This window comes from Quercus lobata, chromosome 3 (assembly GCF_001633185.2).
Source record: "Quercus lobata isolate SW786 chromosome 3, ValleyOak3.0 Primary Assembly, whole genome shotgun sequence".
NCBI classification, from domain to species: Eukaryota; Viridiplantae; Streptophyta; class Magnoliopsida; order Fagales; family Fagaceae; genus Quercus; species Quercus lobata.
In genome coordinates this window covers 13,604,998-13,665,945 of record NC_044906.1, presented here as the reverse complement: position 1 = coordinate 13,665,945, position 60,948 = coordinate 13,604,998, and the positions used below count along the sequence as shown (strand labels likewise).

The 60,948-nt window shown below is 35.3% G+C and overlaps 4 protein-coding genes, 1 long non-coding RNA gene and 1 pseudogene across 7 annotated transcripts; 2 read left to right on the top strand and 4 right to left on the bottom strand.

Moving 5' to 3' along the window:
• Positions 1-1,349: 1,349 nt before the first annotated feature.
• Positions 1,350-2,727, bottom strand: LOC115981915 (nicotianamine synthase-like). The gene has a single exon (XM_031104348.1). The coding sequence runs from the start codon at positions 2,660-2,662 to the stop codon at positions 1,709-1,711; it is 954 nt and encodes a 317-aa protein (XP_030960208.1). The 5' UTR covers positions 2,663-2,727; the 3' UTR covers positions 1,350-1,708.
• Positions 2,728-15,244: 12,517 nt separating this feature from the next.
• Positions 15,245-20,048, bottom strand: LOC115981485. Its single transcript, XM_031103658.1, has 2 exons — positions 19,777-20,048; positions 15,245-16,185 (listed from the first exon to the last, which is right to left on the bottom strand). Exons 1-2 carry the CDS (start codon positions 19,850-19,852, stop codon positions 15,458-15,460), a joined length of 804 nt encoding a protein of 267 aa, XP_030959518.1. The 5' UTR covers positions 19,853-20,048; the 3' UTR covers positions 15,245-15,457.
• LOC115981484 (pentatricopeptide repeat-containing protein At1g09820-like) lies at positions 16,132-29,373 on the bottom strand. 2 transcript variants are annotated; one of them, XM_031103657.1, is made up of 2 exons: positions 27,070-29,373; positions 16,132-16,185 (listed from the first exon to the last, which is right to left on the bottom strand). In XM_031103657.1, the coding sequence occupies exon 1, from the start codon at positions 29,147-29,149 to the stop codon at positions 27,308-27,310; it is 1,842 nt and encodes a 613-aa protein (XP_030959517.1). In that variant the 5' UTR covers positions 29,150-29,373; the 3' UTR covers positions 16,132-16,185; positions 27,070-27,307. The 2 variants fall into 2 exon arrangements, with proteins under 2 accessions (XP_030959517.1, XP_030959516.1); XM_031103656.1 differs by lacking the exon at positions 16,132-16,185 and adding an exon at positions 26,144-26,231.
• LOC115980364 lies at positions 25,559-26,368 on the bottom strand (annotated as a pseudogene).
• A 9,795-nt stretch (positions 29,374-39,168) lies between the features above and the next one.
• On the top strand, positions 39,169-51,040 carry LOC115979991 (lon protease homolog 1, mitochondrial-like). The gene is made up of 20 exons (XM_031102154.1): positions 39,169-39,646; positions 41,227-41,292; positions 41,470-41,661; positions 41,785-41,850; positions 42,207-42,248; positions 42,375-42,497; positions 44,304-44,402; positions 44,633-44,698; positions 44,799-44,885; positions 45,036-45,075; positions 45,400-45,571; positions 45,852-45,976; positions 46,532-46,662; positions 46,757-46,861; positions 47,107-47,220; positions 47,853-48,020; positions 48,188-48,289; positions 48,647-48,886; positions 49,353-49,871; positions 50,306-51,040. Exons 1-20 carry the CDS (start codon positions 39,326-39,328, stop codon positions 50,489-50,491), a joined length of 2,964 nt encoding a protein of 987 aa, XP_030958014.1. The 5' UTR covers positions 39,169-39,325; the 3' UTR covers positions 50,492-51,040.
• A 4,825-nt stretch (positions 51,041-55,865) lies between these two features.
• On the top strand, positions 55,866-58,466 carry LOC115979990. 2 transcript variants are annotated; one of them, XR_004089266.1, is made up of 5 exons: positions 55,866-55,950; positions 56,097-56,190; positions 57,774-57,838; positions 58,097-58,288; positions 58,406-58,466. It is a non-coding gene; the product is annotated as an uncharacterized LOC115979990 (long non-coding RNA). The 2 variants fall into 2 exon arrangements; XR_004089267.1 differs by having other exon boundaries at positions 58,097-58,316.
• The last annotated feature ends 2,482 nt before the right edge of the window (positions 58,467-60,948 follow it).

Below are 60,948 nucleotides of genomic sequence, written 5' to 3'. Positions count from 1 at the left end.
GAGTCTTTTGACCATTAAACTGGTAGTCAATCATTAGGTGAAAGTTTGCAAACATGAAGGTCAGAAATTCAAAGCCCAATGGTGCATCAATTGTACTTCTGCGAATTACCTGTCTACTTATCACCAAAAATCCAAAAAATAAAAAAATAAAATTTAGGTATGATTATTTAGTGTTATACAATAGGTTATTTAATTTAATTCAATTATGTGTCTACATTAATGAATGAATTAAGATAACATATTTTGTATTGTGTTGATCATTATAGTCACATATATAGTTGCATTTAATTAGAGAACTTTTTTTTTTTGAGGATCGAAAAGGGTGGCTCACGTGTGATATCACCGCCGACCACACCTCATAGATACATTGCCTATGAGTACCACCAGCACATAATGGTGCCTGCGACTTAATTACCATACTTAATCTTCTCAAAAAATATTACCATACTTAAGATACTTAACCGGCATTATCATTTTATGTGTGTTAGAAAATGTTGAGTGATAAAGCTTAAGCTTTTGAAACACAGCAACTTATCTAGACATCAAGAGTGGTTGGACTTGAGTTCAAAACAAAATGTTTCTAATTTTATCGTAAGTGTTTTCTTGAGAGTAAACTAAAGTTTCCATAGTTTTCATTTATCATGTATTACTTCAATTTCACTGTTACAATCTGACACGCCAAGTCCAAAATAATTGGTACAATTTATTCTTCGATCATATTGTAAACAAAAACAGGCAGAACCTTGATATCATAGTTGTGAAAGGTGGTATAAAAAAAGTTTGTTAAATAGAATGTGTCCCTGTAGTTTTAGTTTTAGGGTGTAAGAGTTTGGACACTAACCAAATAGTATCAACCATTCACCTCTTGGAGCTGCTGAAACTCAAAAATAAATAGAAAGCACTGTTGTTTTCACAAACAACTTACTATCGGATTGACAGAAGAAGATAGGCACAATGATACATGTTATTTGCCTAGCCCAACCAAAAAAAGGGTCTCTCTCAATTGGCCTTCTTGTCTACTTTCCTTTCGCTGATAACCTCCACTACTCACTTATATCACCACAAAAAATGTTATTCTCATTTGGACATCAAAAAAGAAACGTAACATTGAATTACCTAGAATGAGAAGATGTAGATAAAAGGCATAATATCAGCTAAATATGTCTTGTCAGGCCAATTGTCAGCATAGACCACAGTGGTGAATTAGACCCTTTCTTCTTAACTAATTGGGGCCAAAGAATTGAGGTCAAAGTAAGCATTGTGCAAGGCACTTGTAAGCTTATTTGGAAGTCTTCAAATCGAAAGCAAGGAACTATGTAATTAGAGAAAGCAAGAAAATACAACAATCAAATAAATAAAACTCTTTCTTCATATATATGCATTTTTTTAGCTGCCACAGCATGTGAACTTTTTTCTAGATTATACATGGAAAACTAATAAAGGAAACACAGATTGGAGTTGAACCCTTCTTATTTGGAGCTGTCTTCTAGAAGCCCTTTCTCACAACAAACTGGTATCGATCAGAGCTTCCGTTTCAACAATAGAAGATGCCAGAACACAAAATAGAAACATCTTTGTAGGAGGTAAACAAGTTAGACATGCACCAACATAATGAAAAAAGAAAAAAAGAGCAATTTCATGACTCAATTACCATGTGCAGCAACACATATAGATAGATATCTTGAAGAAAGAAAGATGTATAATGAGTTTATGAGAGTTTGTCCTCAATGGCCAATTCCTCAATCATATTGCCTTGGTTGAAGTGATTGAAGGCTTGGATTTCAGCACATTTGTTAGGCAGTATAATGGGGCCGAGACCTTTCTCAAGTGAGTGTGTAGGCATTGCATACTTACGTGCAATGACAACTGAGTTAATAACCTCATCGGTGGGATGAAACACTGAGAGAAACTCGAATCCACGAAGATCGCGAGGATCAAGCACTGGATAGAGAAAAGCGCGAGCCCCATGTGCGCTTCTCAGCATCAAAAGAGCTCCTGGAGCCATGTACTTGGCCAAATGATCAACGACTTTAACCTTTTCCTCTTTGTCCATGCCAACTAGAGCTGCCAAGAAAACAACTTCATAATCTTTTAAGTCATTAGTTACATTCATTATATCATTGGTATGGAAGAAAAATCTTTTGGATAAGTCAGAATCAGATGAAAATAAGCCAATAGCCTGTGAATTGGCCAAAGGGTCAATATCATAGTTGTGAAAGGTGGTATTGGTAAGGTGTTTGGAGGCCAAGACAATTGAGGTAAGAGGAAGGGGACCTGAGCCCACAAAGGCAATTTTGCTAGGGACATGGGTGTAGTGTTGGCTAAGGATATTGAATTCAAGGAGGCTAAGCTTGAGGTAATTAGAATAGTAAGGAAAAATATTAAGATGGTCAAGTGGGTTTTCATATGAGCCTAAAATGGTAGAGTAATGACTCTCCAAATGTCCCTCAGCCTCACCACAAAGCCTAATGAGCTTTGACCTCATTTCTTGCACCTTTTTGCACAGCTTGGTTACATCAATTGGATTTGGTGGCATGCATGTGAGCACAAGTTTTGTGAACATCATGTTGACATCTTTGGAAGGTTTGAGGTTCTCAAGGCTTGAGATTTGCTCATACAACTCCCAGACTTTTTGTACCAAAGGCTCATCCTGGCAACCCATGTCGACACTATGAGGTAATTGGCAGACTCTTCAAGGAAGGGTATTTTGAATTGGATGATAGAAAATTCAAGAGCTAGTTACAACTTCCAATCCTCCGAAGGGGTCATTATTTATGGGCACTTGTTGGGCCCCACATGGCACAGAAGGTTGCCTTGTTCTTACATATCTCTATTAGAATATTTTGATTATTTTCTTTCTTTCCTTTTTTTTTTTTCTTTTTTTTCTTTTTTTGCCTTTTTCTAAATAAAATTTTATGGAGTAGTTATGTGCATGTATAAAGATAGAAACTCATTTCCTTCATTTGACATGCCAAGTTAACCTACTAGTTGATGTACTGCGTGATGTGCGAGTATTTTAAAATATTTTGTAAGAAATAATATCATATCTCATGGATGGTACTTATTATGTGCTATAATATTTTGGGAATCAACTTCAATTATATTTACATGTTATTAGAAAAAAAAATGATAGTAAAACTATGAACCAATTGCTTAAGTAAATTGACAAATATTTAATTATTTTCACTAATTTAAGCTTAATTATAATTGTAGGTACTTAAGAATTCTTGGCTTTGGCTTTGGCTTTTTGGCTTGATTGCCTTGCCTTGCCTTGCCTTGAATTCTTTTTGTCTCACATTGGAAATATGACTTCCCTCCTTCTACCTTATAAGGCATGAACCAATGAGAAAGAGTACCACTAGTTTGGTTAACAAAAAGAATTCAAGGCAAGGCACCAAACTAGTGGTACTCTTTCTCATTGGTTCATGCCTTATAAGGTAGAAGGAGGGAAGTCATCTTTCCAATGTGGGACAAAAAGAATTCAAGGCAAGGCAAGGCAAGGCAATCAAGCCAAAAAGCCAAAGCCAAAGCCAAAAATTCTTAAGTACCTACAATAATTATATTTTCATTCTCAAAAAAAATTATAATTATATTTTTATTCTCAATTATAATTAAGTATTCCAAAATTTTTTTTTGCTATATAAATTTTATAAAAATAACCATATAAATTATTTTTATATAAGCAATTAATGCCCAATTATGAATAATTAATACATGAAAAAAATATATTTACTTCAATTAATTCATGAAAATTAATTAATACATTGACATAAATGCAAAATATTTGATGAGGTGGAAGGTTAAATGAATAGAAGTTTCACAAAAGAGAATTCAAACATTTATTTATGAAATAGTTGAAGTCCACCAATCACATTCATTATCACATCAGTTTATAAATTTAATACAGTAAAACTTGTAATATTTGTAATACTTTAACATTTTTCATAGAATTTTCATTCCTTCTCAAGGGATTGGCACATGAAAAAACCTTAGAAATAATAAATATATGAAAATAAATCAATTTACTCTATTTATACTCTGTTTAATTCTTCTAAAAAAAATGTTTTTGTTTAATGACATTGTACAAAATGTTCATTTGATAACCTAGTGCTAATGGTTTTCTTTATGGTGCCCATGTTTGTAATATTTAAAATATGAATATATTACATTAGAAAATTAAAAAATATTTCAATTTATTTAAACATAAAATTATTTTATACTTTTATTGCATATGTTATTAAATTTGCTTTTGACTTTTGATGGTTTTTGTTTCAATTGTTATCAAAGGTGAAATTATAGAATATTTTAAGTGTGTAATAAATACGTACTCACTCTCACATAATTGTGAGTTTCAATAATTAAATTTATTATAAAACCCACTATTCATGTGTAAGTGGTAAGTACACATTTTATTGTACTATTAGAGTATTTTATAATTTTCCTTATTGAAGCAACTAAACATAAGGTTAAATGTCATATTATTCCAACTAAATTGTTTCTTATTCAAATTCTATAAAAACAAGGAAAATTATAAAGCCACAAAATATTTTATAAACTTTTTTACAAGTTGTCGATGTGGTGAATAGTTATTGGTAAATAAAAAAGTAATGTTAGTAGTGAACCCAGATAAAAACCAGTATGAATTTGATACATCAATAGTATGTAAAAAAGTTATAAAATAGTTTGTAATTATAATATTATTCTAAAAACAAACAAGTAAATTCTTTTATATGAGTAATTAATGCATCATTTACGGATAATTAATACAAAGAAATAAATTCATTTTCCAATAAATACATGAAATATTATACTCTCTTCTCTACAGAAAGGATGCCTCTTGGAAGTTGGATCAACATACCTTAGACCACTGTGACTTACATTCTTGCTTTTAATCTGCAAGCGGGTGTCCCCGCACGATACGCAATGGCATTTTGAAATGTTTTTACAAAATTATCTTATGACCTATGTATATTACTTATTATGTGTTATGATGATATAGTAAGGAATCAACTTTCTTTATATTACATTTTATAGTCATGTTAATGGGTACTTTTAAGGCAATTATTAGAAAAAGTAATATTACAATCATAAACTATTTTACGATATTTTTACAAACCATTGATGTGCCCAACTTCTTATTGGTTTTCATCTAGATTCACTATTAACATAACCACTCATCACATTAGCAATTTGTAAATATTTTTGTAAAAAAATTTATATCTCTAGTATTACTCTATTAGTAAACCATTTTAGAGAAATTTTGACACCACTTTCATAGAAAATATGAAAATCTGTCAAAAAATTTAACTGGTTTTTTTTTTTTTTCCATAAAAAGTTTCTAAAAAATATTTCATAAACCAATAACATCAGTTAACTTTTCCCTAAATTTTATTATATTTTCTTTTAAAGATTTATATTTTATTAGAAAGTGAGGAAATGCAAATTGTCAAATTCAATATAATTAAGAATAAAAATTTGTTACTTAATTTTTTTATTTCTTAGTGAAGGAAAAATGGTTCTAAGACCCCGTACAGTTGCTAATGAGCTAAGTGTGATTGCAGGTGGAATATAAGGAACCAAATACATAGTTAGTGAGTTAACTCGAACCGATGCCTTGGGGCATGTTGGCCCAAGCCTTTAGCATGCACTATGTCAAATTGGTAATCTGTTACTTAATTGAGTGAATTGAAAACTATTTAATTCTTGATTCAAAAAAAAAAAAAAAAAAACTATTTAATTCTTTTTTTTATATAAGATATTTTTATTAACTTAAGTGCCCAATTATTTTTTATATTCTATTTAATTCTTGATTAAAAAAATATATATTTAATTCTTTTTATTCTTTTTTTTATATAAGATATTTTTATTAACTTAAGTGCCCAATTATTTTTTATATTCTTGAATGCATGTTATTAAATTTTCTTTCATCTGGGACTTTGTTTCAATTATTGTTAAAGCAGCTACATTTGAGCAAGACTGTAGGCCGCGTTTTAAACGTGGCTACATCTTTCACCTTAGGCCACGTTTTAAACGGGGCTATAGGTCCTGTCTTGGGCCACATTTAAAAAAAGTGCGGTCATAGACCTATCAATCCTATAGTCACAGGTTTTAGGCCACATTAAAAAACGTAGCCTAAAAAAACGCGGCTATAGGCTTTGGCCATGTTTTTCGGACCTATAGCCGTGTTTTAAAAACGTGGCCATAGAACCTTTTTTTTTGTAGTGATAGACCAATAATAAAGCTACAACCTTTTTTTTTTTTTTTGGAGAATCAATAAAGCTACAACTGATTCACCAAAAATAAATAAATAGAGCTACGACTGAGTGCATTTGACATGCAAAGTTAGTAAATATGTACGTACCACCGCACACCTTTGGTGCGGTGGTCACTCCACAAGTATAAGTGCTTGTGGGGTGTAGGGTGTGGGAGTTCAAGGCCGAGGTTCAAATCTCCAGAAATGAGTTTCACACACATTTACACTTAGATTAGGCTAGAGTAAAAATTATATCTTGTATAAAATAAAAAAATTTAAAAAGAAAGTAAATATGTACGTTAGTTATACATAGACCAATAATAAAGATGTAAATGTCTCTGTCTGAGTCATATAAAACCTCCACCTACTCTATCCAGAAAACCCAAAAAAATTATAAAAAAAAACTTTCATCTACATTCTTATCTTGCCCAAGTTTCAAATCCGGCAATTATAATATTAATTTCAACAAAAGTCGAATGTGATATGCTAAAAGTAAGTTTATTAGGTTCCTCAAAAAAAAAAAAAAAAAAAAAAAGTAAGTTTACTGTGCATGTAGCAAGTGATTGACATACAATACCTAAAGCAAAATTAAAATAAATTATGCAATTATTTAAATACCTCTTTCCTTTCAACGTGAACTATCATGCCAAAAGCTTTGTAAATGAATTGGCACCTTTCAATACACAAAGTACATGGGAGTTTAAAGAAAAAAATAGTTTAAATTACAAAGATTAACAACATATTGTAATTTCTAAAAAAAAAAAAAAAAAAGTACTTGAACCGTCCTCTATGATATGAGACTGTTACATTAACATTTATAACATAATCTTTTTTCTTTTCGTTTTTTTCTTTCTAGAAGAGAACTGAAAATTTCATTAAGAAAAATAAGCCAAAGCGGCTAGTACAACAGTCAAAAGATGTGTTTCTCAAAAAAAAAAAAAAGTCAAAAGGTGCTAGAACATTTTCTATCCATACAAAAGAACCTATAATGTGTAAAGTATGTTTAACAAATTAAATTGTGAGTTATAGAGTTCTAGAGTTACTTTCATGACAAATATGAAAAACCTTATAAACCTAGAAGCCTATATAATCGTTTTAGCGTCTTGTATCAGACAAGATAGGATAAATAGAAATTTTCATATATTAGATAAAGTAATCAACTCATTCATCTGTTTGTCATCCCAAAAAAAAAAAAATACAAGATATTTAAATTTTAATAAATTTTGCTCGTGCAATAGCAGCAACAGACCCAGCATGGTTTCATGCCATAAAAAACTTTGGAAGTATATACGTGTCTATACGACTCTAGGGTTTTGATCCCAACCACGGCATTTATCAAGCTCATTTTTTTATATAATAATTAAGAAAATACTAACGAACACTCTTAGGGTAATGGTTAACAATTCAATAAAAGAAAATTTTTATAGAAAAATGAAAAAAAAAAAATAATGTTTTAACAGTTTTTTTTCATTTCCCATAAAAGTGGTGTCAAAACTTTTCTAAAATAGATTATTAACCATTACTCTAAGGGCACTCGTTAGCATGATCCAATAATTAATAGTACCTTAATGTAGTTATACTTTTTAATAATTTAATTATTTTATCATTTTACTTTTTTTTAATGCAAACTATATATATAATAGAAGCTTATATTTATAATTTTTTTATATACTAATAACACGTTGAAAACTATTCCTCTCCAAAAAAAAGATAATAAAAAGGTTGAAAACTAAATTTACATCCTCGAAAAGATGAAAAATATTGTTAAGCTATAAGTTTTTTCAATATAAGTACTAACTTAAACCTATTTAATATGGTTAGTAGTTTCAATATATATTATAATTTTGTTTTTTTATATATAAAATATATTATAATTTTGTTGTTTTACTTTTTACCCATATATTTCACAATTAAAATTTTATTTTTTTCAGATCTAATTGTTTATAAAATATCATGTCATTTAAAATTTTAAATAATATTATGCTAGCTACATTATTGTCATTAGATCTTTAGATTGTAAAATTTAGTTTAAAATATGAATTAAATTCTTAGAGGTCTAGCCGAGCTTAGTAATGTGACTTGCATGCCTCCTTGTCTTTGGGTTAATGGATGAATCCAAAAAAAAAAAAAAAATTTAAAAATGTCTCAGAGATACATATCCATTCAAAAATCAAAATTAATAGAACATAAAAAAAATACGACAGATAATTTATATTGCTCCCTCCTCCTACTGTAGTAAAAGAATTAAAAATTCAAAATAAAAATAAAAGTCAAAAAATAAAAAATAAAGAAGAAATATTTGGGGGGAAGATTTGAGCCTTACATAAAAGCTTGTTAAGAAAAGATTCCCGCACTCCTCATTCTTTTCACACGCTTTTATAATTTTCATCTCTGATGTTTTACAAACCCACCAATAGATTTATGCTGCAAGTTACATCATTGCTTGTAACATTCAAGAATCATACAATAATTAAGTCTCCTTTGACAAGGAAATCAACCATTTATTGATTTTCTATCTTGAGCATTTTTAATCATCGGTATCACTCAGTTCACACTAGCTGGCCAAATAAAAACATAAACCCAGCTTGTCTTATCCTATTATCCAAGACATGAAGTTGGGTCCATTGCCACCCCAAGTAATAATAATTTCAACTAGACTGATTTGTTATTGGATTATTCTTTTGGATAATATATATATATATATATATATATATATATTGGTGAAGGTTAGCAAAAGGATGAAAAATACTAATTTCCTTGATTTCCGTAAATTGTCTTTTTTTTTTTTTTTTCTTTTCTCTTTTTTCCTTTTTGGAAGAAGAAATCTATTATATTTAATAATTATTCATATGTTGAAATACAATGACTGAAATATATATAAACTAACCTTAATTAGTATTTTTAAAAGAGTTTCAACTTATGACGTCCGCTTTTAATGATAGTTTTTTATTACTAGACCAACACATCAATTGGTTTTTGGTGTAGACAGAGATTAAACCCTAAATATCTTATTCAACCATTAGAAACTTTACCAGTTGAGCTAACTAGCTAGAACCCACACCTTGATTAGTTTGTTGATTAAAACTTAATTATTGCTGTTGTCTATATATTCATTGAACATTTGATATCTTTAATTTGTGTCCTTATAAGAAAAATCCTAACTAAATATTATTGGAGAGATAACACCTTAGAGAGGGGTCAATTGAGAGCTTAATATGGAATAATGGTTCAAATGTTATATTACGGCCTCAAATGACCTCTCCCTGATGTTTTATTTCCTCAATATATAGTATTAAAGCTAATGGTGGTGAGTAGTATTTCCTCACCTCCCCCTTACGCAAGTATCTAGCCAAATATCTTAGTCAATTTATATTAGTCCATTAATCATCACAATTAAAAAGAATAAAATAGTCCCTCTCCTTTTCAATGTGGGATTCAACAATTTTACTAACTCCTCATCTTCCATATTCACTCCTACATCTTTACATTTATGTTGTAATATTTATTCGTTTTAATTATTTAATATTAAAATGCTCCAACAATTTCTCAAATGTGTGTGAATTCTAGTTAACTTAACTGGTAAAGTCTCTGATGATTGAATAAGAAATCTGAGGTTCAATCTCTACTTACACCAAAAATTGATTGGTATCTTAGTTTAATGATAAAGAGTTATCTCAGGGAGCAAACGTCATAGGTTGAAACTCTCTCAAAAATTTCTCAAATGTGTGTGTGTATATATATATATATATCTGTATTAAAATTATGCTCACATGGATATATCCAACTGATGTCAAAACTTCTACTTCTAAGAAGAGAAATATATAGCTATATAGCTTGAGTTTGAGCTCTAGCACTTTGGAAAAATTCCCTGACCAGCGATATAGGTCTGCTCATCCATTACGACAGTAATTAGTTCCTTGGTTGAAAGTTTTAGGGATACAACGAGTCTAAGACCAAATATATATATATATATATATATATATATCTACATGATGACCGTCAAGAGCACTTGATCAAAGTCAAACTAACACATAAATCTAACCAGCTTACGTACCCTACGTACTGCTCACTTAATGTCTTTTTTTTTTTTGGATGAATTGCTCACTTAATGTCATGCCATCCCTTGATTCCTTTCATACTATCTTTTATTATTCTTGATATGTTCATTTAATATTAGTAGCCATGAATTCTTGTAGGTTTAAAGCCACAAAATGCTCACTTTTTTTTTTTATTGAATAATTAAAGGCTCACCTTTTTCCAAATAGAATATTTAAATAAGAACTTTAGATATTATTCTAAAACCAATGATTCAGTCTTGAAACAAAAATATATAAAATGATGATCAATCTGTGATAATTTAAACATATGAATACATTGTGGACCATATTAATGTAAGAGGTCGATCATATAAATCAGTGCCACTGAGAAGTTGTCTTTTCGAAAGCCGGATGGTCCATGACTTCCATAGTGTTGACACTGCAATATCTTAAGGATTCTTTTTTAATTCAAACTTCAACTTCCTAAGATTTTTAGAGAGTAGTATGTATCATATTAGTTTTATTCCTTTTTGAGCCTTTTCCTTCAACTTCAACGGTTCAAATGAGAAATCATCATTCTCTTTCGATAGTGCGAATAACAATTAATTGCATACTTTCTACCTTTGGAGATTATTCTAAACCTTTGAATAGATTAAGTTAATGAACCTTTGATCATTATTATCAACTAGAAATAAAATGCAACTATAAGAGAGAGAGAACGACATAAAATGGAAAATTGAGAAGGGGGGTTGAGGTGCGTTTGGATTAAGCTTTTACTGAAAGTTTATCAGTAGAAAATTGATAAAAATATAGTTGTACTTAAAGAAAAAAAAAATTAACTACACATCAAACATGTACTAGACCAAAGATATTAGATGGGTGCAAAAGAAAAATACACGTGTCCATTAAATATAAATGAAATCACCAAAATCATCTTGTTAGAAAGTATTACATTTGTCTCTAGTGGTTAAAGTAGTATGGATTAAAGGAGACCATTGAAGACTACCTTTGAATTTTGATACCATGTTAGAAAAGATAAAATATGATACTATGTTAAAAAGGCGAGATATAACTATGACAACATAATAAAAGTATATGAGACAATATGAAGAAGAAAATAAAAGAAGGTAGCTAGGGTGGTTTAGCCTTAAAGGGTTACTTTTACATTAGAAAGCATTTGATAGCTAAACTTTTATTATTTAGGTCTTTTATTACAATGAACCCATTGAAATGTATTTATAATAGTCAAATCCGAAACTAATATAGGAATACTATACTTGCACTACAAGTATGATTAAGATTATTATTTTACTTACATTTCAAGTAAGATTAAGATTACTATGCTTACATGCTTATTTTGCCTGCATTCCAAATAAAATTAAATACGATGAATCTAGACAATAGACTTGATATTTTTAACAAATTCATCAAAATTTATAACCTAATTACCATAATTCAAATAGACGAGGGAAATAAATGAAAACCATAGATGTTACATTTTAGTAAGTCATGATAATATATTTTTATGGTAGTTAAAGAGAAGCATGATACATCCAATTTGAATAAATTAAAAAGCTACCTTTTTGGCCAATTTGGCCACTCCACTACCAACAAAGAAGACAAATGCGACAAATGCGACTACTCGACGTTGAAGTTGGGTTAGCTTTTGGATTGATGCCGAATTTCAAAAGTGTGGGGTTTAGAAACAAAGGAAAATGACATATATAGTTGAAATTGCGTAAAGCAAATCATTATTTGTTCACCATGATTCCCACCATAAGTTTACATTATAGGCCATTGTAAAAGACGCTTTTTCACTTTCCTAAAGAAATGTTCTTCCTCTTCACTTGTTAAATTTTTTATCGGGAATAAGTGACATGCGATTGAATTTCTCCTACATAAAAATGAAATTTATTAATGTCTTAATTTAATAATAAAAAATAATTATCATGCAACGGACATTATAAATTTATATCCTGTCGTTTTTATATATAAAAAAATAATAAAAAATAAATAAATAAAAATAAAAGTCATAGAGATCTATTGTATCACCTAACTTTTTTAGGTTCATGGTCAACCTTAAGTTACTTTCAACTTGTCTAGCACTCTTCATTTTATCTATTTTTTCAACCTATCATAATGTCTTTCACCAATGCAATTTCAATTCTAAAGTTTGAAGCTCATGCCATGGTACCAAAGAAAATGTAGCAAATGAAAGGCTTTCTTCCTTTACAAGAAATAGATGGAGCGTTGGGACAGACCTCAAAATCAAAATTGGGACCATATTGATTTAACCATATTCGTTGGCTATCAATTAAAGTCAAATTCATTGTGCCATTTGGAAAATGAGAGTGTGGCAACCACACGATACCATGTGCCACACACTTACCCCTGAGAGTGATGGGCGTTCTGTACACGAGTCTTTGACAACACCTCCAGGAGTCATCAACCTTGGGACCCGAGAGGTGGGCCCCTTGCTCCTCCTTTATCTTCTATTTTGTGTGTGCGATCAATTTGCGGTCCCATTCTAACAAAAACAAAATGTCCATTGACACCCCCTTTTTTTCCTCAATAATGCAATTTGGAAAACTATTTGATCATGAAATGTTTCTGTTTTTGATCAAGAGATGTTTCAAACTTATATACAAAAGAATATTTTATTTAAGGTCAGTTTCCCATCAACCCATCAACTTGAAATTATTTGACATGAAACTTCTTGAAAAGTTGGATTTCAAAAATGTAGTTTTCAACCCAAATTCGAATCAATTGTATCTAGCCATCTAATTCACTGGGGCGGGTGAAGAACTGTTATTAAACAAAAATAAAACAAATTTTTAATAAAGTATATTTATTGGAACATAGATATCACTAATTATTTTAAGAATAGGTATAATTTCAAAAATGGGCAGATCGATCCACCTCATATTAAAGGATTATTATAATTTGGAAATTCTTTTGATTTTTTAGATATAATATCCTTCCTATTCTTGTTGGAGATTCAAAACCATGATATATGAATTAAACCCTATAGGTATTAGTGCTCACAAGTTATTACCCATGACATAAAGGAAAAAGTTAATAAATACCTTAAGAGTAATGACCTAGAAAATATTTTTAGAAATATTTTATAGGTAAAGAAAAAAAAGCTAATCTTTTTTACTATTTTTTTAATATTTTTTATGAAATTAGTATCTAAACTTTCTTAAAATAACTTTTTAGAAATTTTCCTAAAATAAGTCATTAACTCGTTAACAGAACCCTAACATAAAATTTACTATTACATATTGGCCCAACACTTGGGCAATTACATTACTATCTATTTTCTTAAAATCTCTCTCAAGTTGATTCAACAAAGTCATTTGGGGATCTTTTTGAGAGAAATGGGCATTGGTCACTTACACTTTGCAGTCTCAGAATCCCAGACCAGAACCTACAAGCCCCCTATTAAGTCTTCAGGTAACATAATTTCCTGATGGACGAATAGAAAAACTCTATTTTCTTGTCATTTTTTGGAGTTGTAGACAAAATTAAAGGACTAGCATGATAGTGTAATGTGTAATTCTTCTTTATTGACTAAAAATTGAACCCGTTGCTGGTATGTAACACACAAGCCATCTTAATTCATCTAATATGCTAGGGTATGTGACATAGATATAATACGTGTTTAAAAATGATTATGTGCCACTCACGTGTCCAATTCAATACACCACATATCACTCTAATGTTCCATTAGTGCACAAAACTTTGCTCTTTAATGTATGTTAAATATAAAAAAACTTTCATTACCGGTCTTCAGTCTTTACTTGAACACTGTCAATCAAAAAAAAAAAAAATTATGAATTTGAAACCGAATTTCACATTCAATGACAGCCTTAGCAGTGAGCATCTTCTAATTTGAAACTGATGTTTTAACTCCTCAATTGTTGAAGCCCCTCAGCCCACCAATGATATTAGAAGCCATCAGCTCTTTTCATGAAAAAGCTCAGAAAGACTTTACCATCTGATAATGAAAATTCTCTTGAGGAGCATGAGGACAACTCTATCTCTATATGATCCAAGATGAGCTCTTCAGCCATCATTGCTCAGACCAGTGAAGCTATTAACTCACCTGCATTCTACATTCCTTTTGTGTGCCACTAACCCCATAAACAAATGGTGTCTTTCTTCCTTCTTGAGTACAACCTTTAACAGAGAGAGAGTTTTGGGAGGGAATACTTCCCTCCTAAAACCAACCCAATATAGCAAAGGACCAACAAATAAGCCAATTTGACGTACAAAGACAAAACACCAAACTCACCTATGATAAACAAATAGATTTATACAATAAATTTTACCGTCTTTTTCTTTTTCTTTTTTAATGTCACAACACTCCATTGGCCATTGCTAATTTAAATGAAGTTCCCTCTGTTGCTCTGTATGATCTTAACGAAGCATCTTCCACTAAATGATTACTCGGCGTCGTTAAATGAAGTTCCCTCTGTTACTCTGTATGATCTTAGTGAAGCATCTTCCACTAAATAATTACTCAGCGTAGAACAAGCTCTAATACCAAAACTGATGTCGCACAAATTCTCAGCACCTAGGCTGAGAATTTACCTATGAATCATCACCTAGACTTGCTTTAAATCACCGTCAAAAAAGGGGAAAAAATATTAGGAATTCAGCATCTAGGCTTAATTGCTTAGATCAATTCAACATCAGATCATTGAAAATTTTCCAATTAAAATTTCATTCATCATACACTACTCTTTGTAAGAGTACAACAGCATGCATATATGATATCTAAACTACTCATTTATATATATATATAAGCCCAATTATTGAATTATGAAAAGAATTGATAGTAGAAAATTAAATATAGGTATAGCATAAAATAAAATACTAATAACCTAAGCAACTAATAAGACCTAAAATGAAATCCAACGGACCAATAATAATACAACTGAATTCAAAATAAAAATAAATTGTCTTCATGCTCCTTCCATCAACTCCCACACATAATTTTATGGTGACATTTATCAAGTATGACTACATGCAGTTGTAGAATGTGACTATTCGTAGATTTATACACAAATTTTGAATAAGTTAGTATAACATAGCATATAATATGTATCTATAATCAATAGAATTTCAAGAAAAAGAAAATCATAAAAGTAATCTAATGCATTCACCTAAATTCAGAATCTTCATATGATTCAGAGCTCTCATAAGCAGGAGTTTCATAAGCATTGGAATCTTCAGATGCCTCAGAACTCATATATGAAGGAGGAGCCTCATAAGTAGTTGTATCCTCAGAAGATTCAAATTTTTCATAAGCCGGTGTTTCCCGAAGAACACTTTCTGCAGTTTGAACAAGCTGAAGCCAGTAATGCACTCCATTAGCCACATCATATACCATAAGTCCAAACCTACCTCCAACCCAACTGCCCAATTGACTTCCCACAAGATAGCCAAACCTCCCAAACCTTTGCTCTCCAAAAAAACCACCAGCATACGTGCCAAACAATGTTCCAGTGCCTCTGAGGAACCCTTCTGTCATGGTACCACCATAGTATATTGCTTCAAAAAAGTCCCATCCAGAGGAGATAATGGGGCCTATAATGCGCTTGGCTTTCCGGGTTGCCAACTTTGCGGCCTTTGCCCCTTCTTTCTGTGCCTGTTTGGCTGCATCTTTAGGAGCCATCCCCTGTGACAATGCGTCAACTAAGGCATTCTCAACTGCAATATTCCTTGCTTTTTCAACATGAGCAGCTCTAATGTTGTAGAAGTACAGCTTCACGCCCTCTTTCACACCACATGCTACAGTTCCAGAGCCCATGTCGAAACAGTTCAAGAAAGTAAACTTCCCACTTTGAGATGAAGCCTCTTCCCCAACCAGCTGCCGACATTTTTCAGCTATAAAAAGTAAAAGCAAGGTAAAGTTTGTATACTTCTATTAGAACGAAATGCATAACAAAACAACCAAGTGAAGATTCGTAAACATATACAATATAAAATCACAAAACCAATTTAAAGATACAATCAAACACCATTTCTACATATTCTATTCAAAATTATTAGTTAAACACCTTTTGGTTGACAGCTTGGCTCTCTTTTCAGAAACAAAAATTGCCAATAAGGATTCAAAAAACTTTAAATCTTCCTCACAATCCCCTATTTTGCCAAAAGATATGTCACCATAAAGCCATAAAGTAAATGTAGGAACATACTAAAAATTTCTTCCATTATATATATATATATATATATAAACTAAACGCCATCATGAAGTATTCCTAAAGGGATGATAATATGGGAAAGGTCATGGTTGTCCCAAAACAGTTAAATGGAAAATAAGTTATACAAGAAAATGTATAGGATTTTGGTAACAACTGGAACTGCTTCATTCAGAAAGATAAGGAAAACAAAACCAGTCGGATCCAAAAAAATATTAAAATTGCAAAGCTCATCTAGAGTAAAGTCCAACAAACCTATTGTCCAGAGATTATGAAATGGAAGTTGGATCAGAGGGGCTGGTATACAATCAACTGTATGGTAGAACATCAAGGACAAGGATCATATAATTCTACAGTACAACTAATAGAGTTAAGGACAATCAATGTAATCATGTTTTTTTCTTTTTTCAGTAAATGACAATTTATAACCACTCACCATGTTATACCAAAACGATGAAAACATATATTGGTTCCACATAAAGTGCCACAATGTAGCCATCCAACAATGTTGGGAAAATGCCATGAGTGATTCTATCATTCTATGGAAAAATCTCACACACAATAAGCACATGTCCAAGAATGGGAGATTAGTAGTAAACTCCAAAAGATAAAAGAGACTTGTGATGCTTAAGACCTCATGGACAAATCAAAATTTCTATCCCACAAACTTGAGCTCTCTACAACTCTTTCTATTCGTAAACATAAACATCGCTCCAAGAATACCTACTCAATGCACTCCAATTGAGGCCAGAAAGCCAAACCAACATAACAAATAAAGATTCAGACTTTTTTCTTCATTCTTTACTTTCTTTAAATCATTTTCCTCAACATACATGCCTGTATAAAGTATGTAGCATCTTCCATGCTTGCCAAAAAAGAGTAGTATCTTAAAAATTGAAATCAAGTAATAACCATCAACCATAGCTCAAATTATTGCACGGTTTGTGATCCATCTTTCACCATTTCTCTCTAGTTTATACATATACACCTCCAACAATAATAAAGTTTAATATCCTTCAAAGCTCATAATCAAGCCTTTCATTCCAGTTGGTCATAAGCCTGTTAATGCATGAAATTTTTATTATAATCCAATCCAATCATAATCCTAGTGGTCAGGGTAGGAAGGTTTTGATCTATGTATTAAATTAGAGTTCAAATTTGTCCCAGAAATTGATATGACAAGTAATCTATAGTCACATAAAATATGCATATATAAGCCAATCTGATATTCAAATCAAATAGGCTTTTGGAGATGAAGACATTGAGTGGAATTCAAATTGTAATTGACTTTCCACTTAATAAACCAGACTAGGGTCAGCCTCAATCCAGTTAAAATCCAATCCATTTGCAGGCCTAGGTGCCTAGCTGATGATTCCTGCCTACATCACTTGCCGAGACCATTTCAGAACAGCGGGGCTAACTTTAAAACCATTAGCCATGAGTTTTGCAAACTCTTACACAATGTCATATTTGTTGCCATTATCTTCCTTGGCCACAGTAACTTTTGCTCAATGCCTAGGTGGAATAGAGTATAAACTTTCTAGTTACACACGTGGTCCAAAAAGCATTTCTACAAACTATGAAGGGGTCCCTAAGAATAGAGTAGATGGGGAGGTCGTAGGTTCAAAATCCATTAGGTACATACAAAACTTACCAACCAAAAACCCTCTGCCAAATGCCTAGTTATAGAGTTTCAATGTTCAAGTCCCAAAGTTATGAAAAACTGCTCCAACATGGACCACAAACAGCATTAATAAATAATAAATCTAGCAGCCTAGCTATAGTGGGAAAAGGTTTAATAAATAAATAAAAGTCTACGAGCCAAAATTACCTAAATTTATGAAATTTTAAAACTTACAAAACTTCTGAACCATAAGAGCCTTTATATATATATATATATATATATATATTTCTGATCACACACCTCTATAGAAGTAACTATGTAACACAATGACTTCCCAAGTTCCTTACTTTAGTTATTGCCCTTCACTTTCTCATATTTTCTCAGCAACCAAACAGGTGCACAACTCAAGACAACAATACAACAAAGAAATCAAAACCCAAAATTATGAACTTTAGGAACTTACCATTAATGAATCATAAGAGCATTATATATATGATCCCAAAACTTTTGTAGAAGTACCCATTTTCTCAGCAACCAAACAAACGCGTAACAAAATACAACAAAGAAAACAAACAACTTTTGCAGAAGTACCCATGTAACACAACGATTTCTCAAGTTCCTTACTTTAGTCAATTTGCTTCACTTTCTCCCATTTTCTCAGCAACCATATAGGTGCATGACAAAATACAACAAAGGAAGCGAGCAACTTTTGCAGAAGCACCCATACATACATGCATATACACAGCTTTTGGAGAAGTACCCATGCATTCGCTTCAAGTGTAGTGAGTTTACGATCGTAAACATATTGTACTTTTCTTATCAATAAAACTTCTATTACCTATCAAAAAAAGCTCCTTACTTTAGTTAACGCCCCTTAACTTTCTCCCATTTTCTCAGCAACCAAATAGGTGCAAAACAAAATACAACAAAGAAAGCAAGAAATTTTTTACAGAAGCACCCATACATACATACATACATACATACATGCATGCACGCATGCACATACACAATTTTGGAGAAGTACCCATGTAACACAATGTCATCCCAAGTTCCTTACTTTAGTTAATTCCCCTTAACTTTCTCCCATTTTCTCAGCAACCAAATAGGTTCATAACAAAATACAACAAAGAAAGCAATTTGCAGAAGTACCCATACATACGTGCATACATACAAGCATATACACAACTTTTGGAGAAGTACCCATGTAACACAATGACATCCCAAGTTCCTTACTTTAGTTAACTCCCCTTAACTTTCTCCCATTTTCTCAGCAACCAAATAGATGCATAAAAAAATACAACAAAGAAAGCAAATAAATTTTGCTTTAGCACCCATACATACTTACATACATGCATATACACAACTTTTGGAGAAGTGCCCATGCTGATGACATCCCAAACCCATTTTCTCAGCAACCAAATAGGCCCATAACAAAATACAACAAAGAAAGCAAGCAACTTTTGCAGAAGTACCCGTACATACAAGCATATACACAACTTTTGGAGAAGTACCCATGTAACAAAATGACATCCCAAGTTCATAACTTTAGTCAATTCCCCTTAATTTTCTCCCATTTTCTCAGCACCCAAACAGGTGCATAAGCATAACACAACACACACACACACACACACAAACACAGACATAAAATACCTGTGATGCTGAGAGTGATGATACCGACGATGGTTAGCAGAACCTGAACACGGTTACTCTGGAAATCGAAATCCATTACTTCCAGAAAAGCACTCAAAAGCAAAAATCCCCAACCCGAACCCTAATTTCACCAAATCAAAATTTTAGCTAATTTTGTATGTGAATGTGTATATAAATAGAAATTCTCACACAGAGAGAGACCCAAAGCTTGACCAAAGAGAGAAGTAAGAATCTCAACGCTCAAAAGCTTGACTCAAAAGGGAGAATTGGATTCACACGAGTCCAGTGACGAAACGCTGCGTTTTGAATTGAGCTCAAACGTCGTCGTTTATTAACCAATTGGGATGTTATGTAACGGTTCAATTTTTTTTTTCCCACCCTAATATTCTAAAAAATGTTATATTATATTTTGATAATATCGTACTTAATTAGATTTTATCTTCTGTGGGTTTCAGCCTTTCTGGCTGATATAGAAGCTAAAAAAGAGCTTTGCTGTCTTTCTCCTCAAAAATAAAAATAACATAACGAATAACGTATTTTTCTTTCTTAAATAAAAGATCTAAGATTGAAACTATTTTAAAAATATATATATTTTATCTTCTTAAAAAAATTCAATTCTTTGTCCTTAAAATATAAAATTTTCTATATCAATTGTGAGTACCCGAGAATCGAGGAGGAAGTTGGAGGGTCGTAGCATTGACTCGAGAACCGAGGAGTAAGTTGGAAAGTCACAACATCGACGTGGAACTATTGCAAGGCATGGGTCCAAGGAAAGAAGTTGCCCAAGGAGGAGAAGAAACGAATCATGATACTCGGTGGTATTCTAAGTAGAAGCTAGGATCTGAAGAGATTGGAAGTCAGTAGGCAGTAGGGAAGCTTTTGGCCTGATGTAGTCTGTTACGTCCGCATTAAATGATAGATAACAGCTTTATCAGCTGCATTGATGAGAAAGTGACCTAAACAGTGCAAGTCACAGCTAAGCAAGTTCCTTCCACCACCTACTTCAAATGTGAAAGGTAACAAGTGTCAAAAAAAAGAGGGAAGTTTGGTAGGAATAAATGGTGAAGATATGATGAAGGTAGAAGTATATAAGGGAAGGAGAGAGCATTGGAAAAGGGGGCATCGGAAAAGAGAGAAAGAAAACAAAAGAAAGAGCATTGAAAAAAGAAAATGAACAGTACCATTTTTATACAAACCCAGCCTTCTCAGGAGCACCTGTATTGAGCCTTATACTCATTTATTTCTAAATAAATACGAGATTCTTCCTCTTACTAGTCCTCAGGCAAAGCCTATTGTTGTTGTTCTTTCCCACCTCTTACAAATTTTATTAATTTGAGCCAGGTTTGAAAGGCACAACCCATTATTCTAAGTGGGCTTAGGCCACAAATTTTTGGGTCTTTACATCCATCATTCACAAATTTAAAATATTATACATTTTATTCTTTAGTCCACTCTTGTTAAGTTTAAGGCACAAAAATATAACCTAAATAATATCTATAAGGACTCAATTTGTAACGACCCCAAAATGATGTTGGGTTCGCACGTTAAGGGCTCAAACAATATAATTTGTAGAGTGTGGGCTTAAAAGGCTAGGCCTTGGTCACTGGACGGTAGTTAATCATGGTACTCATGGTGGATACGCAGAGACGAGCTAAGGTTGTCAGTGGATCTTGTCCATGAAGCTTCATGTTCTTATTCTTCCTCTCCCTTTTTTTGGGTACCCTGGTTTTCGGCCCCCCATTTTTTGGCGCATAAGCCTTTACATTATATAGCCCTTCTCGGTTGATCCTGACCCTCCATTTGTTGATCAGGCAGATACCTATTCGAGTACCTGTCCCATCAGCCGCCTCCCCCTACTTTCTGTTAGTTGCAATAACCGAAATCACATTGTTCAGGAGTCTTTTCCTATCAATATGGCTAGGACGTTTGTGGGCGCATTCAATGCGGAGGTGACGTCTTTTCCTAGAACCACTCCCACTCCATACCCCCATGTGAGCCTCATTCTATTCGTCTTTTCTTTTGGGGGCGCTTTGGAGGTTGCCTTTGATGACATGTCGCTCTTCCCTTTGAAGTCTTGGGATGCCGAGGACAGGGTCATCCTCGGCTGCATCTCTAGGCTATTTGGTCTTTCACTACTTGTCTTCGGCAACTACTATCCTCGGCGCGGGCCCTGGGTCCTAATGGAAAGTGGGCCGGGTCATAAGTTCTCTGGCCCCATAATGTCATTTATTTTATCCAAAACTATAATTTAAGTTCTACTTTTCCATCTAGAAAATATGTATTATGTTACATTTTAGTGAGGAAAATAGGACGTATACTATATTTTAAGAATGAAAATAATATTTATTCCTTTAATTGTTATTATTTTTTACTTTAAAAAGTTCAAAATTTTCTAATTTAAGATATTTAATAAATCTCACAAAATATAAGAAATAAGTATAAATAAAGAAGATGGATTTGTATCTTTTAAAGTTAGCCACTTATCTTATAAAAACAATAAATAAATAAAAAGGGTTAGCCACCCAAGTCAACCAACATGGTTAAGGAAATAGTCCTCTTTAGTTAGATGCGTCAAGTTATCTTCAAATTTGTTAGTTTTTATGGAAGAGGTTCTGCAAGATGTTGAGTTTGTATTACAAGTCGATTTGGCTAATTTTTGATAATGAAAATTAAGTTTTTCCGTCCTTAAAAATTTTTAAAAAAATAAATAAAAAAGGAAAACGGAAAAGGGACAAATTTTTAACTTCATATAACTGTGAAAGAATGACCACATTAACAGTAATTCACTAATTCTAAAGTAGGATAGTGATAATTGCAAATGTTGATACATAAGGGACTAGAATGATAGCCTAAATGTTAAAGGTAATTTTAACTTTAAGCAAACCATTTTTTTTTTCTTTTTGGGTCCTCCCCAAAATATTGTTCTTCATCACCTTTATATGTGAGCCTTTATTTATTTATTTAATAAGTAATGGATATTTTATTCAAATCATAAATTAATTAAAAAAAAAAAAACTTCATATGCAAGCCTGTTTCTTCTTTTAAACACCCCCCTCCCCTCCCTTTTTCCCCCTACTTGTGTTATTTTTTTATTCAAAAGAAAAAGGTTATAGAATCTATTCGACCTAATCTTGAAGAATAGAGATTAAAAATAAATATATAAATAAATAAAAACAGACACACACATTAATTTTGGGATTGAGTAATGCATACTCATATTATCACAGTTGTATAATTTTTTGAGTCACTCATTTATGTTTAACTTTAGTCATGAACTTATTAAATTCCTCATGGTACTTCTTATACGGCACCTAGATTCAAAACCCAATTCTCTCTTCAAATGAGAAAGTTGGTAAGAATTCACAAAGCATAATTGTTGGCTGCTAAACAAGTCTGCTATATTCATCATTAATACAAATAATAACACTTATCATATATATATATATATATATATAATAACAAGTCGTACTAAATTTTTATGGTTTAGCCCACATGGTAAACAAATTCTCAACACAAAGTTTGGCATCAACTTGGTATTAGAATTTGAAAATTATTAAAGAACAAAAAAAAGACTATATTCATGATGGCCCAACATTCAAAGCTGACATGATAGGTTGTGATTGGTGTAACAGTCAACTAACACTCAATGAAGGATCAGAGACAATGGAAATGTCCGTGGCAAACTGATTATTTGCTGCTTTGTTTGTGATTGGCACAAAAGCCTTCCAGCATTCGACAAAGGACCAAATGGGGTAGGGAATGTCCACAGCTATTAACTATACTCTACCAAAGTTTATAAAGCATGATAGGTTGTAAGAGGAAGCAGACCAACATTCAGAAGCGGATCATAATCTTTGGTACTATAAATGGTTAACCAATATCATCCTTCAGATTGGGCAATTTATACTTTTATAGATAGCAACCTTGTTTGTTAACTCGAACTTCTTCTGAGCCACAAGCAAATGATGCTCTACATATGATTGACATAGCACTGTATATTGCCATTTGGTCCCTGCTCATCTCACTGATCAAGTTTGCAACCAGCTGACATCATCATTTCTCAGATTCTTTATGAACTTCTGCTTGTTCATTCTTGATCGCTTGCAAATTCACCAATGGAAAGCACCTGCTAAGAGATGAAAAATACATTAATGCAAACGAAAGTGAACTCAAAATATGTCATAGGATAAACAAAATTAACAGTAATGCAGTCATCTCTTTCTGATCTGGGTCTTACTTTCTTCTTACCAGTTGAAAGCTTGTACAGGTGGGCCTGCATTTGAGTTACATAAAAATGAGACTATGAAAATAATGAATTAGGGACCTTTAACATCATCAAGAATTTGATTCAGGGTTATAATTTAGGGATGAGTATCGGATACTCATGAGAACTGTGGATTGGCTCCTCACAGATGGAGTCCAAATAAATATGAAACATAAACCAAATAACCCAAAAGAAAACGGTATTTTCTTTTTCAAGCCTTACCAAATAGAAATTATGACTTTAGTCACAGCAGTCTCATAATTCAAACTGAAATACTAGTCTGCAGTCATAGTCTGCAGTCATTTTCTCCAATTAATTTTGGAAATATTGCTGCTCAGTTCCAATGCCATTCTAGCAGAAACTATGGCATGAAATGAGCAACCCATTCCAGGAACAACATTGCAAAATGTAGGAAAAATCACACAATATGCCCCATGTAACAGCTACATGATTTGATTTCATAAGAAGGAAAACCAAAAAGAACACAGCTTACATCAAACTAAATGATAAGCTTTCCAATAGACACAAACATAAAATCACTAATCAAAGAGAGAGAGAACAAAATGAAAAGAAGAAGAAATTAACACATTCAATGTGTGTCCTCTCTTAATGAGATTATCACAAGTAAGGATCTCCCCACGCTACCATCCAAACAAAGAAATCAATCCCTAGAGTTCAAGAAACAAGATACTAACAACAAAAACGATGACGACAAAGTCTTAATCCCAAAACTTTGGAGGTTGGTTATGGATCGTCGAGGCTAATTGGGGTTGGACCACATGTATTCTTTTCCAAAATTCTATCCTATACAAAAACATACTCTATAGTTCCCTTAATTAAAAGTGATACAATCCTCTCTTTCTGATCCAGTTCTAATTTTCTTTTTATAAGTTGAAAGTAATTGATATTGATAGCCACCATTGAGTTGCATAAAAATGAAAGGAATTAATTGACAATTTTCCAATTAAAATTTAATTCATCATAAACTTGTCTTTGTAAGAGTATAATAGCATGCATATATGATATTTAAAATACTAATTTATTAAAAAAATGATATATAAACTACTAGAACTAAAACCTAATCCTAATTGACTTGGATCAAGGCCCAATTATTGAATTATGAAAAATAATTCATCTTAGAAAATTAAATATAGCATAAAATAAAATACTAATAACCTAAGCAACTAATAAGACCTAAAATGAAATCCAATGGACTAATAATATAAATACAATTGAATTCAAAATTAAAATAAATTATCTTCATGCTCCTTCCACCAACTCCCACACATAATTTTATTATGGTGACATTAATCAAGTATGACTACAAACAGTTGTACAACAAGACTATTTGTAGATTTATACACAAATTTTAAAAAAGCTAGTATAACATAGTTTATAATGCATCTATAATCAACAGAATTTCAAGAAAAAGAAAATCATAAAAGTAACCTAATAAATTCACCTCAATTCAGAATCTTCATATGATTCATTGCTCTCATAAGCAAGAGTTTCATAAGCATTGGAATCTTCAGATGCCTCAGAACTCATATATGAAGGACAGAAGGAGGAGCTTCATAAATAGCTATGTCCTCAGAAGCTTCAAATTTTTCATAGGCCGGTGTTTCATGAAGAGCAATTTCTGCAGTTTGAACAAACTGAACCAAGTAATGCACTCCATTAGCCACATCATATACCATAAGTCCAATCCTACCTCCAACCCAACTGCCCAATTGACTTCCCACAAGATAGCCAAACCTCCCAAACCTTTGCCCTCCAAAGAAACCACCAGCATGCAGGCCAAATGATGTCCCAGTGCCCTGAGGAACCCTTCTGTCATGGTACCACCATAGAATATTGCTTCAAAAAAGTCCCATCCATAGGAGATAATAGGGCCTATAATGCGCTTGGCTTTCCAGGTTGCCAACTTTGCAGACTTTGCCCCTTCTTTCTGTGCTTTTATGGCTGCAACTTTAGCTGCCATCCCCTGTGACAATGCATAAACTAAGGCATTCTCAATTGCAATATGCCTTGCTTTCAACATGAGCAGCTCAAATGTTCTAGAAATACAGCTTCACACCCTCTTTCACACCACATGCTACAGTTCCAGAGCCCATGTCTAAACAGTTCAAGAATGTAAACTTCCCACTTTGGGATGAAGCCTCTTCCCTAACCAGCTACCGACATTTTTCAGCTATAAACAGTAATAACAAGGTAAAGTTTGTATACTTCTATTAGAAGAAAATGCATAACGAAACAACCAAATGAAGATTCATAAACATAAACAACAGAAAACCTCAAAACCAATTTAAAGATACAATCAAACACCATTTCTACATATTCTATTCAAAATTATTACTTAAACGCCTTTTGGTTGACAACTTGGCTCTCTTTCTAGAAACAAAAATCATCAATAAGAATTCAAAAAATTTTAAATCTTCCTCACAATCCCCTACTTAACCAAAAGATATGTCACCAGAAAGTAAATGTAAGAACTTATTAAAAAATTTCTTCTACTATATATATAGGTTGATAATATGGGAAGGGTTATGTTTGTCCCAAAACAGTTAAATGGAAAATAAGTAATACAAGAAAACATATAGGATTTTGGTAACAACTGGTGCTACTTCATTCAGAAAGATAAGGAAAACGAAACCAGTTGGATGCAAAAAATGTGTAAAATTGCATTAGCTCATCTAGAGTAAAGTCCAACAAACCTATTATCCAGAGATTATTAAATGGAAGTTGGATCAGAGGGGCTGGTATACAATCAACTATATGTAGAACATCAAGGACAAGGATCATATAATTCTACAATCCAACTAATAAATTAAGGACAATCAATGTAATCGTGATTTTTTTTTTTTTTTTTTTTTTTAAGTTGAAAGTAATTGATATTGATAGCCACCATTGAGTTGCATAAAAATGAAAGGAATTAATTAGTGACCATTAACATCATCAAGAAATTGATTCAGAATTCTTCCTATGATCTACATTACACAGGATTTTCAGCTAGAGGTTTAGACATGCACCTGAATTGGACAGGCATGACAAGTCCTCAAAAACTTGAATGGTGTGGGAAAATATTCCTTGTGGGGAAAATGAAGCACATGTACTGTGGTCTAGTCTTCTAAAACTGCAACAATCTTAACAAATAATTTAGATATGTATAACTTGTGACAGTGAGGTTGCATTCTACCATTTTGTTGTATCAGTGTGCCCCATGATACATCAGTCACAGTGATAACAATTCATTTGTCAATTCAATGTTCAATTTCCAACAGAGACATTATATAGATGCCCTTCTATATCTGGAACAAAACCTTTCTCCATCATTTCCTCTCTTACTACTTCATAAGTAGTCCGATTTGGGTTCAAACCTCTTTCTAGCATCTCATTAAGAAGCCTGTTTGCATCTTCCAGCTTGCCCTTCTTACAAAAACCTTTAATCAACACGTTGTAGGTTACCACATTTGCCTGCCTCCCTTCCTTCTCCATCCGTGTTTTTACATTCACTGCTGCCTTGAGGTTACCTTCCATACAATAGCCATCCATCAAAGTATTGTATGTCACGTGACTTGGGCTCAAACCCATCTTAAATATCTCATTCAAGAGCCTTGCTGCCTTTCTTGATTCCCCTTCCTTGCACAGTGCATCTATAATTATATTATATGTTACAAGATCAGCTCTCAATCCCTTACCCTCCATATCAGTTATAAGTTTCCTGGCTGCTTCTATATCCCCCTTTCTACACAAACCTGCAATTAAGCAATTATAGGTCGAAACATCAGGGAAAATCCCCTTCTCTAACATTGAACTTTGCAGCACAATGGCTTCCTCTATTATCCCATTCTTACAACAAGCATCAATCAATGTATTATACGTTATAGCATTAGGAGCTAACCCTTGTTTCCTTATATCATCAAACAACTCTCTAGCTTCCTTAATCATTTTCTTCTTACAAAACCCATTTATAAGCACATTAAAAGTAACAACATTCAGCTTCACACCCGAGCCCAACATTTCATTCCGCAAACTAATAGCCTCATCAAGCTGCCCACCACAACAAAGGCCATTAATCAATGAGTTATACGTGATCATATTGGCTCTTAAACCCTGCCTTTGCATTTCCTCAAACACCTTTTTTGCAGCTGCAACATTCTCATCCTTACAAAACCCGTCAATCAAAATATTATAAGTCACCTCATTCGGGCAAACTTGATTCGCCACCATGTCCTTCAAAATGGATTCAGCCTTATACATTTTTCCTACCCTACCCATCTTGCAATACCCATCAATGAGAGTATTATACGTAACCACATTTGGCAAAAACCCCCACGCCTTCATGTCCTCAATAACATCCCCAGCCTTATTCAACTTCCCAACCTTACACAACCCATTAACCACAACATTAAATGTAATCACATCAGGCTCAATCTTCCTCCTCCTAATCTCCTTATACACATATTCCACATCCCCAATTGCACTCTCCTTCACCAAACCACTTAACAATGGATTACATGAAAACACAGACAACCTAAACCCATAATCCCCAGCTCTCTTAAACACCTCCAACCCCAAATGGGTCTTCCTATTTCTCGCATACGCTAACACTAACATATCAACTATCATTGAATTAGCACAAAAACTATTGCCACTCATTGAAACCACATGTAAAATCAAAGAATTGGAATGAAAGTTCTCAACTTTAACAAAACTATCTAATAAAGCTCTCATCTTTGAGTACTTTTTGGCATTGGCAAGTGAGTGCAAGAGTCTAAAAGAGAGCTCGAGAGGGTGTGAGAGTCTGAACTCTTTCTGGGACCAGTTGAAGTACCTGAGAGTGAGCTCTGGGTCAGCCTCTGAGCTGAGCAAGTGGTGGAGAAGTGTGGTGGAGCTTGTGGGGTTGAGTTTGAGATGGGTCTTCAGCTCTGACCAGTGTTGCTTTGATATGAGCTCTGAGAGAGATGGGATGTTGAGAGATTGTGAGGTTGGGGTTGTTGCAGTGGAGTCTGGAGAGCAAAAAGGCCTGGAACTCTGTTTGTTTCTCGTGAAAATGGAAACTTTCCCATGTAGAAAATTGACTTGGAAGAGCTTTGATCTTGAATTCATAGAGATATTCTGAAACTGTGGCAGAGAGAGATGACTGAGAAAAACGAATAGAAGCCGATAATTGAAACTGTGGTCAAGAGAATACGTTGGGAGAGGCCACCGCAGGGCTGGAAGAAACTCAACAAGGATGGGGCTTTTAATGGTGATATTGGGCTGGCTGGGTGTGGAGGCGTTGTTAGAGATGATAGGGGCCGGTGGGTTAATGGTTTTAGCAAACGGATTGGGCTTACTAATAGTTTTGAGGCAGAATTGTCGGGGCTTAGGGGGGCTGTTGTTACGATGTAACCTCGATATATCCTACCTTTTTTGCTAACCCTCAATATATTCTACCTTCTGATTGAACTAGATGCTAAAGTTATCGTGAAATTATTAGGTAATCCTCTATATGTTAATAATGTCATCTCCCTTGTTTCGGATGATTGCATGCTGATGGTTTCCCGCTTCCAACAAATTCGGATCAAGTATTGCTTTAGAGAAGCGAATAGATGTGCTGATAGTCTTACTAAAATGAGTTTCATTTAAGATGTTGATTTTTCTAATTTTCTTCTTTTGTTAATCTACCTATGGACATGATTAATGTTTATGAGGATGATCTCAATGGGATGTATTTTAATAGTATTTGTCTTGAACCTATTGTTCTTTCTTAGTTATTAATTTAATCATCTTTTCACCCCCAAAAAAAAGAGAGTTTTTATTATTATTTATTTTTATAAGTATTGAGAAGTTAAGAAACAATGGGACTCCCATCCTTTTAAAAAAAATTAATTAAAACAAAACGAAATATAAATGATGAAATGACAAAAATGACCTCAAGAGGTGAGCTTATTACCCAAAGTGCCCTAAAGCTCATTCAATGTGTAGCAATCCATTTTTATTTTCCCCGATGAATAATGATAATTTAATTTCATTGCTTTGGTGGTATTGAGTAATATTGATTATTGAGGCTACCTATATCTCTAGTTACATCTCTAATAAACTTTTGTGTTAAGGGTAAGGATTGGGTCTAGTGTTCAATTGTATTGGACTCATTAAAATAATGACATGTGGTTAAAAGTGGACACCTATTATTATCTCAACAAATCCAATTCATTAGATGCACTGACCTAACCCAAGTCCTTATACTAAAGTCATTTTTTTTTTTATGATGATGATGGGAACAGTCAAGTTTTTTTTTTTTTTTTGAGAAACAACAGTCAAGTTTTTTATTTGCATATTTACACCAGAAAATTTAAAACATAGTTTCTTTCTTTAAGTGACTTCCCACTACTCTACTTCGTTACTGTTGTTTTATCTCTCACATTAAGCTTATGTGGTTGCACGATTTTCTTGGCCCAAATTCTAATGATCAGGCTTTGACCCAAGACGCAACCCACAATGAATGTTCGTAGAGAATGGGTGAAAGAACTTGGCTTCAGTGAGCCTGTTCGGTCGAATGCATGGATAAGGTGGTTGCAGAAGATAAAAGACACGGGAAAGATTTCTCAAGTCTCCTTATATTCCTTTTCTCTTTAGGTCTTCATACAGTTTTTTCCGTCCCCTTCTTTGGGGGACTGCATTACATTATATAGCTCTCCTTCTTTCATCTCAACCTTACACCTGTTGATCATCTAAGCATCCACTTGAGCGCCTGTCCCATCAGCCGCCCTCACCACTCCCTTTGTGAGTTGCAGAGGCCAAGGAGGTACTGTTCAGGGGTCTTTTCCTCATTAATGCAGCCAAGAGGTTGGTTGGGGCGCAATTAATGTGGTGGTAGCTTTTCGAGGGATATTTTGGATTTTATTCATTTTATATGTCTGGAGGGTGAACTGAATTGGCTGGGGATGGCTCTTGGTCTGGGCTTCGTGATGTCCGAGGAGGAGTTTCTCCTCAGACAGGCTTCCTGGGCGTTGCTGGGATTGAGTAACGCTTCATGTGTGGCCTCTCCTCGGAAAGGACGCTCCTCGGATGGGCCTGGATTTGGAGTGACCCATTATTTTTGGGCCGGGCCCCACAATAGCCCCTCAAAACTCCGGTTTTTATCTCCTTCCGAGGAGAAAAGCGGGGTTTTGATGTTAATGAGTGGATAGGGATAAGGAGGACCTGGGGCGCGTGTGCAGATCGTGACCTTTGACGTGCCACAATTTTCGAGGCGTGGCCATTAATTTCTGGAGGCGTTATGTTCCCTTCATCCAACGGTGCGGCGCGGATCGAACGACCATCGTTCATTCGCGTATTTTTAGGCAGGAGTGATTTCCTCTCTCTCCTCCTGACTATATAAGGCGTCAGGGGGGGTTCAGTTCCTTCTTTTATCTGCGTTTCATAAACCTCAAAGGGCTCCAGAGATCTACAGCGAAACCCAGAGACATACAAGCACTTGCGCCCTTTACGCCGCCGTGACCATTTTCTGCGAAACGTCTCGTCTACGAGTGATTTCCAGGCATCCCATCAAGCGTTTTGTGAAGGTACCAGTACATTTCGCTCATCTCGTCGTTTCAATTCTCTCCTCGGACCCTTCTTTTCTGCTCAGTCTTTACTTTCGTTTCCCAGTTCAGTTCAGATGGGTAGGTTCGAGAAACTAGTAAATACTCCGGCCGCTATGGAGGTCTTTAGGGCTAAATACCGCATCCCCCCGGGGGTTGGGCTGCGGTACTGTCCTCTTGAAGGAATAGTGACAGATAAACGTCTGGGAGAAGTTGTCATCCCCATGATTGCTTTCATAGAGGGAGGGATGACACTTCCCATGCGTAGGATTACCAGGGAATACTTGTTCAACCATAGGTTGGCGCCGCAACAGTGTGCCCCAAATATGTTCAAGATATTAGGCTGTGTAGATGTCCTAGATGAGCGGATGAACCTAGGCCTTACTTGGCACGATGTGGCCTATCTGTACGAGTGTCACCGCCTCGGGGATGAGGGGTATTATCTTAAATCCCGGAACGAGGACGTTAGGTTGATCTCTTGTCTCCCGGTATCCAATAAGACCGTGAAGAATGACTTCCTCATTGCTTCTGGGGAGTGGTTCGACGGTATTCATTGTCCAACTCGGGCAGGAAACCCAGGTGCGGCGTCCTTTAGGATCGGTCCTTGTTAGGAGAGGAATTAGTGTTGAGGGTTTATTTTTACTGCTTTCCTTATAACTGGTAGATTTCTTGAACTAACCCCACTCTTCTTGGTTGTTTGCAGATAAATCTCACGTAGCTCCTCGGCTTAGCCTTGTGAACGTGCCAGCGTTGAACTACCTTCTTAGGTCGGAGATTTACGTTTCCGAGGACGGACAGTTGCGTGCGGCTCATCTAGTTTTGGGCTATCAACCTTTAAGCAGCTCTTTCCAGGCGATCGGTCACGCTATAAGGGCTGGCAGTCCGAGGCTGGCCAGGATTGACGTGTCCAAGGACGGGTTCCTAGCCGACCACGATTTACCGCCAGTTGTGTTGCCCGGTGTTAGAAATCCCTACTTGGCAGAGCAGTTACCTCCGCCAGACGAGCCTGGCGTTGCCGTTCAAGTTGAAGAAGAAGCTGAGTCGTCTCGTCTCTCTCTTGAGGAAGAGATAGACGAGTTCCATTTTGAGGAGGAAGTCCAGCAATCCCCCTTAGCGGAATTTTCCGATCCCGAAGGAGAGCGGGATCGACATTCGGCAGTTGGTGCTCCTTCCCTTGTTATCTGCTCGGACGATACTTCGGACGAAGAGACGGAGCCCATGGCAGGAAAGGGAAAATCTCTGAAGGAGCTGTTGGGTTCCAGAGGGAAAGGCCAATCATCGAAGGGACCACCTCCACCACAAGCCAAGGCCCTTCCTCCCGTGGTCCCTCAAGGAACTTTGGAACCTGGTCTCAAGGTCAATCCGGACCTGAAGAAGAAGAGACCGGTTGACACCCCTGAGGAGGGTGAGGTGGCTGCTCAGCCCACCAAGCAGCAGAAGACTGCTCGGGCTCCAAGGAGCAGAAGGGGCAATTCCTCGGAGAGTAGGGACGAGGAGAGCCTTGCGGATGTACGGGTTACTCCGCGTGTATGGAGCCCCAAATTGGAGTTGGAGGGGGTTGCAATCCCTTACAATGCCTCGATCAGAGAGTACAACCGCGGCCGAGCTGGGTACGTGGCTGAGGCCTTAGAGCAGCCCCTGCTCCTTCCTCGGGACATGGAGGCTTACAGGCGTTTCTCTCAGTCCGAGATCTTCCTATCCCTTAAAAGGGATCTCGCGATGGTAAGTGATCCTTCTACTGTTTCATTAACTCTTTTGATCTCGTTAGATATTTTTAAAGCATTTTGGTTTTGTCTGTAGATTACTCAGCAGGTATTTGTGGCTGAGGAATTCTGCCGAAGTGAACGTAATCGGACTGAGGTCGAGATCCAGGCTCGGACGGAGGTGGAGAAGACCTTGGGGTCCCTCAGGCACGATCACCTTATACTCACGAACGAGTTCAAGGAGTCGGAGCACCGGCGCAAGAGTGCAGAATCTGGTCTGAAGAGCGCCGAGACCCAGGCGGAGGACCAGCGCAAGGAGCTATACTCGACGCAGCTCAACCTTGTCACCGAGAAGCAGGCAGTGCAGGATCTCAAAACTGCCTTGCAAAAGGTCGAGGATGAACTGAGAAGGGTCAAAGAGGAGGCTCAGCTGATCCGAGAGGCTACAGAGGCTGAGAAGAATGCTGCTCGCCAGCTTGGGGCTGAGGAGACGGAGGCCAGGCTATCAGAGGAGGTCCCCGAGGTGTGCAGGGATTACTGCAGTATCTCCTGGGCTCATGCTCTCGATGCTGCAGGAGTTCCTGCGGATTTGGCACTAAGACTGCCCGAGAACATCTTCTACCCTCAGGAGATCCGAGCGAATCCTGAAGGTGCCCAAGTGACTTCAGAGCAGGATTTGGCGGCGCCTGATACCGCCCTTGTGCCTGAGATAACGAAGAGTCCTGCCGTAGACTCAGTCGTTGAGGCTCCTCCTCCTCAGCCCGAGCAGAAGGAAGATCCCCCTGTTGAGGCTTAGTCTTTTAGGCTTTTGTTTTTTGTACTCTTTCTTTCTTTTTCTTTTTTTATGAGAGCCGTCCTGTTTTTCCATTTTTTGTAAGGACCTCTCTTTCCAGTGTACTCGAAATATTAATCTGGAATGTTAGTTTGGCTCTCTATGGATGTATGCCAGTAGCGTTTTACTTTAAATACTTGCAATGATGCAGATATGGCTCTCGATGGATGTGTGCAGCGCATAGAAATGATTTCCTTTAAGCGATAATCTCCCGATCTGTCACAAGTAATAGTTTCCCCTAAGTCTGTGGTCCGAAGTGCCATGCAGGACTTAGGTTCTGTTTAGAACTTATGCGATTCTGCTTTTTTGTACTTGGTTTCCCTATAGGCTTGAGTCCGAGGACCATGCAAGACCTTGGTTCTGTCCAGGACTTACGCGATTTTTCTTTTTGTACTTGGTTTTCCCATAGGCTTGAGTCCGAGGACCATGCAAAACCTTGGTTCTGTCCAAGACTTACGCGATTTTTCTTTTGTAATTGGTTTCCCCATAGGCTTGAGTCCGAGGACCATGCAGACTTGGTCTGTCCAAGACTTACGCGATTTTTCTTTTCGTACTTGGTTTCCCCATAGGCTTGAGTCCGAGGACCATGCAAGACCTTGGTTCTGTCCAAGACTTACGCGATTTTTCTTTTCGTACTTGGTTTCCCCATAGGCTTGAGTCCGAGGACCATGCAAGACCTTGGTTCTGTCCAAGACTTACGCGATTTTTCTTTTCGTACTTGGTTTCCCCATAGGCTTGAGTCCGAGGACCATGCAAGACCTTGGTTCTGTCCAAGACTTACGCGATTTTTCTTTTCTGTACTTGGTTTCTCTATAGGCTTGAGTCCGAGGACCATGCAAGACCTTGGTTCTGTCCAAGACTTACGCGATTTTACTTTTCGTAATTGGTTTCCCCATAGGCTTGAGTCCGAGGACCATGCAAGACCTTGGTTCTGTCCAAGACTTACGCGATTTTCTTTTCGTACTTGGTTTCCCATAGGCTTGAGTCCGAGGACCATGCAAGACCTTGGTTCTGTCCAAGACTTACGCGATTTTACTTTTCGTACTTGGTTTTCCCATAGGCTTGAGTCCGAGGACCATGCAAGACCTTGGTTCTGTCCAAGACTTACGCGATTTTCTCTTTCTGTACTTGGTTTCCCCATAGGCTTGAGTCCGAGACCATGCAAGACCTTGGTTCTGTCCACAGACTTACGCGATGTTTACTTTTCTACTTTGGTTTTCCCATAGGCTTGAAGTCCGAGACCATGCAAGACCTTCGGTTCTGTCCTAACCTTACGCGATTTTTCTTTTCTGTAATTGGTTTCCCCATAGGCTTGAGTCCGAGGACCATGCAAGGCCTTGGTTCTGTCCAAAACTTGTAGTTTTTTCTTTTCTGTACTTGGTTTCCCCATAGGCTGGAGTCCGAGGACCATCTTGAGTCCGAGGACCATGCAAGACCTTGGTTCTGTCCAAGACTTACGCGATTTTTCTTTTCTGTACTTGGTTTCCCCATAGGCTTGAGTCCGAGGACCATGCAAGACCTTGGTTCTGTCCAAGACTTACGCGATTTTTCTTTTCGTACTTGGTTTTCCCATAGGCTTGAGTCCTAGGACCATGCAAGACCTTGGTTCTGTCCAAGACTTACGCGATTTTTCTTTTTCTGTACTTGGTTTTCCCATAGGCTTGAGTCCGAGGACCATGCAAGACCTTGGTTCTGTCCAAGACTTTACGCGATTTTTCTTTTTTTTCCCATAGGCTTGAGTCCGAGGACCATGCAAGACCTTGGTTCTGTCCAAGACTTACGCGATTTTTCTTTTCTGTACTTGGTTTCCCCATAGGCTTGAGTCCGAGGACCATGCAAGACCTTGGTTCTGTCCCAAGGACACGTCCTTTCGGGGCTCTTGTGTTGTTTGGCCGGGATGGCCACTTGACGGGTGCAGTAGGTGACGTAGCTTTCCTTCTCGGTCCAACTGATCTAGGTGATTCCATAGATTCCTGCAGTCCTCAGTAGTATGCCCATGATCCTGATGATAGTGGCAGTACAGGTTCCGGTTACGCCTGGAAGAGTCTCCGGCCATCTTTCCTGGCCACCTGAAGTAGGGCTCATTCCGTACTTTCTCCAACACTTGTTGTACTGGCTCCCTGAATACGGCATTCACTGCCTGCGGGTTGCTCTGGCCCGCCTGTCGCGAAAAATCTCTCCTCGGCTGCCCAGGATTGTGCCGTTCCGACCTGAAGTCGTTTGCTTTGGGGGGGATAACTTTATCCTTACCCCTCCCTTGCAGTTGATCTTCCTCCACTCTTTTGTACTTGTTAATCCTATCCCTCAGCTGATCGATGTTGGCAACTGGTTTACCAGTGAGGGATTTCCTCAAGCCATGGTCGGTAGGGAGCCCGCTCTTGAATGTGCTGATAGCGACCGCATCATGGTTGTCATCCAGGTCGTTGTACACCTCCCAGTATCTGTCCGAGTATGCTTTCAGAGTCTCTCCCTCGTGCATGGACAAGGACAGTAGCGAACCGAGGGGCCTGGGGACTCTGGTGCTGGTGATGAAGCGGGTGCAGAAATCCCGAGTGAGCTGCTTGTATGAGCTTACGGAATTTGCCTTTAGGCCATTGAACCACCTCATCGCCATTGATCCCAGGCTGGATGGGAAGATTTTACACATCAGGGCCTCATCTTTCGAGTAGATCGCCATCTTTTGGTTAAACTGGCTCACATGCTCTACCGGGTCCGTTCGACCGCTATAGATGGTGAATGTCGGCTGGTTGAACCGTCGAGGCAGCTTAGCCCCTTCAATTCTATATGTGAAGGGGGATCTTGAGACCTGGTCCAACGCCTTCTTCATGGCATCGTTTCCCGAGCCCCTGCTGGATGTGCTCTCATACTTCCGCACGTGGCGCGGTTCCTTTACGTAGGAAAAGGTTTCACTTGGGGGGGTCCTTGACCTCCGTCGGTAACTCACATCTTCCGCATTAGAGGACCCGTCTGAGTCTGAAGGAGATCGTTTTCGCTGGGTTCGTCGCAACTTTCTCTTCAGATCATCTATCTCTCTCTGCATGTCCTGGTGACTCCTTCGCCTCTGGGAAGCGTGGCTCTCTATCTGAGTGTGACTCTGGCTTGTCCGGATAGTTTGCACACTTCCCTCACGATCTCCCCTGTGGCCTGGGTTGACGGGGTTATTCTGCCTCTGGGACTCGACGGGTTGTGTCCGTTGGGAGTCGGCCTGGTGAGGATTCCCCTGGTGCGGATTTAGTTCTGCCATGCTTGACCGTTGTGCCTGCTGATGCCCTAGTTCTCCCCACAGACGGCGCCAATTGTGGTTGCACGATTTTCTTGGCCCAAATTCTAATGATCAGGCTTTGACCCAAGACGCAACCCACAATGAATGTTCGTAGAGAATGGGTGAAAGAACTTGGCTTCAGTGAGCCTGTTCGGTCGAATGCATGGATAAGGTGGTTGCAGAAGATAAAAGACACGGGAAAGATTTCTCAAGTCTCCTTATATTCCTTTTCTCTTTAGGTCTTCATACAGTTTTTTCCGTCCCCTTCTTTGGGGGACTGCATTACATTATATAGCTCTCCTTCTTTCATCTCAACCTTACACCTGTTGATCATCTAAGCATCCACTTGAGCGCCTGTCCCATCAGCCGCCCTCACCACTCCCTTTGTGAGTTGCAGAGGCTAAGGCGGTACTGTTCAGGGGTCTTTTCCTCATTAATGCGGCCAAGAGGTTGGTTGGGGCGCAATTAATGTGGTGGTAGCTTTTCGAGGGATATTTTGGATTTTATTCATTTTATATGTTTGGAGGGTGAACTGAATTGGCTGGGGATGGCTCTTGGTCTGGGCTTCGTGATGTCCGAGGAGGAGTTTCTCCTCGGACAGGCTTCCTGGGCGTTGCTGGGATTGAGTAACGCTTCATGTGTGGCCTCTCCTCGGAAAGGACGCTCCTCGGATGGGCCTGGATTTGGAGTGGCCCATTATTTTTGGGCCGGGCCCCACAGCTTATATTTTGCACAAACATCATGTGCCAACTTTATACTTTGGGATTAATTCTAATATTTTTGCTTTCTTGATGTTGCCTTGTTAACCAAGAAAACACAAGGTTCTAGTAGAAAGATCTGCTTAATTTTCGTTCTAGAATGCATAAAGTTGACAAAGAAGCTTATAGAAGTTCCAGAGTTACCTTCATTTGTTTAATACGCAGCTACAAGGAGGGTCCACAACTCCTTATGCCATCATTACCCTTTGAAATTTGGTTCTCGTGCCAATTGAGAAGATAGTAGAAATTCATAGACCAATATATTAATCTGTCTATATGTGGTTAATCAAAATTATTTTTTCCCCTTTGATGGTTAAGTGGGCAATTCTAATATTGAAGATTCTTAATAGTTGAGGCAAAAATAAATAAATAAATGTTTTGTGCCCTTTATACTTAATTTGCATGAAGTTCAGTTTTCATCCTCAAACTATCAAACATTCTTCTTTTATGCTAAATTCTAAAAAAATATTTATACTTTTATCATTGCATCCACTCCATGTTATTCTTCTATTCTATGTAGATGACACTACTAATTAATTATTTCACATTAGTTAATTTTATCTAATATGGAGCACTATTTTTTTTTTAATAATAAATTACACCAATCTTATTTGAGATTTATCAAAATAATTCTCCCTCTAAACACTCAATAAATAATACTACGATTTAAATCTTTTTGTAAACATGGAATATTTAGGGTGAAAGAGCATGTTGTAATGACCCGAAGGAAGCACATAATTATATACATTAGAAAATCTTAATAGGAAGTCTCTTTTATACAAACAATTCAATGGAGTGTCAAATTGATAAACTTCTTTTTGTTTCACTATGTAAAAAGCACTTGGAAGTGTGATTTGAATTACAAGATTTTTGACGTTAATTGTTGTAAATATAATCTTAGGTAATTTACCTAAAATGAAAAGAAAAAAAGAGAGGACAAAACCGTAATTATGTTAAAACAAGAGATGATTTTCGTGAATTTCTCAGTAACATATACATTCTCACAAAGGGGTTTAGGTAGGGCTTTAAGAAACCCAGAAAAACTCCTAATGGTGCTTCTTCTTGTTCATCATCTTCATCTTCTCCAATAGGTCACACACAATCCATCAAAATTACAACTTTACCCTTCACTCCCCACCCTATTTGCCTCCACAACCCACCAATGTTGAAGCTCCACACCAGGCTCCACGCGCTAACCCCATCACTCTCCTCGAGTCTCCGACTCGGACCCACCTCCGACTCGGCGAGCCCAATACTCAGGGCGGCGCTGAGTTCGCTCAGGAGCTTGACTCGGAGGAGTAGGAGCTCTGATTTGGTGGGTCACAGAGCGTTTTTCTGCTCCGATTCGGACTCTTCTGGTGATGGGTCGGATCGGGTTGTCCATGTTGACAGTAAAGCTGTGGACTCAGAGGGTGAAGAGGCTGAGTCCAAGTCTTCATCGGCTATTGTGCCCACTAATCCTAGGCCTGAGGACTATCTCACTGTTAGTGTTTTTTTTTTTTTTTTTTTAAAAAAAAAGTTTTGGTTTTTTTTTTTTTTTTTGAAAAAAAAAGTTTTGGTTTTTATTTTTTTGAAAATGGCGTTTGAATTTTGAGGAAATTTTATGCAATGCAATGATAATCTTGACCATTCATTTCAATTGTTATAGTGTCAATCATTCATGCATAGTTAGGAAGACAAGCTGGTTAGACTAATAGATGGTTAGGAATTGGAGCTGAGGAACCCAAATGTTGAATTCTTGTTATTAGAGTACTGGCAGAAATATAGAGACACAAATAAATTTTGCAGCTTGTTGAGGTGGCAAATCACGAATCACTTGCACATAACAACAAGTATAATTATTTGTGCAACAGGCTCTAGCTCAAACGGCACCTCCTCCCACAACCCTTAGTAAGAAAGGTTTGAGGGTAAAGTTGTGAGTTCAAAACCCATTGGCCGCATGTGTAAATTTACCAATAAAAATATAGCATGTGTAATTAATAGTTATACACACACAATACATGAGGAAGTTTGAATTGAACTAATTCAAATGGTTGGGGTGGCATGAAAGGTTGTATATAGTGCACAAAACTCCCGTTTCTATGGGTTTTATTAGAGGTGATTGGCTGGCAATACCCTTAATTTTGGAGAGGTTGATTCAAGAACTCGAATTTGTGGCATATTGTTTGGGAAGAAGGTTAGAAGTAATAGAAAATTTGTTGTTGCCTTTGTTTGTTTATTAGAGTTGGTTTTGTTGGGGAATTAAACAAAGTCAAATTTGGGGAATTTATCATATGTAACAAAAATTGGTTGGTTTATGCTTTGTAAATTTTATTAGTGAGGAGAGGAGTGCTAAAAATTTCACTGTACATGAATGTAGCAAGATTGAGTTTTGGTAGTAATTGTCGGTATTGGTGTTGAAGCTGGTGACTTTGTGTGCTTTACTTTAAATCAAGTATCTCAAATGGTACTTCAAGTTGGGTACTTTTTAGTTTGATAGTCAAATGATTATTTTTAGAAATGGTTTCATTAAGGTGTGCTCAAGGAAATAGGTGGGTTGAGACTTGAATATAATTATGGATTCGTTTCTTTTAGCAGTGCGGGAGTAAAACTCCCAGGCTATTATGTGAATTGCAGAAAGTTTAATTATAGCTTCACATTTAAATCTTAAGCCGAAGAAATTTATAGGAGGCTTGATTACATATTTGATAGTTATCTGGCTAATCTAGGTAAAAGTCTCAAGACAGATAAAATGTTTACAATTACCTACACTAGCATGCTTGTATCAGATGATTGCATGATTGGACATAAGGGGTGCATAAAATTGGTTCCGTACTAGTTTAGGAAGGTATAATTCAAAAGGTCATCTGGTTGTTAATAGCATGACGGTGTATTGCTGTCCTGCATGCTGATTATTTAAATATTACCAATTCAATAATGGGTTCTGCTATATTTTCGAATGTTTTTTTGCTTAGAAATTTTTTTTTTCTGTAATATTCTTTTTTTTTCTTTGGTTTCTATGCAATTTAGGTTTATGAAAATTAATTAAATCCCTCCTTTAGAAAGCAAACTTTTTGGTTGCAGGTTTTGGCCTTACCACTGCCACACAGACCACTTTTTCCAGGATTCTATATGCCAATTTATGTTAAGGTATGCCTGGCTTCTGAATTAAGAATAAAGTGCTCTTTGAATCCTTGTTTTCTGAAGCTGAAGCATATCATAGATATTTTGCTCTCACCTCTATATGATGGTATAAACTTTTGCTAGAAAAGGAACTTAGAAGTTGGAACTGTTGGTTCCCTAACACATTTAATACCTTGTATGCAGGATCCTAAATTATTAGCAGCTTTACAAGAAAGCCGCAAACGGCAAGCCCCATATGCTGGTGCTTTCCTTGTTAAAGATGAGCCAGGGACTGATCCTAGTTCAATATCTGGTTCTGAGTCAGAGAAAAACATATATGATTTTAAAGGAAAAGAGTTATTGAATCGTCTTCATGAAGTTGGTACACTTGCCCAGGTAATTTGTTGGTTGGATTTTTTGGTATAATTCCCTAAAAAAGTTTAGATTTACCTGAGATGTATCTGTTAGAAAAACCTATATCAGTGATAATTCTGTTTTAATTTTATCTTGATGTACCAGATTTCAAGTATCCAAGGAGACCAAGTGGTCCTTATTGGTCATAGACGACTTCAAATCACAGAGATGGTAAGTACGAAGGAACCATATTCACTACAAATTTTATTGCTCAGATGCCTTAACAGAGATTTTAATGAACTGATGAAAACATTTCAAGACTTTATGAAGTCACCCTGTCATTCATAAGATTAAACTTAAAAAAAAAAAATTTAATTATATCCTTAAGCTTTTCCTTTTGCATTTAAAAAAAAAAAAAAACATAATATGCGAATATTTTCATTTTTCTGAACTTCGAAAAAAATTATGGGTAAGGCAACCTCCGATCACCTCTATTAGAGCCCACAAAAGTGGGAGTTTTGTGCACTGAATATGACCTTTTATGTGAAGAATTTCCTGAACTGAATAATATATTGGCTTTTATGCAGGTTAGCGAGGAACCACTTACTGTAAAAGTTGATCATCTCAAGGCAAGCTGTCTATATTGTAAATGTTTGCCAATTCATCGATAAATTTATTTGTAGGGTTAAAGGTTCCACATACATTATATATACATTTTTATCTTTCATTTCAGTGGGTTATATTTTATATTGCAGGATAAACCATATAACAAGGATGATGATGTCATTAAGGCAACATCATTTGAGGTTATATCAACCCTAAGAGATGTTCTCAAGACTAGTTCCCTTTGGAGAGATCATGTTCAAACTTATACTCAGGTTTGTTCCTTTTCTTATTTTCTGGTTTGGCCCCCAAGAGTTCTTTGTTCTGTTTTATGCTAATAAGCTTCATCATTGATATTTTCCTTTTAATGACTCTAAGAAATCTTGTATCTATATAAATTGTACTATTTATTATAGTTCCGTAGGCTTTGTAGTATTGTTACATTTGCTCCTGTGGCCTCTCCTCATCCTTTCCATCCAAATGCTCCTTGTTTGGTACCTAGGTTATAGTGCCTTTTGCTTTAGTCCCTCTGTGGCTTCGTAAATTCCAAAATTTTGATCACATCCAACCTTTGTAATAATTCTATCAACAGTCTACATATAGAGGAAGAAGAAAATGGAAGAGGAAGGGGAAAATGTAGGTAAAGTATGGGTAAGTTTTGTGGTTGGTTAATGATTTTATTGACTAAAAATGACAAAAATGTGTTGGCAATCCTGGATTTGATTTAAAAAAGAAAAAGAAAAAAAAAGGGACAAAATCAGCTTTTTTGCCCTCTCTGATAAAATAGTTGAAAACCTTATCCTCCATGAAATATGACAATTAAATTTTTTTTTTCTTTCTAACATAATCTTTAATGCTTAAACTATTTCAACAAGTGTTCCTCTATTTTAGCATCTAGAAAAAGCACTTGTGGAGTTTGTAAGTGACTTTAACCTAGCAACAATACATATTTCTTCTGGCTACTTCATCTCTTTAATGAAGTAGTCTTTTCTCAATACAATTTTTCTTACTTATCAAAAAAAAAAAAAACCTAGTGACAATACGGATCACCCTCCCTCCTCAATGCAGGCTGACAATGTTGTATTTCAAGTATACAATACTGAAAACCACTGAACTCAATCTACTTTAATCAGCTTGCAGAATAATGTTGCTAATAACACAAACCAACGAACTATGTCTTCAACAATAACGGTGTGTTTATTCATTGTCAACCTGAAAAGATATTGGTTTGAAGCTAGATATCAAATAGTGTGTAGTTCTGCCTACAGTGCTAGTTGTACTTTGAGTAATCACTTCCTCGATTAAATATTTTGGTTGAAATTTCTACCCTTCTTAAGACCTGCTGATTATGTTCTCATGGTCTTCTACCCTAAACATAAAAGGAGGTGAAGGATAAGGTTACAATTTCAATCCCTTCTGGTGAAGGGCTCATATACATAAAGAGTTGCATGAAACTGCCAATAATGTCCTGTTTGCAGCAGAATCTACCATTTATGTTATATCAAAGAACATGGTAATTAAAGACTAACTCAGCAGATGATTTTTGGGTCTGAAATGTCTTTTCCTCCTTTGCTTATGTTTACAAAAAGAAGATATGGGGGCCTATCACCTACCTAGTTTGTATAAAGCATCTTTATCACCATAATCATACATATCAATGATAAATATGGCAACCTTTATATCTGCTTCTTATTTCTCATCATCTTGGCATTGATTCTGATATAGCCTGTATGAATCAATCATTTCCAAATTGAATTGGTAAGTGCCTCTGTAACTGAAGTAAAATAAAACTCTTATTTTTATTGGCTCCATTTGTGGGCCATCTGTTATGATCCATAAAAGCTAATACTTGTATGATGGGGAAAGAGCCCCCACCTTCTCCCCTTTTCCTTTGTTTTGACCAAGATTGTGCTATGTCTTAATAATATTTTTGCAACAATGACTGATGTAGTTTGATACTATTTTCTGTAAATGTCTTCTCTTATTGATATACGTTGTCACTGCATTTTGTATTCAATTCTATCACATTGCTTTTATAATTTGAATGTGTTAACTTTTCTCCTTTCTCTTCAAATCTGCAGCATATAGGAGATTTTAATTTTCCAAGGTTAGCAGATTTTGGAGCTGCAATCTCTGGTGCAAACAAATTACAATGCCAGCAAGTGCTTGAAGAGCTAGATGTATGTAGAAATTGACACATCTTAGTTTTAGTTACTGATCTTGAAGAGTTTGGTCTTAAACATAGTATAATTTGGAAACATTACCAAACAGGTGTTTGTATATTGTAAAAGATGTAAACATCCAAAACCTCTTGTTATCTAGCATCCATGAAACATGCACTTTTGAATCCTTAAATTTGAGATTGCTTCATCCAAACTGCTATTGTAACTATCTGTTATTTATCATTCAGGTGTATAAACGTTTAAAACTTACGCTTGAATTAGTGAAGAAAGAAATGGAAATTAGCAAGATTCAGGTACTTCATTCCATTGTTTATGTGTTGCTCATATGTGTTAAATTTTTTAATCATAATTATATTCTAACTCAATCTTTTCCTCTATGGGGTTATACTTAAGGAATCAATTGCAAAAGCAATTGAAGAAAAGATTAGTGGTGAGCAGCGCCGCTACTTGTTGAACGAACAGCTTAAGGCCATAAAGAAGGTGCTTTCCCCAGTATTATATATCTACTACACAAATTTATGTATCTTATTTTTTTATTTGTGGTCACATTGCTGCATCTTTAGAGAGTATCAATTTGCTCTGTTTGAACCTTGGCCAGTCTTCTAATTTTCATGGCTCATCTTGATTCAGGAATTGGGGTTGGAGACAGATGACAAAACAGCACTTTCTGGTTAGTTCTGTTTTTCTTTTCTTTGAAATAGTAAGTAGGTTGTTTTCCAATCCAAAAGATACAGTTGATAACTTAGACAGAAGGTCGACTGGGAATTGAAAACTTTATATTCAAGGTCTGGCATGTTTAGTTCCCAAGGAAGTATTTGTAGAAACTGAAGGTCATACTTTGTTCTAATTGGATGATTTTAACTTTTCTTATTTGAATCAAGAGTTACACAGATCCAATTAAGCACCGTGGAAAAAGAGAAATGATATGTTGGTCCAATTTTTAATTGTTTATTTTATCATTTTGACTTGGTATCACTCTGCTACTGTGCTGCAGCCAAATTTAGGGAGAGGCTTGAACCAAACAAGGATAAGATCCCACCTCATGTTTTGCAAGTTATAGAAGAAGAGCTAACAAAGTTGCAGCTGTTAGAAGCCAGTTCAAGTGAATTTAATGTAACTCGTAACTATCTAGATTGGTTGACTGCTCTTCCCTGGGGAAATTATAGGTTTGTTGACTTGTTCAATTTCATTGTTCTTAACTTTTTAATGAATAATAATCCTTAAAATGCTTTTGAGATTTCAAAATTTTCATGCTCATATCTATGCCAAGGCTGATGAAGGATTTAATAATTTGTTGGCATTTAGTTTCAACTACAATATGAAATGGAGAATTGTGTACAAACTCCCATTGAAAGATATTCCTAAAGTTTCTTGTCCTGCCTTCTAAAACAGATTTTATCTAATTAGAAAATAAATATTTATTCTATTTGCCACTGCCAAATGCAGTGACGAGAACTTTGATGTCCTTCATGCACAACAAATTCTTGATGAAGACCATTATGGTTTAGCTGATGTAAAGGAAAGAATATTAGAATTCATTGCTGTTGGAAAACTCAGAGGAACTTCACAAGGTTGGTAACTATCTTCTCTTATGATTGTTTCTAGAACTTAATTTAAATGTTTTAAGTGTCTCCCTATTGCTGCTAATGTGTTATATAGCTCAAATGGCACTTCCTCCTCACATAGTAATAGGATGGAGGGTGAGCTTGTGGGTTTAAGATGACTGAGTGTCTACCTATTGCCATATTCCTAAGTAGTAATGGGTTTTTTTTTCTTTTGTCCTTTTCACACTCAGCAAATATAAAATATTTCTCATTATGTAATTGTCATGTTCAAAACAAATACAAAATGTACGTGGCAGGATTACTTGCTCTTCTTCTGTTTGTGGTTCAAGGGTGATTTATTGAGTGTGAGTAGAAAAAATGTAGAAATAAATTTGTTTTGATTTGTAACGTCAATCTTGGGCATAATATTTTCATTTCTGAAAAAAGCTTTCCTTCATTTTCAGACATTGTTCTCTGCATTAATTTTGAACTTATTCCTTTTAAGGTTGTGATTGTTTTTTTCATATTTCTGTTAATCGAAGTTAGTACATCATAGTTGATATGTTTTTTACTGCATCATAGGAAAAATAATATGTCTCTCAGGCCCACCTGGGGTGGGCAAAACAAGCATAGGTCGTTCAATTGCCCGTGCCTTGAATCGTAAGTTCTTCCGGTTTTCTGTTGGAGGATTATCAGATGTTGCTGAAATCAAGGTAATTAAACATTTATTAATACTAAAACAAAAGTTTATGCGCTGTATTGTGAAATTATGCTTCTTTTACCATTAACTCCTAAACTGATTTTCAGGGGCATCGACGAACCTATATTGGTGCCATGCCAGGAAAAATGGTGCAGTGCCTAAAAAATGTGGGAACAGCTAACCCTCTTGTTCTGATTGATGAGGTTGACAAGGTAAATATATGGCTGGCTTTCTTAATTAATCTTAGTTCTAAGTAATTTTGTTTTCTGGCTTCTTTTTATAGGACAGCATGACTAGTTTTTTACTTGTTTGTTAGCACATGGATGGTGTATTATGATAACAATCAAATTCCTTTTGTTTTTTTCTTTAAAAGAAATCTGTTTGCAACAATATACTCCCCCCTCTCTCTAAATAATGAAATAGTTTAAATCTTCAAATATACTGTTTTTTATGGCAGTTGGGAAGGGGGCATGCTGGTGATCCGGCAAGTGCAATGTTGGAGCTTCTTGATCCTGAACAAAATGCTAATTTTCTAGACCACTATCTTGATGTTCCAATTGACCTATCAAAGGTTAGTTATTGTGACAATGCATAAATATTTGAGGTTGTATTTCTGCATGAATTTTCTTATAATTAGGTGTTCTATGTTATAATATTAGATTGGTACTGTCCTTAAATGGACTTGGATGCAAGAGTTTGTGGTGGCAGTATTATTAAAGTGTCCAAATTTGTCATTCTCTACCTTATTGTGAAATGAAGAGTGTCTTAAACATGCACAACATTGCAACGCTACACAATTTAATGTGCATGCAACAAAGAAGCTGAGTGAGGAGTAGATGAGCGAACTTGTAAATTTATGACATTTTAGGGCATGTTCCTCTCTTTGTTGTACCTGTGCCATGTGTTTGACAATAGGCCCTCATGAAGGGGAGGCCACTACTTCGAATTCACTTCCCTCCTCCAATGGGACCAAATCTTACTAAGCTACAAAAAAGTGTCCAACAATAGGCATATGTTGAAAAATATCTTGTACTGCATTTGTGCCTAGAAGGACACCTCATACAATTTTGAGTGTCCATGTAATTCATACCCAACATAAATTGTGAGGATAGTCTTAATACTTAGCTGTATATTTTGAGTTTACATATCATTTGGATGATGCTGGGACTACTAAACATCTTCTTACCTTGTGTCACATTGTAGGTTCTGTTTGTGTGCACTGCAAATGTTGTGGAAAATATACCCAGTCCTCTCTTGGACAGAATGGAGGTCATTGCTATTGCTGGATATATTACTGATGAGAAAATGCACATTGCAAGAGACTATTTGGAGAAGAGCACACGTGAAGCATGTGGAATCAAACCTGAAGAGGTGTTTTATCTCTCTCTCACACTCTAACCCGCATGCATGTATTGTCATTGAAAATAATGGAGCAGCAGACACTGGATGTTTTTGTAACTTACAAATAATAACCATAATAATGGAGCACACCTAGATTTTTTTCCTCACTGAAAGAAAATATCTAAATCTATTTCCAGGTTGAAGTAACCGATGCAGCTCTTCTTGGTCTAATAGAAAGTTACTGTCGAGAAGCAGGAGTTCGGAATCTCCAAAAGCACATAGAAAAGATTTATCGCAAGGTTTGTTCAACCATCCACTTTTATATTTTGATTATGAAGTGGGGGAACTTTATAATAGTGAGATTACAATTAAGAGATGATGGCCCATAACAAGATGTTATGAATTCATGATTTAAAAACCATGTTTCAATTAGCTTGTTTTTAAATATCAAATTGGGATGAGCAATATAGCTATAATGAATTATAATAGTTTATAGTTGTGTAATTCATACCCCTTTCCCTTTGCGTTGCTTCTGTGTGGGGGTCAATTGCATGGGATGTAGGACACATAGCTTAAAATTTTGCTGGTTTTGCTTAAATGTATAAAGATTGTCTGAAGCTAACAACTTCCTGCTATGGACTGCCATGGACTGCCAGATAGCTCTCCAACTTGTTAGACAAGGAGCATCAAATGAACCTGCAATTGTTGAAGCTCAGGTTGTTGAACCTGAGGAAACTCTAGTGGGATGTGCTGATGAATCTAGTCAAAAATTGGTTGAAAGTGAGACTAGAGCTGAACCAGTAGAGGATAGCAGTCATGAACAAATTGCTGAAACCTCTGTAGAAGTTGATGCAGTGCCAACAGACCTCCCAGCTGATCAACCTTCGGATTCAAAGGTATCAAAGAAATTAGGGATCTTTTGGAACCAAGTAACAATAAAAGATATATCGCATTTTGAATTTAGTAGGGTTGAACTTAAAAAAAAAAAAAAATGTTTGTAGAAAGTTGTTATCCGACCTGAATCTGTTTTTATCCTATATGGAATAATTTTTATTTTTATTATTTTGGCTTAATATCTGGAATTCATTACAAGAAAGCTTTGCAAACCCCCTACCTAGAACACCTGGAAAGTTTTAAGGATACCTTTACTTTTATAGTGAATAAAGTGAAAAGGTTCAATAAAAAGGACCAAAAATTTTGATAGTAACCATGGGAGGTTTGCAAGTCCCATATATTTTTTCATGTTTACCTGTTAAACTGCACTTTGTGACTTTTTCTAATGTGGTTAAATATCTTTGAAGCTAGACTCATTTTTGATTCACTTTGTTCAATCATTGCAAACCTTTGGCAATCTCTTCTCAGGATGTGACAGATCCCAAGACGATCCAGGAAAGTGAACCAACTAAGACTGTTGAAAAAGTTGTGGTTGACACATCAAACCTAGCTGATTTTGTTGGAAAACCTGTTTTCCATGCTGAGCGCATTTATGATCGGACTCCAGTTGGAGTAGTTATGGGTCTGGCTTGGACTGCCATGGGGGGGTCCACCCTGTACATAGAGACTTCTCAAATTGAGCAAGGAGAGGGGAAAGGGGCCCTCAATCTCACCGGCCAACTTGGAGATGTTATGAAAGAAAGTGCTCAAATCGCTCACATAGTTGCAAGATCAATATTAGTTGAGAAGGAGCCTGATAACCCTTATTTTGCAAATTCCAAGCTTCATCTTCATGTTCCTGCAGGGGCCACCCCTAAGGATGGGCCCAGTGCTGGTTGCACCATGATCACATCCTTGCTGTCTCTTTCCATGAAGAAGCCTGTCAAGAAGGATCTAGCAATGACTGGGGAAGTTACTCTAACAGGGAAGATTCTTCCAATTGGTGGGGTAAGATAAAGAAACCACTGCATACATATCATTTCATCTGTCATTTACATTCTGCCATCCTTAATAAATTCTTTAGTCAAAACTTTTGTTGTTTTACATAATGGTGCATTTCCTTAACGGTCTCTTGAACATTTTACCCAAGTGGGAGGGATGTTTATTCTTAAGTTTTAGTCTGATTGTTTTATTTCATGTATATATTTGGCATAATCCGATATTCATGGCAAGCATGGATTTTTATTTTTGCTTCTTTCCTGACTTTTCTGAAATCAAATTCAAAGAAAATAATTATTACTTTAAATCATTAATTGGAGACTTGTGGGTCCTCTGGATTTCTGATCATTTTGTGATCCGTTACTGATTGACATGCTTCAATGGTGTGCACATTTTGGTTCATCTCAACTCACGAAACTTTCATTCCTTGTGGACAAAATCAGGTTAAGGAGAAAACTATAGCAGCCAGAAGGAGTGAAGTAAAGACCATCATATTCCCTTTGGCCAACAAGAGGGATTTCGATGAACTTGCAACAAATGTGAAAGAAGGCCTCGATGTTCACTTTGTAGATGACTACAGGCAGATATTCGATATAGCTTTTGGTGATGACCAGAAGACAGGAAAATAAGCTTTCCATGCCCATCGGCGTACGACTCCATTTTTTCAGGATTCTGGGCAGTTCTTTTTGTGACCCAAGCTAGGAGCCTACCCAGATTTGTAATATATCAATTTTTCATCCAGATGATCTAGGGATGCAATGGAGCTGAGATTTGTTCATTGCTTGGGTGTCACATGATGCACCTTTATTTACTTCTTTTCATTCGTGTACATTGGAATCACCCATTTGAAAGAAGTATAATATTGAAGTGACATCTGTGGCAGCTGAAAAAGAAATAAGTTACTGACATTGATTTTTTTGTTGAATCAAACTTACACTCCCATTTTTTTTGGGAACATAGCATGAGTGAAAAACATAGACACTAACTGATGATAAAACATCTGAAGTACTTCTAATTGTTGAACTAGGGGGAATACAACCCCTTTAGCCAGCCCAAGTTATCTAGTCCTATTTGGGTTGGGGGGAATACATTGAGGTTCTTTGTTCCAAGTTAATCCACTGCGAACATTTCGTTGATTAACAATGATTTCACAAGAACTGTACTATTCATTTACCAAATTTGTTGGTATTTGTTGTTTTTTTTTTTTCCCAGAATTCTTGTCTTTAGGTCCTGGAAATCCCCCAACACAAATGAGTTACTGTGTCATCTGGATTAGTGTAAATGTTGCAGATGTAAATTTCAGCTTGTTCAGGCTCCTTTTTTGGCATCTCTTTAACAACTATTTCAGTTTTGGATTGATTCTTTAGCAACTGCTGATCCTTCTTTCTTTGAACCTGTGATCGTACTTAAAGATACATATTAAGTGTCTTTGTCATTGGTGCTTCTAATGCTGGCAGTGCCTTTTTCTCCTTCAAATTCTGAAGGATTTAGGTTAGCCTGGCCCATTAAGGTGAAGGGCTGAGAACGAAATCAGAAAAGTTAGAGCCTAGCTAAAGGGTCTTTTTTTATATATACGTAGCTTCTCAAAATGGATGCATATCTTTCCCTTTTTCCCTCTTTTTCTTATTAATACATTCTTTGCAAAGTGGTCACGCGTGGAACACATTAATAATAAAATAAATCGTAATTACTATGGCAAAAGAATAATTGAGAGGCTCTATATTTTGAATGATGATTTGGCTAGATTTATGTGTTTATTTTTGCATTTAATATTTATATATCACTCTCTCTCTCTCTCTCTCCTATATAATTTAGGGTCCATTTGGTTGGAGATTTTAGGATGAATAGAAAATGAGGGAGAAAAAAGTGGAGAGAAAATTATTTTTATAGATGTTTGGTTGTAGAGAAAGGGAGAATGAAATATTGGCGAGGCTTACGTATTTTCTTCTCAGACCCACTAAAATGTTTTCTTCTCAAATTGAAGAGAAAGCTGAAGAGAAAACCATTACAAAAAATTCGAACCAAAAAGCCCCCTGAACTTCAAACCACAAGAGAGCCCTGTGCAATTGTTTTTTTCCCCTTTTGGTTTTCTGTTACTAATTTGTTTCATTTTTTTTAATTTATTGTTATTTTCTTTTGGTTTTCTACTTTTCTTATTTGGTTTTTGTCTTTTTCAGGTACTTCTCACTCTTTCTTTTTAATTTTTTTTTTCATTTGTTTTGGTTTTCTTTTTTTGGTCCATCTTTTTTCTCTCTCTCTCTCTCTCTCATTTGGCATGAGAGTAAACTTATATATTTTCCATCCTCTCATTTTTCATCCCAGCCAAACAAAATAGTTTTTCATTCCTCCACTTTTTCATCTCTCCAACCAAACACATATGGGGAAAACTAAATCTTTTCTATCCTTCCATATTTCTATCCTACCACTATTTTCTATCCTCCTACTTTTTCATCTCTCATAACCAAACGAACTCTTAGAGTTCATTGTTCAAGGCCTTCATTTTCCTCTTCCATGTGTGTTGTTTGATTCTTATGGGCTAATCATCATGCAAAGACTACAAATATATAATAATAATGTCCATCGACATTTTCAGTTTTTGTGCTTTTGTTCCTTTATCATGTAATCTCTCTCTCTCTCTCTCTCTCTCTCTCAAAATTTTTCCATGTCACAATTGGATTGAAAGAGAAAAGGCATGAAGCAATGGCCAAGTAGGTCCATGTTAAGGGAGAGAAAGATTGGGTTTCATTTGCAATCATGTACTTTTATCTTGCAATGGTTCTATCTTCTATGACACGTGCTAAAAATCCAAATATTTATACTAGTAGACTAAAGTGCTTTGCATGAGTAATAATTATATGCCATGAGTGGCACTTGACACAAGTTCCTTTCTTTCATGGCACGTTAGTAAAACCCTTCTTTCATATAGATCTTAATATCACTCACATTTGGATCCTTGGGTCCTTCACTGAAACCTGTTAGAAACTGGGTTGGTTTACTTTCTTTTTGTGTTGACTCTTTTTGGAAAGAGAATCTTGGTGGCCTGTTTGTCTATGTGTCCCACTAATGAGTCATGGCTTCTCTACAATATAATCTCAATTTATAACCTGCATTGTAGTTATAGTTGTAAACTTGTAATAATTCTATTTTCTGCACTTGGGAAATTCCTATGACTGAAAGTAATAACATTGCTCTCATAAATATTTGTTTGCATCTCAATTGTTATGGCACCTTCTAATGATCCTCTTCTTTCCTCTATTTCTTTTTGTTTGCTCAAATAATGATACGTGGATTGAATAGTGTGGAATAGATAAGAACAAGGGCAGCTCAATCATTAGATCATTTAGGCAATGGCCTAATGCCATAAAATGGAAGGCTGCCCCCTAAAATAGAATATATTATTTCTATTTTTCTTATAGTATTACCAAAAAAATAATAATAATATAAAAAAATAAGGTCTCTCACTTAGGGGAAAAATATATTCTATTAACTTGTAGTTTTGTCTTGTCTATCTGTCTTACGTGAAATTATATGGTTCTCCCGTCTTATCATGTAAAATTTTAAAATTAAGGACCAAAAATTTAATAAATATAAATTATTTTTAAAATATTATAATTTTTTCAAATGTTCAACATTTTATGAATACGTTTCACTATGTTTATGGTAGTTTAAGAGTTTAAAAATTTTTAATCATCCTAAAATTTTTCTCTTCTTTTCTCTCAATCAACCAAAAAAAAAAAAAAAATCAATATTTTCAAGACCAGATCATTATTGAAATACATTGTTCAATCATTGAAGTCCAACATTGCCAAAAGAAACTAACCATCTAAAATATGAAATTTATTTTGATACCAAATGTTTCAATATTTTTAGAATTAAAACTTTTAAGATATGTTCTATAAATATATGAAAATAAATTAATTAGTGTATTAAATTATATAAAAAGGTTGGATTTTTTAAAATTCATGTCTCTCTTATGAAATATTAAGTAAAAATATATTTTATATTTGCTGATGACCCCAAAATGTCTCTAGCCGACCCTTGACTAGGCCTTATTTTTGTGAACCGTGAATTTGAGTGATGTTTGAAAAGAAGTTATTTTAAACTGAATTGAGGCATTCAATTGAAAAGACACCATTTAAAATTTCCAAGTTTTAAAAACTTTTTTTTTTATTATATTTAAAATACTCTACATATGAAAAATCATCATAGAAATGTGACAGCATTAGTATATGTTAATAGGTAAAACTCAAAAAAAATTCTATTATAATTTGAAATTAGAATCCAATTTTGCGCCATGTGTCCAAATTTATGTTGGGTTTATACCATAATTATCAACTTAAGTTTGTACCATGTGTCCGCTTAAGTTTTTTAATTTTTGTGCCAATCGAGTTAATGAGTGCAAAATACTAAGAATCTAATATTAATGAACTATAATTTAAAAAAAAAAAAAAAAACCCAATAACATATACAATTAACACAACAAAGATTATCACACGTTTTACCTTATTAAAAATTAGAAGAAAAAAATGATCATAAGTAGTATTAAATTTAGGTAAAAATTTTAATATGTGACTAATTACGTTTACTTAAAAAAAAAATTGACTAATTATTTATATTGTTATGATAAAAATTGTGTTTAATTTTAAATATAACTTTATGTATGCATGCATTACATGCTATTTTTTTTTAATAATTTAACTAATTATTTATATTTTTATAATAAAAAGTGTTATTGTCCTTGCAACGAATTTGTTCCTCCTTGCAAAAAGCAATTGCGTATCTGCAAGGGAAAAAGAGAACTCAACAGACACTATCTAGAGAGAGGGCTTAAAGAGAGCGAGAGAGAAAAATGTAGCAAAATTGTATTTGACTTCCTTGAATATGTTGAGGAGTTTGTAGCTCTATTGATATTGAATTCTCATTATACAACAGAGTATGAAACATATTACACTTGTTAAAAGTATATACTCATATACATCTAAACATTATCAATTTTCACTCAAATCCTTATCATTATTTTGGCTTATGATGGATAGTGAGCTTGGCTAGGACTCTTGATTTCTGTTCTTATCTTTATCTCGATGATCTTGATATTGGTCGAGCATTCGCAATTGCAAATAGGAAATGTAGGGGAAAAGTACAATCAATGTACAAAAAGGTTTTGGCAATTGAACTTGTAAAATGCCAGAATTGCAAATTCTTTTGCAATTATTATATTATTTTAGTGGGTAATATATATTATTTTAATGAGTAAAATGGGAAAATAAAAATTTGGATGTTGGGTGTGTTGTAAAATGGTATAATATAATTGATAAAGTAGCTTTTTGAGATGGTAAAATATGATATAATAAAATTTTCCATTGTGATTGCTCTTATCACTAAACTTTTCAAGAGAGCTAAGGGTTTGTTTAGATATCGCTTATCACTGAAAATTGAATACACTGTAACAAAATAATTTTTAAATGTGTAAATAGTGCCATAAGACCTAATTTTAAAGTTGTTTTTATTGAAAAAAGTACTTGCGGGTCCTGTGAATAATACACAGGACCCACTAAAAAAACGCACCCGTTAAGAAACGCACAAAATGCACTTCCCATATTCACACTAAGTTTTTTGCCCAACAAAATTGACAAATATTTAAGAGGAGTATAAAGTAATTTAACTTTTTTTTTAATTATCAGAAAAGTTTTTTTTTTTTTTTTTTTTAAGAATCAGAAAAGTAATTTAAACTTTACTAAACTAGTATTACTTTTGGTGTGGACCAACAAAGGCTTGTGGTGGTGGACCGGTTGTGGTGGGGGATGTGAAAGGTTTATTCATTTTATTTATATAACAAAAATAAATAAATAAATAAAAGACGTAAACTTAGCATAAAAAAAAAGACGTAGAATTATGGTTGAATTAAATTTGAACACGTGTCACGTTCTTATATATAGAGTGGGGTAGGGAGAGGGTTATAGAAGACTATAAAAGGATTCTATTGCACTCTGGGTTCTCTTCCTCCACAAGGAAACCCTCACTCCACTCGCTCAGATCATTGCAACGTAGGTAGTAGAGAATAGAGGCAGGTTGCAATGGCTTGGCGTGGGTAGGTTTCGGATTGTGTTTATTTGATTGATTCAACATCGCTTCAAAACTCTTAACTCCTCTTCCCTTTTCTCATTCTCACTTTCACTCTCACTTGTTTTTTTTTTTGGTCCAATATATGAATTTTGAATTCTTATTTTTCTGTAGAATCTTTAAAATTTTCTCGACAATCGCTTCTGGTAAGAACAATCTCACGGAGGAGAAGATGGATTTCGAAGAGGATGATGAAGAAGGTGAAGAGGTAATGGATTTTTTTTTTTTTTTTTTTTTTTTTTTCACCTTCAATTTTAAGCCCAAACTCAGAGGCTGAGACTAAAGAATTTATCATTTGTAGCCAAAATCTGCTGTTTAGTGTATTGTAGTAAGATCGATTATATATTCACATTTAAATTATAAGGCAAAACACCTTTTTGAGGGCCGGTTACATGTTTATCTTGCTAACCTACACTAGCAAGCTTACAATTACCTACACTGGCAAGCTTATATAAGATGATTGCATGATTGGTGATTGATCTTATTGCAGAGCGGTCTCCGTGCTTAGTTTAGAATTGCATTATCCTACTGAAAAATGTATAAATAAATTAATAAAAACTGGAACTGCATATCTCCACTTCAAACCGGAATTTCCTGTGTCTTGAATCTTAAGTTCTTCGGGTTTCCGTTGAACAATTATCTGACCTTGCTGACATCAAGAATAATTATGTGGCTGTACAGTTCTATTATGCTTCTTGTATCATTAACTACTAAACTTATTTTCAGGCCAAACCTTTGCTGGTGCTATTCCAGGAAAGATGGTGCAGTGCCTAAAAACAGAACAGCACATTTTTATCAAATTAATAATAACTTATTATATAATTTATATTTATAAGTTATATCAATTGAATAAAAAAATATTAAATAAATAAGAATAGTAACACACTTAGGAGTAGGGCTGGGGCCTAGGAGTAAGTGTGAAACTAAGAAAAACAGTACTCCAGTAATAAAATTTTGCTTTTGAAGTGTATGGTTTTTTAAATATGCACGCTGTCACTCTCTTGGAATTAGAGTAAAATGTAAAGGATTTCTTAGACTTGCAAATGTGTAGTGCATTTACCAAAATACTTGATCGGATATAGAGAAAAACTAAAAAAACATAAATACAAATCCAACATAGAGAAAAACTAAGGTTCATGTTTAAACTTATTACAATTGGTTTAATAAAAAATTTAAAGTTAGGGTTTTCAAATTTTTATTGTAGGGGTAAAAAAAAATTATATATTATTTATTTATTTTTTAGGACCAGGTCAGGGGGTTCATTTGAACCCCCTTGGTTGGTCTTGGAGCTGCCCTTGAGAACAGCTAAACTTATGGGAACAGCTATCCCTCTTGTACAAATTGGTGGTGTCGACAAGGTAAATAGATGGCTAATTGGTTTGATTAATCTCAGATCTGAGTTATATTGTTTTTTGGAAGAATGAAGATATATAAAAAGAATGTAATCTACATATTGATAGCATGCTGGTGTATTCCTGCCCTGCACGCTGATTGTTTTAATATCTCCAATTTAATAATGGGTTCTGCTTTATTGGCATCTCATCATGCACAAAGTGCATATGAGTTTTGGAGGAAAGGGTTCGAGTTGCGGAGTTAGCAACATGTTGTAATTATTTCTCAAAAAAAGAAAAAGAAAAGGGGTTCCTCTTTATTTTCAACTCTAGCAGAAATTGTTTGATTAGAAATTTTATTTTTTGTATCATTGATTTTTTCTTTGGTTTCTATGCAGTTTGATTTTATGCAAATTGATTAAATTTGTCCTTTAGAATTAAGCAAGCTTTTTGGTTACAGGTTTTGGCCTTACCACTTCCACATTTACCATTTTTCCAGGATTCCACAGTCCAGTTCAAGTTAAGGTATGGCAGGCTTCTTAATTAAGAATAAGTTGCTCTTTGAATCCTTGTTTTAGTTTCCTGGTATATCTCATATTCTAGTGAGGTCCATTTTCTAAGCTGCTGTTGTTGCAAGTTCATAAAACTTGATTGTACATCATCTGATGCTTATAATAGATGTTTTCTCTGACTTGTATATAATTGTATCAAATTTTTCGATAGAAAAGGGACTTACAAGTTGGAACTGTTGGTTCTCTAATGCATTTAATTCCATACATGCAGGATCCTAAATTATTAGCAGCTTTGCAAGAAAGCTATGCACGGCATGCCCCATATGTTGGAGCTTTTCTTGTTAAAGATGAGCCAGGGACTGATCCTAGTTTAGTATCTGGTTCTGAAGCAGAGAAAAACATATATGATTTAAAAGGAAAAGAGTTATTGAATCGTCTTTATGAAGTTGGTATACATGCTAAGGTAACTTGTTGGTTGGAATTTTTAGAAGGTTAGATTTATTCACCTGAAATATATGTATTAGAAAAACCTATATCCGTGATTATTCTGTTTAAAATTTATTTTAATGTACCATTTTAGGTATCCGAGGAGACTGAGTGGTCCTTGTTGCACTTGGACGACTTCGAATCATGGAGATGGTGAGTACGAAGGAACGATAGTCACTACAAATTTCTATGTTGATGCCTCAGACGCTTTTACAGAAATTTTAATGAGCTGATGAAAACATTTCAAGTCTTGGATGAAGTCACCCTGTCATCCATATGATTATTATTTTTTTAATATATAGTTATATCCTTAAGCTTTTCTTTCTGTTTTTGTTTTTGTTGGTCTAATATCTGAATATTTTCTGAACTTCTCCAAAAAAAGAGAAGGGGGGGGGGGGGAAGGGTGCCTACCAATCACCTCAAGTGGGAGCCTTGTGTACTATGCACGACCTTTTATGTGAATGTGTTCTGAACTGAATGATATATTATCTTTTGTACAGGTTGACAAGGAACCTCTTACTGTAAAAGTTGGTCATCTCAAGGCAAGCTGTCTATATTATGTATTTTTTCCCAATGGAATGATCATTTGTAGGGGTTAAAAGTTTAATTCACATTTTTATCTTTCATTTTAGTGGAATATATTCTATATTGCAGGATAAACCATATAACAAGGATGATGATGATGTCATAAAGGCAACATCATTTGAGGTTAAATCTACCCTAAGAGATGTTCTCAATACTCGTTCCTTTTTGAAAGGCATTTATACTCAGGTTTGTTCCTTATTTTCTGGTTTGGCTCTAAGGGTCCTTTTTTATGTTGTATGCTTATAAGCTTCACCATTGATCTTTTCCTTTAATGACTGTAAGAAAGGTTGTATTTATTATCAATTTGTACTGTTTATCATAGTTCCATACAGTTGTATTGTTACATTTTGCTCCTATGGCTTCTCTTCTTCTTTTCCATCCAAATGCTGCTATTTTTGGCTCCTAGGCTATGGTGCCTTTTGCTTTATTCCCTCAGTGGCTTTATAAATTCCAAAATTTTGATCAAATCCAACCTTTGTAATAACTCTATTGCCAGTCTACATATAAAGGAAGAGGAAGGGGAAAATATAGGTAAACTATGGATAAGTTTGGTGGAGGGTTAATGTTTTATTTACTAAAATGATAAAATCGCATTGGCAATCCTGGATTTGATTAAAAAATGAAAAAGGACAAAATCATCTCTCTCACCCTCTCTGATAAAATAGTTGAAAACTGTAACCTCCATTAAATATGATAATTCAAAATTTTTCTATCTAATATAATCTTTAATGCTTAAACTATTTCCTATAGCGCTTCTCTATTTTAGCATCTAGAAAAAAGCACTTGTGGAGGCTGTAAGTGACTTTAACCAAGTGAGGATATAATCATCCTCCCTCCTCAATGCAGTCTGACAATGTTGCATTTCAAGTATACAATCCTGAAAGCCACAAAACTCATCTACTTTCATCAGCTTGCATAACAATGTAGCTAATAAGTAATGACAAAAACCAACAAATATTTCTTCTACAGTGCTAGTTGTCCTTCTTTAAGTAATCACTTCCTCGATTGATATTTTGGTTGAACTTTCTATGCTTCTTAAGACCTGCTGATTATGTTCTCATGGGCTTTTACCCTAACATAAAAGGAGGTGGAGGATGAGGTTGAGATTTCAATCCCTTCCGGTGAAGGGCTCTTATATATATAGAGAGAGAGTTGCATGACACTACCAATTATGTCCACTTTGCAGCAGAGTCTACCATTTATGCTCTGTCAAAGAACATGTAATTAAAGACTAATAGTATCCTCATTTGCTAGAGCTTAAGGATTAAAAAAGAAGATATGGGGCCTACCACCTACCTAGTTTGTATAAAGCAACTTTATTATAATAATTGTACATATCAATTATATTTGCTTTTGACCTATCAAAAAAAGAAAAGAAAAAAGACTATATCTGCTTTTGCTATCAATGTAACAACCTTTAAATTTGTTTGTTTGTTTTTGTTTTTTTGTTTTTGTGTGTGTGTGTATGTGTGTGTTAAGTAATGGAATTTTTTTCCAAATCATTAAAAAGAGACACCCAAGTATACAAGGAGGATACATCTGGGGACCAAAATCAATCAAATACACAAATCATTAAGAACTTTTTTTGCTCCTAATTCCCGATTTTGGCTGCTTTTAGGGGTTTTTACAGGACCAAATTGGTGCTTGATGCCTGGTTGAACCAATTCAATTGGCCAGTCCGGTCTGGTTTTTAAACTATGCAAAATACTAGCATCCATCAAATCAAAAATATTAAGTTGTTTATTTTGATGTATTTGTATTGACTTTATTCCATGCTAAATTTACATTTAATTATGTTATTTTGATGCATTTTCTGGGGGGATTACGCGTACTTTAGTTATGGTATTTGAGCCCTAGTCAAAGATAGTTTAAACTGTTGAGGGTAGGGTTGCGACCTGCTTGCAACCTGTCCTCTACAAAGCTTGCCCGCGAAGCTGCCCCGTCTCAAGAAAGGGGGAGTTTAGTTTGATGTTGCGGCTTACTTGATAACAAGATTCTGGCTCCTTATTCATACATGTAGCCAGCTCATTTGTTACCAACACACACCCTTCC

Excerpts from the sequence above, each read along its gene's own strand:
- LOC115981915 (XM_031104348.1), bottom strand. The coding sequence starts at position 2,662 with ATGGGTTGCCAGGATGAGCCTTTGGTACAAAAAGTCTGGGAGTTGTAT.
- LOC115981484 (XM_031103657.1), bottom strand. The coding sequence starts at position 29,149 with ATGAATTCAAGATCAAAGCTCTTCCAAGTCAATTTTCTACATGGGAAA.
- LOC115979991 (XM_031102154.1), top strand. The coding sequence starts at position 39,326 with ATGTTGAAGCTCCACACCAGGCTCCACGCGCTAACCCCATCACTCTCC. Across the intron at positions 42,249-42,374 it reads TAAAAGTTGATCATCTCAAG|GATAAACCATATAACAAGGA; the intron begins GCAAGCTGTCTA and ends TTTATATTGCAG. Across the intron at positions 48,887-49,352 it reads ATCAACCTTCGGATTCAAAG|GATGTGACAGATCCCAAGAC; the intron begins GTATCAAAGAAA and ends ATCTCTTCTCAG.
- LOC115981485 (XM_031103658.1), bottom strand. The coding sequence starts at position 19,852 with ATGGATTTCGATTTCCAGAGTAACCGTGTTCAGGTTCTGCTAACCATC. Across the intron at positions 16,186-19,776 it reads CATCACTCTCAGCATCACAG|CTGAAAAATGTCGGCAGCTG; the intron begins GTATTTTATGTC and ends TACTTTTTATAG.